This window comes from Apium graveolens, chromosome 5, assembly GCF_009905375.1.
Source record: "Apium graveolens cultivar Ventura chromosome 5, ASM990537v1, whole genome shotgun sequence".
In the NCBI taxonomy this organism is placed as follows: Eukaryota; Viridiplantae; Streptophyta; class Magnoliopsida; order Apiales; family Apiaceae; genus Apium; species Apium graveolens.
The window spans coordinates 207,207,673-207,279,761 of NC_133651.1; the positions used below are offsets into that span (position 1 = coordinate 207,207,673).

At 37.3% G+C, this 72,089-nt stretch overlaps 2 non-coding genes across 2 annotated transcripts; one reads left to right on the forward strand and one right to left on the reverse strand.

The window, feature by feature from the left end:
* Nucleotides 1-1,876: 1,876 nt before the first annotated feature.
* LOC141662678 (small nucleolar RNA R71) lies at nt 1,877-1,983 on the reverse strand. Its single transcript, XR_012550780.1, has one exon. It is a non-coding gene; the product is annotated as a small nucleolar RNA R71 (small nucleolar RNA).
* A 26,842-nt stretch (nt 1,984-28,825) lies between these two features.
* On the forward strand, nt 28,826-28,932 carry LOC141662292 (small nucleolar RNA R71). The gene has a single exon (XR_012550413.1). It is a non-coding gene; the product is annotated as a small nucleolar RNA R71 (small nucleolar RNA).
* The last annotated feature ends 43,157 nt before the right edge of the window (nt 28,933-72,089 follow it).

Genomic DNA, 72,089 nt, shown 5'->3' on the forward strand with positions numbered 1-72,089 from the left:
GTGCAGCAATGCTGAGCGGTCGTGCAGCAACCTGCGCGCCCGCGCAGCTATGCTGAGCGGCCGCGCAGGGTCGGGGAAAAAGATAAATTATTTTAGACTTCTACTTCTGTTTGGCTTCCAACTTCTATGTAATCTGAGTTTTATGGGACTATTATATAGGTAGATTTGACACGTTTTCGCAGAGAGTATTAAGGGGATTATGTTTTAGATTGTGTTTTACGCAAGAAGCGAAGGAGATAAGGAAGAAGACCGATTTAGCACACCGCAACGAAGAGGGAGCATATTTTCTTATGATTCTTGTTTCGTTGTAACGTTGGATGCTAGTTTTCTTGCTTTGACTTATTTACTCTTGTGATGTACTCTATTTTAATATAATTAGTTTAGTTATTATTTTCTTGTGTTTGTTTATCATGATTTCATATGAACCCATGATGGCGATAAGTTCTATTATGGGCTAATCGCGATCATGGGGTTGCAACGAATTTATTATGGAATTCTTTAGTTAATTGTTTAATACTTTAGTGTGTGATGATTGCATGATATCTAGTATTGGTTGTGCGTATTCGTCTTATGTGCGTCGCGAACATATAAGATAGGGTGTTAATCTCTTGTGAAGCGACGGTGGATCTTGAGGTTTAGAACTTGCCATGCTAGCATAGGATCATGTACGTTGAGCATGATTAGTGGGTAACTCTAACAGTTTTATTTGCCCTATGTAATCAAAAGGAATAACTTGAGCTTAAATCGTTGTGTTGTCAATTTCTGTAAACATATAGGAACTCAACATAATTGATGACTATTCAACTTCTATCTTAATTGTGGATGCTTGGTAGAATGGTATTAGTACAATGAAAGTTGGCTTTTATCAGTTTCGTGTTATTCGATTAATATCATCACTGTCACATGCTAAAGGTAATAACAATGGCTATAGAAGGAAGTAATAATGAAGTTGTGATCTCATGAGTGTTTTATTATTGATAAATTGAAGTGTTAGTTAAGTGGTTAATTAAGTAGTTAATTATAGTTAATATTTAATCAACAATTTTAAGTGTTATTATCTTAACATTGAGAAGTAATCATACATTGGTGAGTGAGTTTAATTAGACAATAATTTAGTCTGAGTCTCTGAGGGAACGAACTAGAAAATATTCTATATTACTTGCGAACGCGTATACTTGCGTGAATATTAGCGCGTGTTTTCGCCCTAACAAGTTTTTGGCGCCGCTGCCGGGGACTCGGCGTATTTGTTTAGTTTATGTACTTACCATCATTGATCATTAGGACTCGGTGATTAGGACGTAGTAGTTACTTACTCTTTTCGGTTGTGTTTCAGGTACTTTAGCAAGCGTTTATGTAAACTCTTTCTCGTGCTCGCAAGAGGACTTTAGATACAGCTGAGGAGACAGAAGAAGTTCTTGATATTCCAGAGAAGTTAGATTTTGAGGATTCGGATTCAGGAACTGAGCAGAAAGAACCAGTAAACATGGGAGATCGTATTGTTCAAGCTGATCCAGCTCTTATGGATTTTTCTCGGCCTAAAATTGATGACATTCAGTCAAGCATCCTTCATCCGGCTATTCAAGCTAACACCTTTGAAATCAAGCCGGGCACTATTCAGATGGTGCAGAATTCTGTTTCTTTTGGAGGAGCGGCAATTGAAGACCCCAACATGCACATAAGGAATTTTGTCGAGATCTGCAGCACTTTTAAGTATAATGGCGTGACTGATGAGGCTATCAAGTTGAGGCTTTTCCCATTCTCACTAAGGGACAAGGCTAAAGACTGGTTACATTCTGAACCAGCTGGGTCCATCACTACGTGGCAAGATCTTGCGCAAAAGTTTCTGGTGAAGTTTTATCCAATGGCAAAGACTGCTGCTATGAGGAGTGCTATTACTCAGTTTGCGCAGTAACCTACAGAATCTATGTGCGAGGCTTGGGAACGCTACAAGGAAATGTTGAGAAAATGTCCACATCATGGAATGCCGGATTGGATGGTGATCACTGGTTTCTATAATGGTTTGGGGGCCCAATCTCGGCCCATGCTCGATGGAGCAGCTGGAGGAGCCTTATGGGCTAAAAGCTATACTGAGGCGTATAATCTTATCGAGACGATGGCTGCAAATGAGCATCAAAACCCAACTCAGAGGATGACATCAGGCAAGGTAGCAAGTATTTTGGAAGTTGATGCAGCCACCGCTATTGCAGCCCAGCTCCAAGCGCTATCAATGAAGGTTGATTCTCTGGCTACGTATGGAGTTAATCAAATAGCTATGGTTTGTGAGCTTTGTGCAGGTTCTCATGCTACGGATCAGTGTTCTCTTGTCAACGAATCTGTTCAGTATGTGAATAATTATCAGCGACAACAGCAGCCTGTGCCAGCGACCTATCATCCTAATAACAGAAATCATCCAAATTTCAGCTGGGGAATAATCAGAATGCTATTCAGCCACCATATCAGCAAGGAGTGAGTAAATAGTTTAACCCACCTGGATTCCAGCAAACACAGCAGTATGCTACAAGGCAATCATATCCTCAACAGGGAAGTACAGCTGCACCCACTAGTGCTGATTTTGAGGAATTTAAGCTGTTGTGCAAGAGTCAGGCGGTTTCTATCAAGACCTTGGAAAATCAAATTGGTCAATTAGCCAATGCAGTGCTCAATCGTCAACCTGGCACTCTTCCCAGTGACACGGAAGTACCAGGTAGGAAGGAAGCTAAAGAGCAAGTCAAGGCTATTACCTTAAGGTCTGGAAAAGTAGCTGATACTGAAAAGGCAAAAGAAGTAGAAGCTGAAATTAGAGGTGAAGAATCTAAGCAAAAGGAGAAAGCGGCGGAACCAAGGAAGACTACTGTTGAACACACTCTGCCTGAGGCTAATATCAGGGGAGAAACAGCTCTATCCTCCACCACCTTTTCCTAAGAGATTGCAGCAACAAAAGCTGGATAGACAGTTCGGGAAGTTTCTGGAGGTGTTCAAGAAACTTTACATCGATATACCTTTCGCTGAGGCTCTGGAACACATGCCTAGTTATGCGAAGTTTATGAAGACTATTCTTTCAAGGAAGGTGAAACTGGATGACCTTGAAACCGTTGCTCTCACGGAAGAATGCAGCGCTGTTCTGCAACAAAAGTTACCACCAAAACTGAAAGATCCAGGGAAGCTTCACCATTCCTTGCACAATTGGCAATCTGACGTTTCACAAGTGCCTTTGTGATTTGGGAGCAAGCATTAATCTGATGCCGTTTTCGATCTTTAAAAAGCTGGATCTGCCTGATCCAAAACCCACGTACATGTCACTACAATTGGCTGACCGTTCCATTACTTACCCAAGGGGCATAGTTGAGGATGTGCTCGTCAAGGTGGATAAGCTCTTCTTTCCAGCAGATTTTGTTATTCTGGATTTTGAGGAAGATAAGAAGATTCCCATAATCTTGGGGAGGCCTTTCTTGGCTACTGGCCGTACCTTGATAGATGTGCAAAAAGGGGAACTTACTATGCGGGTCCAAGATCAGGATGTGACCTTCAACGTATTCAAGGCAATGAAATTCCCTACAGAAGATGAGGAGTGCTTAAAAGTGGATGTGATTGATTCTGCGGTTACTTCGGAACTCGATCACATGCTAATGTCTGATGCATTGGAAAAGGCCTTAGTGGGGGATTTTGACAGCGATGATGAAGATAGCAACGAGCAATTACAATATCTGAACGCTTCTCCCTGGAAGCGAAAGCTGGACATACCATTTGAATCTCTTGGTACTTCTGACCTTAAGAATGCTGAAGGGAAGCTCAAACCATCAATAGAGGAAGCACCTACCTTGGAGCTCAAGCCATTACCTGAACACTTGAGGTATGCTTTTTTAGGTGATTCATCTACGTTACCTGTTATTATTTCATCTGACCTTTCAGGTAGTGAGGAAGACAAGCTCTTAAGGATTTTGAGAGAATTCAAATCGGCTATTGGATGGACCATAGCAGACATCAAGGGGATAAGTCCTTCATATTGTATGCATAAAATTCTGCTAGAGGAAGGTAGTAAGCCAACTGTGGAACAGCAGCGAAGACTGAATCCCATCATGAAGGAGGTGGTGAAGAAAGAAATTCTGAAATGGCTAGATGCAGGCATCATTTATCCTATTTCTGACAGCTCGTGGGTGAGCCCCATACAATGTGTACCCAAGAAGGGAGGTATCACTGTGGTCGCAAATGAAAAGAATGAGCTCATCCCTACTCGAACAGTTACAGGATGGAGAGTATGCATGGATTATAGAAAATTGAACAAAGCCACAAGGAAGGATCACTTCCCCCTTCCATTTATTGATCAGATGCTTGACAGATTGGCGGGTCATGAGTATTTTTGTCTTCTGGATGGTTATTCCGGGTATAATCAGATTTGTATTGCACCAGAGGATCAGGAAAAGACTACCTTCACTTGTCCATTTGGCACATTTGCTTTTCGCAGAGTTTCGTTTGGGTTATGTGGCGCACCGGCCACTTTTCAGAGATGTATGATGGCTATATTCTCTGACATGATTGGAAATAACGTCGAAGTGTTCATGGATGACTTCTCCGTCTTTGGACACTCATATGATGAATGTTTGAATAATCTGCGCGCCGTACTCAAAAGATGCGTGGAAACTAATTTGGTGCTTAATTGGGAGAAATGTCATTTTATGGTGCGTGAAGGCATTATCCTTGGGCATAATGTCTCTAGCAAGGGTCTGGAGGTGGACAAGGCCAAGGTGGGAGTCATTGAAAATCTTCCCCCACCTAATTCTGTGAAAGGAATCCGTAGTTTTCTTGGTCATGCGGGTTTTTATCGGCGATTCATCAAGGACTTTTCAAAGATATCTAAGCCGTTGTGCAATTTGCTTGAGAAAGATGTGCCGTTCAAATTTGATGATGAATGTTTGGCAGCATTCGAGACTCTCAAGAAGAGTTTGATCACTGCACCAGTTATTACAGCACCAGATTGGACAGAACCGTTTGAGATGATGTGTGATGCGAGTGATTATGCGGTAGGTGCAGTTCTGGGACAGCGCAAGAAAAATCTCTTCCATGTGGTCTACTATGCGAGTAAGACTTTAAATGGTGCCCAATTGAACTACACCACTACTGAGAAGGATCTTTTGGCTATAGTCTTTGGCTTTGAGAAATTTCGATCTTATCTGCTTGGTACGAAAGTAACAGTATTCACTGATCATGCAGCTATTCGCTATCTGGTTTCTAAGAAGGATTCGAAGCCGAGACTCATTCGTTGGGTGCTTTTACTTCAGGAATTTGAGTTAGAGATCAAAGATAGAAAAGGTACTGAGAATCAAGTAGCTGACCATCTCTCTAGGTTGGAGAATCCCGATTCTACTTCACAAGATAGGACGTTAATCAATGAATCTTTTCCGGATGAACAGTTGTTTGCAATTCAGGAGGAAGAACCATGGTTTGCAGATATTGTAAACTATCTCGTCAGCAATATAATGCCTCTTAATTTGACATCCACTCAAAAGAAGAAGTTTCTGCATGAGGTGAAGTGGTATATGTGGGATGAACCATATTTGTTTAGACAGGGAGCTGACCAGATCATCAGGAGATGTATCCCGTTCTGTGAGACGGAGGGGATATTACGAGACTTCCATTCCACGGTTTATGGTGGACACTATGGAGGTGAGAAGACGGCAGCTCGTATTCTGCAAGCAGGTTTTTTCTGGCCTACTTTGTTCAAGGATGCTCATCAGTTTGTTTTAAGGTGTGATCGTTGCCAAAGAGTGGGAAATTTGTCAAGGAAGGATGAAATGCCATTAAATGTGATGCTTGAAGTCGAGGTCTTTGATGTATGGGGAATCGATTTCATGGGGCCTTTTATCTCGTCTTGCAATAATCAGTACATCTTGCTGGCAGTCGATTATGTCTCAAAATGGGTCGAAGTTAAAGCTTTACCGACAAATGATGCAAAGGCAGTACTAAATTTTCTTCATAAGCAAATTTTCACAAGGTTTGGAACACCTCGGGTAATCATAAGTGATGAAGGATCGCATTTTTGCAACCGTAAGTTCACTTCTATGATGCAGCGTTATAATGTAAATCATCGAGTAGCTACTGCCTATCATCCGCAAACAAATGGTCAAGCGGAAGTGTCTAACAGAGAGATAAAGCGCATTCTAGAGAAGATTGTTTGTCCGTCAAGGAAGGATTGGTCTTTAAAGCTCGATGAAGCTGTTTGGGCTTACAGAACAGCATACAAAACTCCACTTGGGATGTCACCGTTTCAGTTGGTGTACGGTAAGGGATGTCATCTACCGGCGGAGCTTGAGCATAAGGCCTACTGGGCATTGAAGAAATTGAACCTGGATTTAGATGCAGCTGGTAAGAAAAGAATGCTTCAGCTTAATGAACTTGATGAATTTCGACTCCAAGCGTACGAGAATAACAAAATGTATAAGGAAAAGGTGAAGAGGTGGCACGATAGGAAGCTACATCCTAAGTTATTTGTGCCAGGGCAACAAGTTCTTTTATTCAACTCTCGGCTCCGACTTTTTCCTGGGAAGTTAAAATCAAGGTGGTCTGGACCTTTTATTGTCAAAACTGTGTTTCCACATGGAGCGGTGGAAATTTTTGAGAATGATTCGGACCAAGCATTCAAGGTTAACGGTCAGCGGTTGAAGCACTACTATGGGGACATGGCAAACCGAGAGGTGGTTAGTGCCATTTTGTTGACTACTTGAGAAAGGTACGGAACGTCAAGCTAATGACGAAAAGAAGCGCTGCGTGGGAGGCAACCCATGATTTGTTGTTACAGGAACCCTTAGAAGTTAATAACCTATCCAAAAACACAAAAAAATCAGAAAACAGGGGCTGAAATTTTTTTTTTCCAGAGACCCTCTGCGTGCCCGCACAGCTATGCTGAGCGGCCGCGTAGGGGTCGAGTTCCAGAAAATTTTTTACAGTTCAGAGAAAAAAAAACAACAAACAAAAACACAAAAACAGTTTTAGCCCATAAACCCACGAATTGTTCCCACTACCCCATCATTTTATCCCTTAATTCCCAAACCCTAATCTAATCCACACCCTATATATACATACACCTATCCTACATATCTCCCACAAAAGTTCCTACACTTAAACCCTCTCACAAACATCAAAAATCAGTTCTTACACACTTTTATTAACGAATCAATGGCACCCAAGAGAGCACGCACTATTGACAGCAGCAGCACAGTTCCTTCTGCTGATTCATCGAGGGGTACTGCTGCAAGGCCTTGGTTAACTGACAGAGCTGCGGAGGAGGAGTACACTAGGCTGTTGGGGAAGCCGATTCTGAAGGAGAGGGGGTTTTTACCATCAGGGAGGGATGGTGAGTTGTTGTCCATGATTGCAGAGAAGGGGTGGATAGCTTTTTGTGAGTCACCCGAAGTAGTACCGATGAGCGTTGTTCGCGAGTTCTACGCGAACGTGAAGGCTGAAAAGAATGGGTTTTCTGTAGTCCGTGGGCTGACGGTTGATTATCATCCTGCGGCGATTCGCCGTGTGATTGGACAGCGAGAGAGGAAGCCCGAGGAGGAGAACTGGAATGAAAAGACTGCTGAGGATTTTGACTTGGATTTGATTTGTGCGACTCTCTGTCGACCGGGCACAGTTTGGACCCGCAGTCCAGGCAATAATGAGTATCGTCACTTTCCGGCGATCGCCATGAACAGGTATGCCCGTGCATGGAATGCATTTATATGTGCTAATATTTTGCCTTCTTCACATGCACACGAGGTCACAGTTGAGAGAGCACAATTGTTGTGGGGAATTCTGCATGATGAGTACTATGTGGACCTTGGTGAGTTTATCTACCAAGGAATTCTGAAGTTTTTGAGGGGAGCAAAGCATATGAACATCCCTTATGCATCCACGGTTACGAAGCTATGCCGAGCAGTGGGAGTGATCTGGCCGGCTCATGAGCAGTTGCAGTTGCCAGCAGCTCTGATTGATTCTGGCACTCTGAATGGGATGCAGGAGTGGACCGGTGGTGAGCCTGAGGAGCATGAGCTGGGTTATCATCTTCCAGGAGGGCGTCCAGCACGAGGTGCTACTATGGCTAGGCCAGGGCGTGGTGAGGCTGGTTCTTCGAGAGCTCAGGAGGGTGCTGGGATGGGTGATGCCCAGTATAGGAGGCTTTCACGGCGGATGGATGCCATGTATGAGACGCAGAGCAGGTTTGCTCAGGAGCTCACCCTTGCGTTAGGGACTGCTTTTCGAGGCCTTGGAGCTGATATCCAGTGGCCAGTTTTTGGTGAGGACTCTGCATACCCACCGCCTGATACTCCACCCACTGAGGGTGATGATGATGATGACTCCGAGTAGGTATACCCTGTGTTCCTTTCTACTACTTTCACTGAGGACAGTAAAGATTTTTAGTTTGGGGGTGGTAGTTAAGGAATATTGTGTGTGTGTCATTTAGTTGCATATTCATGATAGTTTAGTTCATATAGTTGCATAATTTATGCCATTTAGTTTTTTTTATGAATGTCATGTAGCTCATGCATTTACCATGATCCCTTTTGCAATAAGTTATCGACTGAATTGTGATATTAATGCGAGTGTAGTGATAGCATTAAAGTGATATTAAGTTGTGTAGGTTGATATGCATGCTAGAAACAATTGTAAGTCCACTAAGTCTTAAAGAATGCGTAAGGGCTAGATTGTTGTTATGATTTGGTTGTTTTCAAGGTCAATCTACTTATTATGCTTAGAATTTGATTATAGGTTCTTAGTGATAAAGACATGAAAAAAGAAAAAAATTTGGAGAAAAAAATATGGAAGTTGTTGCTAGTTGTGGCTAGGCGTCAAATGGCTAGTAGCCGGCTCGCATATGTTGCGAGTAGTCTAGGGTTGAGCAAGATGGAGCGAAACGCACTTGCTCAGAAGTTATTAAAAAAAAAAAAAATTTGCATAATTGATCAAGAGTGGGCTCTTTGGTATTCGAGTTATTAAGTTCTTAGGGGACTTTGTGCCTAGTGACCTAAGGCTTTTAGAGTCTGGGATCCGCTAACCTAACGCTCGTTACATGGATACCATTGTATAAGTCTTTTGTGGACCTCACTCATTGCACGGTCAAATAAGCATTTGAGTTGTAAATAAAAAGCACGATTCCGTAGTAAGCTCCAGAGTTCTTGTAGTGTTGTATATCACTTTGTGCCTAGAATTTTTATTCTTTGTATAATCGTAGGATTGCCTTGAGGATAGTCTAGTCATAGTAATTGGTCTAGTTCCGAAGCATATCTGTTAAGCATTTTCACATACCACGTTTCTGGCTGTATGTCCGTTTGCATGAGTTTATTGATCTTTAGTTGTCTAACTGTATTCGTTGAGATGTGACAATTTGGTTGGTTAAGTGTAGTAAGGGGGATCGTTGCATTTTCATATAGATTGCATTCATGCATATTTTTATTTGTTTTTGAGTCTGTGACGCTTGAGGACAAGCATCGATTTAAGTTTGGGGGTGTGATAAGTGGCATTTTATACCACTTAGAACGTCTTAAAATGGCTTAAATTGGTGTCTTGAAATCAAGTATTTTGTGTATTTGATGCGTTTTTCTAGTGTTTATGCATTTCAGGGTATTAGTTGCATTTCGGGGGAGGAATCATCAAGAATAAGCCTTGGCATGTGTTCACCATTGCGAGAGGAAAGGAATGGGCAGATTATGGCGAAGAAATGGAGCAAACCTGGATTTTTTCCAGTAGAGGCCTGCGCGCCCGCGCAGCAATGCTGAGCGGCCGCGCAGGGTCGGGGAAAAAGATAAATTATTTTAGACTTCTACTTCTGTTTGGCTTCCAACTTCTATGTAATCTGAGTTTATGGGACTATTATATAGGTAGATTTGAGACGTTTTCACAGAGAGTATTAAGGGGATTATGTTTTAGATTGTGTTTTATGCAAGAAGCGGAGATAAGGAAGAAGACCGATTTAGCACACCGCAACGAAGAGGAAGCATATTTTCTTGTGATTCTTGTTTCGTTGTAACGTTGGATGCTAGTTTTCTTGCTTTGACTTATTTACTCTTGTGACGTACTCTGTTTTAATATAATTAGTCTAGTTATTATTTTCTTGTGTTTGTTTATCATGATTTCATATGAACCCATGATGGCGATAAGTTCTATTATGGGCTAATCGTGATCATGGGGTTGCAACGGATTTATTATGGAATTCTTTAGTTAATTGTTTAATACTTTAGTGTATGATGATTGCATGATATCTAGTATTGGTTGTGCGTATTCGTCTTATGTGCGTCGCGAACATATAAGATAGGGTGTTAATCTCTTGTGAAGCGACGGTGGATCTTGAGATTTAGAACTTGCCATGCTAGCATAGGTTCATGTACGTTGTGCATGATTAGTGGGTAACTCTAACAGTTTTATTTGCCCTATGTAATCAAAAGGAATAACTTGTGCTTAAATCGTTGTGTTGTCAATTTCTGTAGACATATAGGAACTCAACATAATTGATGACTATTCAACTTCTATCTTAATTGTGGATGCTTGGTAGAATGGTATTAGTACAATGAAAGTTGGCTTTTATCAGTTTCGTGTTATTCGATTAATATCATCATTGTCACATGCTAAAGGTAATAACAATGGCTATAGAAGGAAGTAATAATGAAGTTGTGATCTCATGAGTGTTTTATTATTGATAAATTGAAGTGTTAGTTAAGTGGTTAATTAAGTAGTTAATTATAGTTAATATTTAATCAACAATTTTAAGTGTTATTTTCTTAACATTGAGAAGTAATCATACATTGGTGAGTGAGTTTAATTAGACAATAATTTAGTCTGAGTCTCTGAGGGAACGAACTAGAAAGTATTCTATATTACTTGCGAACGCGTATACTTGCCTGAATATTAGTGCGTATTTTCGCCCTAACAACCCCATGAAGTCAATTCCCCAAACATTGAAGACCTCAACCTCGAGAAGCACATTAAGAGGCATCTCATCCCTCTTAGACATATTACCCATATGTTGGCATCGATCACACTTCAAAACGAACTGATGCGCATCCTTAAACAATGTAGGCCAGAAAAATCCTGCTTGAAGGATACGAGCTGATGTCTTTTCTCCACCATAGTGGCCTCCATAAGCAGTCAAATGACAATCTCGCAAGATCCCCCCATTTCGCTGTACGGAATAAATCTCTTGATGATTTGGTCAGCTCCTTGCCTAAAAAAATATGGCTCATCCCACATGTACCACTTCACCTCATGAAGAAACTTCTTCCTTTGAGCATAAGACAAGTCTGGAGGCATGATATTACTCACAAGGTAGTTCACAATATCTGCAAACCACGGTTCTTCCTCTTGCACCCCAAACAACTGCTCATCGGGAAAAGACTCATTAATCAATGTCTTATCCAGTGAAGCTGCACTTGGATCTTCCAAATGAGAGAGATGATCAGCGACTTGATTCTCAGTACCCTTTCTGTCCTTGATCTCTAACTCAAATTCCTAAAGTAAAAGAACCCATCGAATCAATCTAGGCTTCGAGTCCTTTTTCGAGACGAGATAGCGAATAACAGCGTGATCAGTGAAAACTGTCACCTTCGTCCCAAGTAAATAAGATCGAAACTTCTCAAAACTGTAGACAATGGCTAAGAGTTTTTTCTCAGTAGTAGTATAATTCAGTTAAGCACCATTGAGGGTCTTCTAGCATAGTAGACCACATGAAATATATTGTTCTTTCTTTTCCTAAGAACTGCTCCAACTGCATAGTCACTTGCATCGTACATCATCTCAAAAGGTTCATCCCAATTAGGTGCAGTTATGGCAGGTGTCATGATTAAACTCTTCTTCAAGAACTCAAAAGCAGCTAGGCACTCGTCATCAAACTTGAACATGACATCTTTCTCTAGAAGATTGCACAAGGGTTTGGAGATTTTAGAGAAGTCCTTGATGAACCGCCGATAGAAACCCGCTTGACCAAGAAAGCTGCGAACTCCCTTAACAGAAATTGGTGGAGAACGGTTTTCGATAACCCCCACCTTGGTTTTTTCCACCTCAAGTCCTTTAATAGAGACCTTGTGCCCAAGAATAATGCCATGTCGCACCATAAAATGATATTTCTCCCAATTGAGAACCAGATTGGTCTCAACACACCTTTTAAGAACGGTGCCAAGATTCTGCAAGCATTCGTCAAAAGAATCACCAAATACAGAGAAATCGTCCATGAACACCTCCACATTCTGACCAATCATGTCAGAGAATATAGCCATCATGTATCTCTGAAATGTGCCAGGTGCACCACACAACCCAAAAGAAACTCTTCTGAAGGCAAAACTTCCAAATAGACAAGTGAAAGTAGTCTTTTCCTGATCTTCCGGAGTGATACAAATCTGATTATAACCCGAATAGCCATCCAGAAGACAGTAGTACTCATGCCCATCCAACCTGTCAAGCATCTGATTAATAAATGGAAGAGGGAAGTGATTCTTTCTTGTGGCTTTGTTCAGCTTTCTATAATCCATGCAAACTCTCCACCCCGTGACTGTTCTCGTAGGAATGAGCTCATTCTTCTCATTAGCAACAACTGTGATACCTCATTTCTTCGGCACACACTATATTGGATTCACCCAAGAACTGTCAGAAATGGTATAGATGATCCCTGTATCTAGCCATTTGAGAATTTCCTTCTTCACAACTTCTTTCATGATTGGATTAAGCCTTCTCTGTTGCTCAACTGTAGGCTTGCTACCTTCCTCTAGCAAAATTTTATGCATGCAATAAGAAGGGTTGATTCCCTTAATATTTGCTATAGTCCATCCAATTGCCGATTTGAAATCTCTCAGAATTCTTAAGAGCTTTTCCTCATCACTACCTGAAAGGTCAGATACAATAATAACAGGAAAAGTAGATGCATCACCTAAAAAAGTATACCTTAAGTGTTCAGGAAATGGTTTAAGCTCAAGTATATGAGCTTCCTCAATAGATGGCTTGAAGCGCTTTGGAGATTTGATTAGCTCCTCCATTCCAAGAGATTCAAAAGGCATATCCAGCCTTTGCTTCCAGGGAGAAGCATTCAGATATTGCAATTGCTCATCCCCTTCATCATCTTCACTATCTGAATTCCCCAACAAGGCATTCTTTAAGGTATCAGACTTTAGCAATTGATCAAGTTCTGAAGTAACCACAGAATCGACCAACTCCATTTTTAAGCACTCCTCATTATCAGTTGGGTATTTTTATGGCATTAAAAACATTGAACGTCACATCCTGATCCAGCACTCACATAGTGAGCTCACCCTTCTAAACATCTATCAAGGTTTGGCCAATAGCCAAGAATGGTCTTCCCAAGATTATGGGAATCTTCTTATCCTCCTAGAAATCAAGAATTACAAAATCAGCCAAAAAGATGAGTTTATCAACCTTGACCAAGACATCCTCCACAATGCCTCGTGGATATGTAATAGATCGGCCGGCCAACTGCAAGGTCATATAAGTCGGCTTTTGTAACACCCCCAAATCCGGGGTCGGGGATTCGGGTTGTCACGAGTTCCATTTCCCTTAATAATACTTAACCTTAACAATCAACCAATTGCTGCGTACTGTGACCCCACAATATACACACACACACACCACAAGTTATAGTCTCAGAGATGAATACCAAAAATAACACAAGTCATTTTACTCCATAATTGTAAACCATTTCACCTCAAAAGGGTTTCTGAATAATTTACATATTCTTTTCTATTATTACAATTCATAATATACATAAGTCTGGTTCATCAATAGTTGAAAGCCTAGCCTATTGGTAGTTCCTACCTCAGCTACGGCGACATAAACACTTCCAGAAAACCACGGAACGTTTCCTAACCGCTTGCGAATTGGAAGCTTGGTCCTGTTCATCTTTTCTATCTGTTGTTGTGTGATGAAAGAAGAAAGCAAGGGTGAGCAACAAGCCCACTGAAATAATATGTATAATAATTAACAATATATGAGCATTCTCATAGTATTCATGAAAGTCTTGGTCAAAAATAAATGAACCAAGTTGATATCTTAACGCGACCAAGTCGCAAAATATTCATTATATATATATACATATATACTTTTCACAATCTTTGAAATCCTATGACATGTATAATATACACAGAGTTCCAGTTTATAACTGTATAAAAAAAATATCGTTGCAAGGTGATCTCATATATCTAACCTTGTCTCAACGTTTTTCTGAAAATCTTTATCATTCATAAGATAATCATTCACTGGATATAAGTTGAAAAGATGAAGTTACAAGATACTCCAATATACTTATATCTTTTCCAAATACTACTTGAACTACCACCGCTCAAGGTATAAACAGTTTCGAAAGTTCATCATATAGATGAGACTACAAGATAAGACTTGAATAGATTCAATCCTTGAAATGTGTTTAAAAGAAATGAAGTTACGAGATACTTCATTTGAGGGAAACATCATTATAACCGTTTGACCCTGTCAATGCCTCAGCAATCACCCGTCCGTAGCCTTTCGATCGAATGCTTCGGGTAGTGTTGCAGAAATATCCAAACTGGATGATGAACTCATTACGGGAGTTTGCCGCGCCAGGAAGACCACTTACGATGATCAGTCGTAGTAGTGCAACCCCACCATTTTCTACATGTAGAGGAGAACCTGTCGGATTTACTTGTCAACCGAACATTGGACTCCTAAAGAATGGACCGTCTTAGCGGAACTTCCAGGCCATTTGGGCCAATATAATAAGGCTGGGCCGGCGCCACTCGACCACTTACGCCACTCCTAGTTCAGATGAAATCCATGACCCTGAAATGTAAAGCTCGTTCTCCCTTTCCCCAAGTAGAAACTTGTTGATACGGCTCCACTAAGAAGTCGTATCTAGTTGGAAAGGAAAACTCACCGATATTTCCCAGGCGATGCCTGTTAATGGATTAACTTGTTCCCAGAATTTTACTTCCCGAGTGTTGGGTAAGTAATCAAAAACTCTTTCGTCAACACAGCAACCTTGTTGTGAATATAAAACACACCACAGAGCCGGATCCCTCAGGTTTTCAACGAGTATTTAAATCCCCTTCGAAAGGAAGATCTTAAATATAAAAATGGGTTTTGGGATCCGCCCTAACTTTTAAAAATCATTTTGAAGACTCGAAAACATTTTTAAGAATGTTTGGAGTAATGCTGATTTAATGAAATAAATCAGTCCCGAAATATTAGAAAATATCCGAATATTATTAATTAAATAATATTCCCATAAGGATGATCTTTTTAAATATAATCGAAGTAGAAGTTTTAAAACTTATACTTGAAATGAATATTAAATAACCAAAGATATACTTATACGAAAGTACTATCTTTATTTGAATAATCAAAAGTAAGTTTGATTATCGACACATTATTCTCTAATAAAATAAAGAATATTAATTAGTAAATAATCGGAGTCATAAGTCCTCGAATGAATATTCAAATAATATTCATTAAATAGAATAAACAGAGTCATAAGTCCTCGAATGAATATTTAAATAATACTCATTAAATAAAATAAAGTTATCGACTAAACCTTATTCGATTAATAGTTTTGAAAACTATATCTTATATATATATAAATATATATATATATATGTTATACTCGGGAACATCGACTCCCGGTTTTTAGAAAATGTTCACCTTTGGGTCCCTTATACGAAGGGTATACGCAACTACTGCTTATCTCTAGCATAGGTATTATGCAACTATAAGCATTGAAATCAACAGATAGATAACCAGATTACGAAACAGACATGCATATATATACCATATCAGCATGCTTCAATATATCACAAAATTTTCCAATTAACCAACATGCATCTATCACAAGATAATGCATATACATATATACATCACAACAACAGTATAACGAGTAGAAAACTTGCCTGAGCGACTGGGGGTGATAAAAGGCTTGGGACGAGTCTGGTAACCTATAAACAACATATAAGTTGGAATTAAACCAAAGTCGCTTATGAATCTATACTTTAACCAATTAGACCCTAGCGTTCGCTTTTGCGCTTAACAATTCACTTAAGTCGCTCGAGTACCCTCGGCTCCACCATTTTTAATAAATTAACCATTACGAGTTTTAAGGCGATTCTTTCGCGAGTACCTTACCAATTGCCTAATACACTTTACATAAATGTTTCATACTCCAATTAGTCATTTAAGGTCTTTAAACAATGTTTCAAAGTAAGGCGAGGGGTAATGGTTCGGTCGCGAAGCGCCGTTACTTAAAATGGTCGTTTCTCCCAAACCGTACATCGGATTCAAACGAACCACATATCAAAACGAAGCTCGTAACATGAACTATCTAATCATCGCAATGGTCAAAACCTAACAGTGAGTTCTCGGGTGCTGATGTTAAGAACAAAAACAGTCTAAAGTAAATCGGGCATTACGACGGCTATGTTTACGCGATGACCAAATTTTACCCTACTCCAAATCAACCACAAATCAACCACAATTCAACCATACAACCAAAATCCATCCATACAATGCTACAACAGCCCCAACAACTCAATATTTCCAATTTATACTACTTCCCAATCATGAACTAAAAGCTTACTTAAGTTCTTTAACTAATCATCAAGATTTACAACTCCAAACACATCATAAAACCAACCCATCTCTAAATACACGATAATCAAGCTTCTCATGAACCATACCAAACAAAAAAACTCTAAATATAAAAAAGTAGGGCTAGGGTATGAGATTATACCTTCCTTGGTGAGTAAAAGTAACTAAGGATCTTGGAATCACCCTTGAAAGTCCTTACCAAAGCTTAATCTAAACAAAAACTCAAGAACAAAATTTCAAGTTCTTGAAAAACACTATTCACCCTCTTCTTCCATGAATTATAGGAAGAGATTGTGAAGGAATTTGAAGCTTAAACTTATAGGATATCCATATCTATGTACAAGGGACCTTAGATAATTACCTCACTAATTAGCAAAGCTTGGAACTAGGATTTGAGTTTTTCTTCCTTTCTTTTTCCTTGAAAGCCGAGAGCTTTTCTTGAAATATGGAGTGTTTTGTGCTCTTTGAAGTTGTGATTTGTTTGTTGGTTGTTTTTTCCTTTTGTTTTAATTAATTACTTTTTAACCATGGTGATTTTTGTGTGGTTTATAATCAACCAACCTTCCTTCCTTTTTGGTCATGCTTAGGTCATCATTCTTATGTCATCTTCCCATGCGTGTCCTCTTCTTATTGGTTTGATGAAATCATCATCACTAACCTCTTTGATTAGCTCCTAATTATTTGGCTAATGACCGCTGATCTGCTATACGGTTCGCTTAACTTTCGTTTTCGTTTATCGTTTGAGGGATCATACTCGGGATCTTATTACTTGGGTTTCCTTAACCTTTCTCAATACATTATATTCCTTTTATGATCCTCTCTTATAATCCTTGAATTTAAATCCTTTTTATCCTGTTACCTTATACTCAATTCTTTCGGTATCTGGTGGATTTTCGGGAAAAATCAAAGTGTTCGAATTTGGATTCTGACGATCTTTACATACACTTATATACCACATAGAGTACTAATAATATCTCAGAAGATCAATAAAAGAACCCCTACATAGTGTGGAATGAAAAGTTTTCTTATTTAGCATAATCAGCAAAATCACTATTCATAAGGGTTACAAAAAGTTCAAAATTTTTGGGGTTATTACAGTCTCCCCTCCTTAAAAGGATTCCGTCCTGGAATCAGATAGAAAAACAAATGGGGGTACTTTTCTAGCATTGCGCCTTCTAACTCTCAAGTCAATTTTCCCACATTATGGTTCTACCACCAAACTCTGCCTAGTTTGATAACACTTCTCCTAAGCAATAGTTCCTTTTCGATCTATAACCCTTCCCGGTTGCTCCATATAGGTTACGTCTGGTTGCATGTCTATGCGCTCATATGCCCCTATTTGTCTGGCATCTGGATTACACTTCCTTAACATTGATACGTGGAACTCATTACAAACTTGTTGCAGGTTCGTGGGTAGGGCTAGTTCGTTTGATAACTTCCCAATATGTCTTAATATATTCAAGGGTCCAACAAATCGTGGGCTTAGCTTTCCTTTCTAACTGAACCTCATCCATCATTTCCAAGGAAATACATATAACAACACTAAGTTCCCTACTTCCTACTCTTTGGTATTTCGTGTCAAATCAACATACTTCGTGTGTCCATCTTGGGCTACTACCAGCCGTCCTCTGATTAAATCTATTATATCCTTGGTCCTTTGGACCACTGCTGGTCTAAGCATCTTGCGCTCTGCAACATCATCATATCATAAGGGAGATCGACATTGTCTTCCCTCAAGGATCTTATAAGGCGACATCTCGATAATGACATATGATCTATTGTCGTAAGAAAACTCAAACCGTGTTAATTGACCATTTCAAATTCTTTCAAGTCTATTGCACAGACTCTCATCATAGCTTCTAGCATTATAGCTTTTGCTTCTCAATACCCATTCTTTCCCAGTTCGTAGTCATTACTATCCTCCGTACATAATACTATACTGGTTACACTTTTGCTCGTTAGCGTTCTATAACCTTTTAATAACCACGTCAACCTTAGTATCACGAACGTGTTTCCATTCCGAATACCACCATAACTTTACTACTCCTTTTTCAGCTGTTTCTATTTTTCCAAAATTTGATCAATCATATAGAAGTAAAAGAATTTATTGAGAGATCACTATGATCATGAACACTTGTTCTATTGCATAGTTAGTACAGAAGGTGGCCAGCCTTTAGTACTTGACAAGCAATTAAACAACATGTGGTATCCTACTAGGCTTCTATCACACAGATAGATAGTCATTCGACAATACCTCCCCTTCTGGAAGGGTTGTTCTTCTCAGCTTATACAAAATGAAAATGAGAGAAAAGATCGAATTGAAGAGAATTGTATATGAAGAAAAAAAAAATATACTGCCACAAATATCTGGCTTGGAATCTACCTCTGAACTATAGAGGTTTGTCATAGGAGAACAAAACATATGTGTATATATTAACATCAAGTATTATCGCATCGCATTTCACATGCTTAAATATTTTGCTATTCCGTCCATCATTCTATGGACCCATGCTCTTCCTCGAGCTTATACTCAATCACCTTTGAAACTCCCTCATCATCGAAAATCGAATCTGGGGTCTCATTCTAGACATCATCGTTACTACAATCCTATGCTTGCACCGTAACCTTCCTCGTATAGTAATACGACTCTCTATTGAGAAGAAGGAATAAGTATTCAATAGGTAGATAATCTACTTAACCAGTCTATTCAACGATAACTTATACATCACCACACCCCGATTAGGGGTACCTAATCTCAACATCCATTACACTACAACTCTCACAGTTGTAATCGGCTCATTATTCAAAGAATCGTTGCTGCATTACTATGGTCCACCACTGACCTACTATCGTCATTCGTTTTCCTTGGAATCTTAATAGCTAACCATACGGAGTCCATACCTGTCGTATCAAATTCTTCTAAGGAGTTAACATAATCACCCTTCATAATTCATGAAGAACACTCCAGATCCTGACGTACTTTCATGACATGAAGCAGATAAAATTGCACAAGAGTTTCAATCAAAGCAAAGATAGCAGGTTAATACCATTCTTAATCATATGCCTTTAATTGAAGACTGAACTCAAAGGTTCGTTTAGTCCTTTTTGAAACATGTTCCTGGATTATTCTCAAGATAGGACCTTCTAAGATAGATAGCCCGCTCACGGTGATTACATGAATTAAATCTTTACCAAACTTCTATTATGGTTGGGTATTGCACAGTCATAAGAAGGAATGTCAATCTTCCAAACCATAATACAACCTTCACGGCTTCAACCATCATCACTATATTCCTCTGGCACGAGCGCCTATAATTATCCTCTTACCTTTAAAGTGTCGGTCACCTCATTGGACTTTCCTGATAGTAATAGTTCCTTATAGTCAATGTCTTTTGAACGATCTCTAACTAAATTTTCTACCTCAATTCCAACCACTGCTTGTGTGAAAATGCTCTTCCTTAAGCTCTGGTGAGAAAAAAAATATCACCATTTTTCCATAAGTTATTGCCTCGGTCTTTAGAGGTTAACATTGTCACGAATGACTCTCGATCATACTTAGGACGTCTCTTATCTTGGGTCCTTCTTGTTTTCACCAATCTCGACCTTTATTGGGCCGATCTATAGTTTCTTATGGTTTAATACATGCCCACCTGGCATTATTATAATTACGTCATATTTTCTTCACCAAAATTTCTATTCTTGAGAACTTTGAATATTACCTTTCTCTTTGTAAAACCTCTAAAGTTATCCTTAAATCCTTCATCAGGTACACCCTAGGCACAGGGCATATGAAGATACCATTTACTAATACTAGAACCATTGTTTATACACTTTTGAAAAATTTCTCCACTGATCCTTAAAGGTTGTTGTTACCTTAATCCTTTCCCATCCATACTGTCAAAACTCATATTATCCCTATTAAGGGTGAAATGCCAACCTTTATGCATTCCCCTAAGATTCATTTTAAGTTACCGATGTTCTATCCTTAATTCCACCTTTAAAAGGTACTTCCACTCTTCCATTGATAAATCAATTCATCTATCCCTGACAAGGGTATCTCATTCAATCATTCCCACTTCGATAGTCTACACTTAGTGTCATGGTAACATCCTTTTCCAAACTGAGGTCAATCCATATGGCCTCCAAAAGATAACAACGGTTATCCACTTTTTTTGCCTAATTTGGTAAAGATAACAAGGATGTTATAGAAGATATTGGTGTTGTTCAATGTGAACTTCTTCTTACTAATTCCTTATTTACTTTTGTTGTTTATCTCAACAGTCATCTCAATGTTGGGATATCTTTCATACCTGGCATTTCCTTATTTATCCTTCGAACTATCTCAAGGTTTCCTCGAATCCTCCCAACCTACATGGGATAAAATATATGTATCACTTATGCCTTCAACCATCAACTTTAACTCATAGTGAATCACCCTTATCCTGATGATTACATATTTTTCTATTTCTATTGCTACGAGTATTTAGGGTTTCCTCATACCCAACTCCCTTATCATTCCTGAAACTGTATTGCCTTTTTATTTCTTTCCACTTCAGTCTCCCTTTGTTTTCCTTTCTCTTACAATCATTTCATGAACCAACAGAACATAAATATTGATTTCAAACATCACGTCATTCTGGGATTCTTGTCCTCAGAACGAATCTTGATAACTTTTGCAACTTAGATTCATAATTCATCATACTCGTCCTCCTTTGTTCTGGATCTAAAGCTTTTACACTATCTCTCTAACCTTGGGAATTACTTTCCAAAAAACAATTGACTAAACTTTAATCATTTTATTATAACCTCTGGTTCCGTGCCTTTCTTGGTCTTTCACCAGCGGGTGGTCCCTCTCTTAGGAGGGTAAGTGACAAAAACAGTCTTTTGTGATTCGTCAATTATTTAGAATCTCAAATGATTCCTTTATTTCCTTTAGCCAGGCTCTTGCCTCGACTGGGTCAGCTATTTCCTTGGAACTCTGAGAGCTTAGTGACTTAAAGGTCCTGAAAGAATTTCATACCACATTGTTTCCTCAAGGTAGTGGTTAGGGGTAAAAGTATAAGTTTTGTTTTAGGCAGGTCCATGGATTTCCCAATAGGAGTACCATCTTGGTTCTTCCTATCTTGCTTGACTTCTGTTTTCTTAGTCTAAATATTTCTTCCTACTCCCCATAATTGGGGTCATCTTTTAATTTAAAATCCTCGTTTTCCACTTCATTATATTCTGGGTTCCTTATATCTTAATTGCGACCTCCCTGATTATCACATTCAAGGTTTACCCCTAATCTTATTCCTCGTGGGGGCGTAATGCTAGGAAAATTTTTGAGAATCTCTGGATATTTGTCTTACTTACTTTGCTTAAGTCTTTCCCTCGTTCAATCCTTGCATAATTGCAAATTATGAATTCTCAAGTTCTATAAACTTCATGACACTCTCTTAAGTGTTAATAATGCAATTAACAATATGAACTTATCATAAACAAACTGATCTGAACTGAAATTAACGAATATATATATAACCATTTGTTCGAGGGTACAATAACTGAATACATTAAAGAGAATTACATCATTTGATCTGATCGCTTCTATCCCAAAAGTACTACCATAGATAATCATCTAGTCATTAAAACTAATTATTCATAACTTAGGCTAATCCTCCAAAAGCGGTGCTACATGAAACCCTTGTCTAATTGCCCAGACCCTGCACACTATTATGGATCAAGAAATGCGGGCACGCACGACATCCCTAACCTGCTCCATTAAGGCAGTGATGAGGTCTAAGATAGTCGCAAGTAGAGCTGGATCAATCTGACCCTCAAGATGGCCTCTAGCTGTAACACGGGTGGTAGCCTCAATTATTTCCATGCTATAAGCTAGTCCTGCCGGAAGTACCCCGCCCTTAATCCTCGGTGCAGTAAGTCGATCCAACAGATCACTCCTAACATTACGGGCCTCAGACAGGCCACCCAAAGTCATATAATAATCGGCGATAAGAGAAGCCTGAGTGGTAGCATCTAGTAGTCCATAGGGTGCAGGTGGTGCAGACCCAGGAGATCCAAATAGATAACCAAGCACGGTATCGGGTGACAATGGTGCAGGAGACAAAAATGGCATTTCCTCAGTAGGTGTTGGGCTATGTATAGGGGAGGGAACAGGAATTGGTGGAACCTCATGGATGTCTACAGGAACCTCTGGAAGAGGGTCTGATACTGGTATAATTGGTGCCGTGGAAGGCCCCACTCCTTCCGCCCTTATTATCCTTTGTGCCCTTGGTAACTCTCCATCCTCTAGTGCCACCCTCGCGGCCATTCTAGCTCTGGTAGTCGCCCTGACTACGGTCATCAATTCCTCAGCAGTCCTCTCTTTATTCCCGTCAAGACCCTCCACGAGATCCTCCTCAGCAACAATCCCTTCTGGGATAACATCCTCAACTGCAATATTCCCAACATGAATCTCATCCGGTCCCTCGCTAGGGTACTCTATCGGATTCACAATTTGATCTCTAACATGTAATAAAACATCCTCATGCTGATGCTCCTGAACCTCAGGGTTCGGTGCCCCACTGCCCTATATGATAACGAACTATGTTACTACCATGATATTTATAAGGGTTCCCATAAGGGTTTTAACTGTAAGTACTACATTAGGTAGCCCGACTATGAACTTGGCAAGAGTTCTTATTATCTTAGTGAACTTATTATCATAACGCCACATCATCTCTGAGGTTTATAACGCTTAGCTCTGATACCATTTCTGTAATACCCCCAAATCCGGGGTCGGGGATTCGGGTTGTCACGAGTTCCATTTCCCTTAATAATACTTAACCTTAACAATCAACCAACTGCTGCGTACTGTGACCTCATAATATACACACACACCATAAGTTATAGTCTCAGAGATGAATACCAAAAATAACACAAGTCATTTTACTCCATAATTGTAAACCATTTCACCTCAAAAGGGTTTCTGAATAATTTACATATTCTTTTCCATTATTACAATTCATAATATACATAAGTCTGGTTCATCAATAGTTGAAAGCCTAGCCTATTGGTAGTTCCTACCTCAGCTACGGCGGCATCAACGCTTCCAGAAAACCGCGGAACATTTCCTAACCGCTTGCGAATTGGAAGCTTGGTCCTGTTCATCTTTTCTATCTGTCGTTGTGTGATGAAAGAAGAAAGCAAGGGTGAGCAACAAGCCCACCGAAATAGTATGTATAATAATTAACAATATATGAGCATTATCATAGTATTCATGAAAGTCTTGGTCAAGAAGAAATGAACCAAGTTGATATCTTAACGCGACCAAGTCGCAAAATATTCAGTATATATATACATATATACTTTTCACAATCTTTGAAATCCTCTGACATGTATAATATACTCAGAGTTCCAGTTTATAACTGTATAAAAAAAATATCGTTACAAGGTGATCTCATATATCTAACCTTGTCTCAACATTTTTCTGAAAATCTTTATCATTCATAAGATAATCATTCACTGGATATAAGTTGAAAAGATGAAGTTACAAGATACTTCAATATACTTATATCTTTTCCAAATACTACTTGAACCACCACCGTTCAAGGTATAAACAGTTTCGAAAGTTCATCACATAGATGAGACTACAAGATAAGACTTGAATAGATTCAATCCTTGAAATGTGTTTAAAAGAAATGAAGTTACGAGATACTTCATTTGAGGGAAACATCATTATAACCGTTTGACCCTGTCAATGCCTCAGCAATCACCCGTCCGTAGCCTTTCGATCGAATGCTTCGGGTAGTGTTGCAGAAATATCCAAACTGGATGATGAACTCATTACGGGAGTTTGCCGTGCCAGGAAGACCACTTACGATGATCAGTCGTAGTAGTGCAACCCCACCATTTTCTACATGTAGAGGAGAACCTGTCGGATTTACTTGTCAACCGAACACCGGACTCCTAAGGAATGGACCGTCTTAGGGGAACTTCCAGGCCATTTGAGCCAATATAATAAGGCTGGGCCGGCGCCACTCGACCACTTACGCCACTCCTAGTTCAGATGAAATCCATGATCCTGAAACGTAAAGCTCGTTCTCCCTTTCCCCAAGTAGAAACTTGTTGATACGGCTCCACTAAGAAGTCGTATCTAGTTGGAAAGGAAAACTCACTGATATTTCCCAGGCGATGCCTGTTAATGGATTAACTTGTTCCCAGAATTTTACTTCCCGAGTGTTGGGTAAGTAATCAAAAACTCTTTTGTCAAAACAGCAACCTTGTTGCGAATATAAAACACACCACAGAGCCGGATCCCTCAGGTTTCGAACGAGTATTTAAATCCCCTTCTAAAGGAAGATCTTAAATATAAAAATGGGTTTTGGGATCCGCCCTAACTTTTAAAAATCATTTTGAAGACTCGAAAACATTTTTAAGAATGTTTGGAGTAATGCTGATTTAATGAAATAAATCAGTCCCGATATATTAGAAAATATCCTAATATTATTAATTAAATAATATTCCCATAAGGATGATCTTTTTAAATATAATCGAAGTAGAAGTTTTAAAACTTATACTTGAAATGAATATTAAATAACCAAAGATATACTTATACGAAAGTACTATCTTTATTTGAATAATCAAAAGTAAGTTTGATTATCGACACATTATTCTCTAATAAAATAAAGAATATTAATTAGTAAATAATCGGAGTCATAAGTCCTCGAATGAAGATTCAAATAATATTCATTAAATAGAATAAACAGAGTCATAAGCCCTCGAATGAATATTTAAATAATACTCATTAAATAAAATAAAGTTATCGACTAAACCTTATTCGATTAATAGTTTTGAAAACTATATTTTATATATATATATAAATATATATATATATATATGTTATACTTGGGAACATCGACTCCCGGTTTTTAGAAAATGTTCACCTTTGGGTCCCTTATACTAAGGGTATACGCAACTACTGCTTATCTCTAGCATAGGTATTATGCAACTATAAGCATTGAAATCAACAGATAGATAACCAGATTATGAAACAGACATGCATATATATACCATATCAGCATGCTTCAATATATCGCAAAATTTTCTAATTAACCAACATGCATCTATCACAAGATAATGCATATACATATATACATCACAACAACAGTATAACGGGTAGAAAACTTGCCTGAGCGACTGCGGGTGATAAAAGGCTTGGGACGAGTCTGGTAACCTATAAACAACATATAAGTTGGAATTAAATCAAAGTCGCTTATGAATCTATACTTTAATCAATTAGACCCTAACGTTCGCTTTTGCGCTTAACAATTCACTTAAGTCGCTCGAGTACCCTCAGCTTCACCATTTTTAATAAATTAACCATTAAGAGTTTTAAGGCGATTCTTTCGCGAGTACCTTACCAACTGCCTAATCCACTTTACATAAATGTTTCATACTCTAATTATTCATTTAAGGTCTTTAACCAATGTTTCAAAGTAAGGCGAGGGTAATGGTTCAGTCGCGAAGCGCCGTTACTTAAAACGGTCGTTTCTCCTAAACCGTACATCGGATTCAAACAAACCACATATCAAAACGAAGCTCGTAACATGAACTATCTAATCATGGCAATGGTCAAAACCTAACAGTGAGTTCTCGGGTCCTGATGTTAAGAACAAAAACAGTCTAAAGTAAATCGGGCATTATGACGGCTATGTTTACGCGATTACCAAATTTTACCCTACTCCAAATCAATCACAAATCAACCACAATTCAACCATACAACCAAAATCCATCCATAAAATGCTACAACAGCCCCAAAAACCCAATATTTCCAATTTATACTACTTCCCAATCATGAACTAAAAGCTTACTTAAGTTCTTTAACTGATCATCAAGATTTACAACTCCAAACACATCATAAAACCAATCCATCTCTAAATACATAATAATCAAGCTTCTCATGAACCATACCAAACACAAAAACTCTAAATATACAAAAGTAGGGCTAGGGTATGATATTATACCTTCCTTGGGGAGTAAAAGTAACTAAGGAGATTGGAATCACCCTTAAAAGTCCTTACCAAAGCTTAATCTAAACAAAAACTCAAGAACAAAATTTCAAGTTCTTGAAAAACACTATTCACCCTCTTCTTCCATGAATTATAGGAAGAGATTGTGAAGGAATTTGAAGCTTAAACTTATAGGATATCCATATCTATGTACAAGGGACCTTAGATAATTACCTCACTAATTAACAAAGCTTGGAACTAGGATTTGAGTTTTTCTTCCTTTCTTTTTCCTTGAAAGCCAAAAGCTTTTCTTGAAATATGGAGTGTTTTGTGCTTTTTGAAGTTGTGATTTGTTTGTTGGTTGTTTTTTCCTTTTGTTTTAATTAATTACTTTTTAACCATGTGATTTTTGTGTGGTTTATAATCAACCAACATTCCTTCCTTTTTGGTCATGCTTAGGTCATCATTCTTATGTCATCTTCCCATGATTGTCCTCTTCTTATTGGTTTGATGACATCATCATCACTAACCTCTTTGATTAGCTCCTAATTACTTGGCTAATGACCGCTGATCTGCTATACGGTTCGCTTAACTTTCGTTTTCGTTTATCGTTTGAGGGATCATACTCGGGATCTTATTACTTTGGTTTCCTTAACCTTTCTCAATACATTATATTCCTTTTATGATCCTCTCTTATAATCCTTGAATTTAAATCCTTTTTATCCTGTTACCTTATACTCAATTCTTTCGGTATCTGGTGGATTTTCGGGAAAAATCAAAGTGTTCGAATTTGGATTCTTACGATCTTTACATACACTTATATACCACATAGAGTACTAATAATATCTCAGAAGATCAATAAAAGAAACCCTACATAGTGTGGTATGAAAATTTTTCTTATTCAGCATAATCAGCAAAATCACTATTCATAAGGGTTACAAAAAGTTCAAAATTTTTGGGGTTATTACCGCTTTGGTTCAGGCAAGTCCAATTTCTTGAAAATTGACAAGGGCACAGATTGATGCTAGCTCTCAAGTCACATAAGCATTTATCAAATGACAGGTTTCCAATGGTACAAGGAATAGTGAAGCTTCCATAATATTTAAGCTTTGGAGGCAACTTCTGTTGCAGCACATCATTGCATTCCCCCGTGAGAGCAACTGTCTCTAAGTCATCAAGCTTCACCTTCCGAGAGAGGATACCTTTCATAAATTTCACATAACTAGGCATTTATTCAAGAGCTTCAGCGAAAGGTATGTTGATATGAAGTTTCTTAAACACCTCCAGAAACTTCTCAAACTGCTTATCCATTTTTTTCTTCTGCAGCCTCTTAGGAAAATGAGGTGGAGGATAGATCTGTTTCTCCCCTGTATTACCCTCAGAAGGAGTGTGTTCAACAGTTTCTTCCTTGGTTCCACTTCTGCTTCCTTCTGCACTTCTTCTTCAGCCACAACTTCTTCTTCCGAAACTTGAGAGTGTTCGGAATTTGCAACCTTCCCAGACCTCAATATAATTGCTTTAACCTGCTCCTTAGCTTCCCTCTTTCCTGGCACTTCAGTGTCACCAGGGAGTGTACCCGGTTGACGATTTAGAAAGGCATTGGCAATTTGTCCAATTTGATTTTCCAAGGTCTTGATAGAAACCACTTGACTCTTGCACATGAGCCTCAACTCCTCCAATTCAGATTTTTCATTAGATTGTTGCAGCTGGAATTGTTATCTTGGTGCATATTACGGTTGCTGAAAACCAGGAGAGTTGTATTTCTTTGCTGCATACTGCTAATAAGGCTGCTGAACTGCATTCTGAGTATTACTCCAGCTGAAGTTAGGATGATTGTGGTTGTTGGGATGATAGGTGGCTGGAACAGGCTGCTGCGACTCTGAAAGTTGCTCACGAACTAAACTAATTTACTATAAATAGCACACTGCTCCGTCTCATGGGCACCGACACAAAGCTCACAGACACTAGTGATCTGATTAACTCCATAATTAGCCAAAGAATCCACCGTCATCGTTAAAGCCTTAAGCTGAGCAGCTATAGCAGTAGTGGTATCTAACTACAGAATTCCTGCTACCTTACCCTGAGGTAGTCTCTGAGTAGGATTCTGATATTCATTAGTAGCCATCAATTCGATCAATTCATAAGCTTCATCATAGCTTTTGGCCCACAAGGCTCCTCCTGGTGCTGCATCAAGCATGGGTCTAGAAGTAGCACCCAAACCATTATAGAAGTAGTTAATGAACATCCAGTCAGGCATCCCATGAAGTGGGAACTCCCTAAGCATCTCCTTATAGCGATCCCAAGCCTCACATAAAGATTCTCCAGATTGCTGAGCAAATTGAGTAAGTGCGTTTCTGATCGCCGCAGTCTTCGCCATAGGAAAGAATTTAGTTAAGAACTTTTGAGAAAGATCCTCCCATTTGGTGATAGACCCTGGTGGTAGAGAATGTAACCAACACTTAGCTTTATCCTGCAAAGAGAATGGGAAAAGCCTCAACTTAATAGCATCTTTAGAAACTCCATTGAACTTGAAAGTGTCGCAGATCTCGATGAAATCTCTGATGTGCATGTTGGGGTCTTTTGTCGGAGAACCCCAAACTGAACCGAGTTCTGTATCATCTAAATCATGCTCGACTTGATCTCAAAGGTATTAGCCGAGATGGTTGGTCGGACAATGCTAGACTGAATATCATTAATCTTCGGTTGAGAGTAATCCATCAAAGCCTTCAGATTTGCTTCTGGTTCTCCCATTGCAATAAGTGCTTCTTCTTCAACTTTCTCCTCGACAAGAACTTCTTTAAAAACTTCTTTAGCTACTACAACTTCTTCCTCAGCTTGATCCAGTGTTCTCTTACGAGACCGAGAACGCGTATGCATACACGCTCGCTAGAGTACCTGAAACATGACAAGGAAATAAGAAAGTAACAATGTCCGAGTCAATGAATTTTAACGACCACTGATGACAAACACATAAACTAAAAATTAACCTCAAGTCCCCAACAACGGCGCCAAAAACTTGTTAGGACAAAAACATGTGCTAATATTCACGCAAGTATACGCGATCCCAAGTAATATAGAATTATTTCTAATTCGTTCCCACAGAGACTGGTTTAGGTTAATTTCAATCAATGCACTTATTCAACAATGGTATGGTTATTATCCAATGCTACGATGATTAACAAATTGAGATTGTTTATAACTACGATTAAACAAATTAACTAAAAGATTATTGTAAAGAACATTAAATAAGAGATTTAAAAGGATTGATTACCATATGACACAAATATGGGATTCTAACTTCATTACTACTTCATTCAATAACCTATTTATTCTTAACCTTAGCATGCAATGGTGATGACACTAATCAGATAACACGAAACTGATAAACGCCAACTTTCGTTGTACGAATACCATACTACCAGACATCCATGAAAGAGATAGAAGCTGAATAGACAACAATTATATTGAGACCCTATATGTCTATAGAATTTGACAACATAATGGTTTAATGCACAAGTTATCTATCGTGATTACATAGGGCAAGTAAGATGTTTAAAATTACCTACGAATCATGCATATCAAATACATGAACCTATGCTAGCATGGCAAGTTCTAAACCTCTAAATTCACTTTCACTTCATTAGAGATTAACACACTATCTTATAAGTTCATGACGCTCATAAAACAAATAAGCATAACCAATACTAGGCTATCATACAATCACCACACACTAAGGCATCGAAACAAATTAACTAAAGAAATCCATAAGTAAATCCGCTAGAACCCCATGATAACGATTAGCCCATAATCGGACTCATCATCAACGTGGGTTCTGATGAAAGTATGGTATAATAAACATAGTCTTTATACTGAATAAATAATATAACAAAGTACGTTACACAGGAGTATAGGTTCACAAAATAAGAAAAACTAGCATCCAAAGTTACAACTTAAAATAAAGAATCATAAGAATAAACTAGATCCTCTTCATCTTGGTTGAATTATGCTATACGGTTTTCTTCCGCCTTCTCCTTAAGCTCTGGTACGTCTTGTTATGAAAAACGATCATAAGTTATGTTTATATAGCAACCTATGCAGATTAGAAGTCTAGCTGCTCAAAATTAGAGTATAATCAGGATTCTGTGATCCCGACCTGGCACGGGCACGCGCTTCACCAGCGCGGGCGTGCTGTAAATCTGCATCCCAGCGCAGGCGCGCATTACTACAGCGCGGGCGCGCTGACCTTCTGCAATTTTTTTTTTTTAATTTCTTGGCTGGTTTGAGTTGAGGATCCACGAGCTTTTATTCAAGACACCATCCTAACACCAGTTTAGCATCAAAATAATGCCAAATCACCTGAATCCCTGATATAAGCCTGAAATGCAAAAACACTACAAAACACATCAAAAACACAAATAACTTGAGTACAAAATGTCAATTCAAGCCTTTATAGAGCATCCCAAGTGGACATAAATGCCACTTAACAGTACCTCAGGAACAAGCTGAAGTATGCTGGAGAAATAGAAGCAGTGTTGAGAGAGAATATTGAAAATAATAATTTGAAATTCAAATCATACAAGAATATATCTCAGTTGGTTGGACAATATCATGAGAAAAATAAACCATGTGCTAACATAGCTATTGGTTTGGACTATGAGGCCTTGAATTCTCACAAGAAATTTAAAGCTAATAATAAAAAAATAGTGAACCATGATGTTCCTGTGATGCTGAAAAATGTGAGTGCACCTTTGTTCAAAGCCTGTGAGGTTAATTTCAGTGAAGTTGAGTTGGTCATCAAGAAAGAAATTGCAGATGAGGATAATGAGAAGAATAATGCAGAAACTACTCATACTACTGAAAATGAAAAGAAGCCCACGGTGAGCCAAGCTGCCAAGATACCAACCAAGGAGATCAAGACTGAGAACACCGGGAAAAAGAAAAAGAACATGAATGGAAAAATAGGTGTAAATAAAAGCAACAATTATGCCTATATTGCAGATGCTCCAAGGAAGCAATGTCAAAAATATGGCTCAACAAATCATCTAACTCATCTTTGTAGAAAGGCTGTTAGTGAGCCAAAAGTGGGAACATGCAAGTACAATGAGGTTATGGCTGAAGATCCATATTCCTTCTATGATAAGTTTAACTGTATTCCTTTCAATATGAAGGTTAAGATAAGTTGTCATAAATTGAGAAAAGATCTCAAGGAAGCCAATCTTGGATCTAATATTAACAAGGAAAATGTAAATCAAACTATGAATGATGTTCTTTTTAAAAATTCAAATTCTACTTCTGCAACTTCTATGAAAAAAAGAAAGTGCTCAACACTATTTGGATAGCTAAACACACTTAATCCTCATTGTGTGCAGGGAAAGAAGAATAAAGTCATATGGATCATTGATAGTGGATGTTCCAAGCATATGACATGTGATAAAGTCCTGCTATCACAGTTTGAGGAGATGGCTGGCCTATTGGTGACTTTTGGAGATAACATCAAAAGATTCACAATGGGATATGATAATTTGATTTCTGGAAATATTGTCATTGAAGATGTAGTACTAGTTATTGGTCTTGAAGTATTCTTCTATGTGTCAGCCATTTTACAGACAAAGGTTTCAAGGTAATATTTGACAAAGAAGAATGCTCAATTACTAGCAAGAAAACTAGTGAAGTTGCTCTGAAATGAGCAAGGATAAGAAGCCTATTTGTTGCAGACCTAAATTCAGCAAACAAGGATGGAAGATGTTGCTTCTACATCAAAGCATTCATTGAGCAAAGCAAGTTGTGGCACAAGAAACTCTCTCACATGAACTACAAAGGAATCAATACCTTGGTGAAAAAGGAATTAGTGAGAGACATGCCAAATATGGAATTTGCTCAAGATGAAGTTTGCGAGGCTTGTCAAAAAGGAAAAATGAAGAGGTCCAGTCACAAGAGCAAGATTGTAAATCTATAAGTTCTTCATTACAGCTTATTCACATGGACCTATTTGGACCAGTTAATGTATTGTCTATTTCCAGAAAGAAATATGCATCAGTGATGATGGATGACTACTCAAGATACACTTGGGTGGAATTTATGAATTCAAAAGATGAAACACCACACATCTTTAGCGAACACATAAAAAAAGTTGAGAAACATGTTGAGAATCAAAATTATATTAAAAGATTGAGGAGTGATAATGGCACAGAATTCAGGAATGCAGCTTTAAGTGAATTCTGCAAATACAAGGGCATTGTTCAAGTGTTCTCAGCTGCAAGAACACCCTAGAAAAATATTATGGTTGAAAGGAAAAAAAGAACTCTAGTTGAAGCTGCAAGAACAATGCTGCAAGATGCCAATTTGCCAACAAGTTTTTGGGAAGAAGCTGCTAATACTGCATGTTATACTCAAAACATATATTTAACCAACAAAAACCTTAGAAAATCACCTTCCTCAATTTTGTAAAAAAAACCTACTGTAAAGCATCTGTATGTGTTTAGAAGCAAATGATTTATGCTCAAAGACAACTCTGAATATGTTGGATAATTTGACTCTAAAGTATTTGAAGCTATTTTTCTGGGATATTCATTGGAAAGAACTGCCTACATAGTTTATGTGTTAGAGTAAAGAAAATTATGGAAAGCACTGATATGACCTTTGATGATGACAAGTATTCAGGATTGGAATGTCTTGATGAAAGTCAAGCTGAAGCCCTAAAATTTGGAAATCTGAACATTGATAGTGATTCTGAAGATGAAGATGAGATTAACACAAACAACGTAATAGAGGAAGAAACAACTGAACTAGTGAACTGTGAAAATGAGAATTCATCTCAAAGTAGAAGCTCGCCTGAATTTGATGGCACAAACTCAGGGGGAGAAAGAGATGACAGTTCTGCAAGTCATGCCAACAATGAAGAAAATGCAGGCAACTCTAGTCAACAAGATCACACCAAAAAATGGGATATGAGTCACACAAGAGATAATATAATTGGTGATCCAAATGTTGGAGTGAGGACTAGGAGTGCAACTGCAAATGAATGCTTGCATGCATGCATTCTTTCACAAATTGAGCCTAAGAAAACTGAGGAAGCTCTACTGGATCCTGACTGGATATCTGCCATGCAAGAAGAGCTAAATTAATTTGAGAGAAATAAAGTTTATGAATTGGTTCTTGTACCAAAAAATAGGAGTATTATTGGAATAAATTGGGTGTACAGGAACAAAATGGATGAACATGGAATTATGACAAGAAATAAAGCAATACTAGTTGCCAAAGGCTACTCACAAGAAGAAGGAATTGACTATGATGAAACTTTTTCTCTAGTTACAAGACTTGAAGCAATTAGAATTTTTCTTGCATTTGCTGCACAGTCAAATTTCAAGGTGTATCAAATGGATGTGAAGAGTGCACTCCTTAATGGTGAATTGGAAGAAGAAGTCTATGTGCAACAACCACCTGGATTTGAAGATCCAGAATTTCCAAACTTTGTGTATAAACTATTGAAGGATCTTTATGAATTGAAGCAAGCACCTAAAGCATGGTATGACATACTAACATAATTTTTACTCAAACATGGATTCACAACGGGATAATTGATAAGACTCTATTCTACAAGCAGCTTGGTGATGACATTATCCTAGTTCAAATCTATGTGGATGATGTCATTATTGGTTCTACAAATGAAAAGATATGTCAAAGATTTTCAAGACTCATGCAGAGTGAATATGAGATGAGCATGATGGGAGAACTAAGTTACTTCCTTGGTCTTTAAGTTAGCCAAATAAGTGATTGGATCTTTATTAGTCAAACCAAGTATGTCAAAAATCTCTTGAAATTTTTTGGAATGGTTGACTGTTCACCTGCATCAACACCTATGTCTACAGCTACCAGTTTGGATGAAGATAAGAAAGGAAAAAATATAGACATTTCAGGTGATAGGGAAATGATTGGATCATTGATGTACTTAACTGCTAGTAGACTAGGCATTATATTTATAACATGTATGTGTGCTAGATTTCAAGTGAATCCTAATTAATCAAATTTGATGGCTGTCAAGAGGATTTTTAGATACTTGAAGGGAACAACAAACTTGGGATTGTGGTATCCTATGGGAACTGGTTTTGAAGTTGTTGGATAAATATTTGTAGATTTTGTTGGATGCATGATAGAAAGGAAGAGTACAAGTAGAAGCTGTCAATTTCTTGGTCAAAGACTTGTATCTTGGTATAGTAAGAAACAACAATTTGTGTCAACTTCCACAACTGAAGCTGAATACATAGATGCTGGAAGTTGTTGTGCTCAAGTGCTTTGGATTAGAAATCAATTAATGGATTATGGCCTAGTACTACACAAAATTCCAATCATGTGTGACACTACTAGTGCCATATTTATTGTTGCTAATCCAGTTAATCATTCTAGAACTAAGCACATTGATGTAAGGTGCCATTCTACCATTGAGCTTATTTTTGTTCCAACATAAAAATAATTAGCTAATATTTTTACTAAACCTTTGGATGAAATAACTTTCACTAGACTTGTAGGTGAAATTGGTATGTTAAATTCTTCATCCTAAAGGAAAGAACTCGACTAATGTGTTGCAGCAGATTAATTTTTGATGAATAAAAATTAATTTGATTTAATTATAAATTAACTAGAATATAATTTATAAATATTTCAGAATTCTCTGTATATTTATTTTTCAAAATTTAAATTTTAACTTGGAATTTTTCTAAATTATGAGAAAAACTGTCTAATTGTTAATTCACATTTTTAATATGTGAAATTAATATAAGACAGAACTTAAAAAGAATAAAATTATGTAGAGTACTGAGTTATCGACAAGTCTAAATGACTTCTCGACAAGTCACTTTGAGACATCTCGACAGAGTTCTCGATAAGTCTTTTTCATGACTTCTCGATGGACTTCTCGACAAGCCTCTCTATGAATTCTCGATAAGTATTTTAGAGATCTCGACATATATTTATATATGGAGTTCTATACAAGTATAAATTTTAGACTTCTCGATAACTTAGAACTGAAATAATTTAATTTAATAAATTATTTTAGTAAAATACTTTTGATACAAAAATCTATTCTAATTTCATGTTGGTTTATTCAATATAAATTAGAATAATTCAGTCCAATTAGGACAAACTGCGTATTTATTCTACTTCTCGATAAGTCACTATCTAGTTCTCGATAAGAGTCAGGATAGTGACATCTGGACATGAGTTTTCTAGTTCATGTGACTTCTTGATAAGTAAATATCATCGGTTTATTCCTACTTCTCGATAAGTCACATCTCTAGCCTATAAATACCCAAACATCTTGACATAACCCCTTTTTTCACATTCGAGATCTTAATTGACTTAACTTTTACAAATCTTCACCGCTTTCACTCGTTTAAAACTCTTTCTTTCTCAAATTTCTTACCCATTCAAACTCAAACACTTTGAATGGCTGCCAATAATGTTAGAGCTGTTATCCCAAAGCATGATACCAATTACCAGGCATTTATTGATGCAAACCAAGCTCTTGACAGTGTCAAGTATTTTGTCAAGTTTTTATCTTAATCTTGTCTTACATGAGCTTTGACTGTTAATTCTGTTCTATACTTGGATGTGCTCAATGAGTTTTGGAACTCAGCTGTCGTGAACACTGTTGTTCATGAGAATCAGGCAGTTTCTTTGGTGGTTAATTGCTCAATTCAGGGTAAGCCTGTGGAGTTTGATGCTAATGATGTCAATAAGGCTTTGAGCATTCCTATAGATGGTATGGTAGAGGTACCAACAACACAGGAGCTGGATGAGTTTATGGATTTCATAAACTACAGTGAGAAGATTAACCTGGTCAGCCTGAACAAGGAGCATCAAAGGAGAATGGTCTTTTATCTTTGACTCCATTGTTAGAACTTTTACATGCAGGAAGACTGGGTATGACAATATACCCAGTGTTGTACAAAAGCTGGTGTTCTCCATGGCATACAATAAGCACATTAATGTTGGTCTATTGATCCTAGAAGAGCTAAGCACCAGGCTAACAATGCCCATAGTAAGTAGAGGTAAGGAAATTTTCTTCCCTAGGTTCATAATGTCTACTTTAAATTTTAAAGTTGCAGACATTCATTTACTTGAAGGAATAGATAGAACTAAAATCGGCAATTATAAGCAGGTGTCAAAAATTTTATTTGGGTCACTTATTACAAAGAATCAGGTAAAGGTAGCTCTAAATATCACTGATTTTATGTTGGAGAGATTTAGGACCTACCCTTATCCTATGCCTGGCATGAGGTCTAGTGCAATTTTTAGTACAGTTATTGCTCCTGCACCTGTAGAAGTACACAAACAGGATAACCAACAGGAGCCTTCCATAACTGAGACCATTTCTTTAAAATCATCAGAAGCTAGGGAACCAACTACTTCATCCTCTCAACAGGGTGGAGTTAGTAAAAAGAAGAGAAAGCAAACACCAGTGGTTGTTGTTACTGAGAATGGTGAGGGCCAAATAAACACTGAGTCAAACCTAGTCAGAAAACTAAAGAAATCAAGGAAGGTTGAGTTGACCACTCAAATAGCCACCTCTGTATCTTCTCAAAAAGATGAAGTCGTAATAAAGGGGCATGAACATACTCTAGCGACACCTTCTTAACAAGGTGTCACTATTGAACAAAACATTCTCCCAAATGCATCTTGTACAGAATCTGCACCACCTGTTGAGCACTCTCAAGAGGTTGAAAGAAGTAATTTGGTTGGCACACACAATGAGAGCACATCTGTTAAAACTCCCTCATCCAATTCAGGGGGAGTTGCCAAAAATTAATTCTGAAATCTCTAAATCTTATTTCCCAAATTTCTTTTTCTTATAATGAAGGGCTTTAATCCACTTCTCAAGCCTTTCCAAACTCAAGTGACACATTTAAAGAAATTGTGATCACCACTCAGACACAACATTTAGATGGTGAGAGGCTACGTGTAGAGGTAGACCTTGATGACAACATAAAATATACAGGGGTTTCACCAGTTTTTACTAAAGACCCTGTACATGTACTAATAGCACCTTCATGTGCACCACAGTCTTCACAGACTTTTAGGTTTGAGGGTATTAATCTTGAGGGGAAGCTACTCAAATCCTGTCCAATTCCATTGGAGGTTTCTCAAGCAGGAACAACTCCACTCACAACCCTGGCTGAAATTTCTTTGTCATTGAGGAGGCAAGTACAGCACATTCAGGTGTTAGTTCCTTGCAGGAGGAACAAAGGTTTGAGGCCATGGTACATGGTAGTAACTTGGTCAAATCCCCTCCAATTTAAATGGAGGTTCGCTCTACTAGTGAACAAAACACTATCACAACCACAGTTCTAACTGTGAGTCAAACTGTGACCCCTGTCACAGGAACAATCACTACCTCTATCCCATCCACCTCAAACTAACCATCAATATCAACCACTACACACCATCATGAACACTTAATTTCCCAATGGCTGCAAGATGTTCAAGCCCAACCATCCACAACCAATGATCTTTTGGTTGATCAGCTTGCACGCCTAGCAAACATAACCCAACAACTCCTTACCACTGACATGTCCAACCAAGACTATCAGGCCATACTGCTCTCATATAAGAAGGATGTTCAAGAGCAACAGGAGAAGATTTCAGATGAAGCAGATGGTAATGTGAATTCATGGTTATCAAAGACTTTACAACATCCATGGAGGAGGCCTTGGCTAAGTTTAGAAAGGAGTACATCACCATTTTGGGAAGTAATGCCAAGGTCCTCACTCTATAAGAAGTTTATGATGTTGTGACAGAAGTGTACAAAGCTCAATTGAAGGCCTTTCATCATATTGGAAGAGCTATGGAGAACACACCGAACAAGCATCAAGCTGCAGTCTAGAAATTAATAAATGACAAGATTGATGAACTGATGGCTACACTCTCCGTCATGAAATATAAGTTCAACAAGTTTTCAGATAAGCTTCAAGATCTCTCTCTCTCTCACCAGTTGAAGAAAATGTGTCCATATTGAGAGAATCTTTCTTAGCCTTGCATGAAGTGATCCAGAGGCAAATAACTCAAAATAATGACTCCAGGGTCAAACTGGATCAATTATACAAGTCTAGGTTTGAACCATCAACCTTGGTCATGGAGGAGATCAAGAATGTTGTTCGGATTCTTTTGGCACTTTAGCTGCATCAAGTTCATAACCTATACCTGTTAGTCCCTTAACAATATGACAAGAATTACAGAAGGGGGGTTGAATGGAATTCTGAAAACTTTTTCTTGAAATAAAAATGTTCTAACTCGAATATATCTATAAGTGTGAATTGATTAGCAAAATGCGGAATGATTACTTAAATGAATCAAAACACAAGTAATTAAAAACAAAAGTCTTTAAAAACTTTCTGGTGGATTTGAATGATTCCACCAGAGATATATATTATATATCAAGAGAACCCTATGTGCAAAATGTTCGCAGCTGCTTACAAATATTGAACAACTAAGAGTACAGAGAAATGCTAAGAATTCTGCTTACAAATGTTTCTTTGCTTATGTCTTAGATAATTCCCTAGTTGCTACTTCTTGTTTTATATATATCACCAAGATTACAAAGTAATGAGACAGAATAATAAAACAAAAACTATCTAGTCTATTACAATGCTACTTCATTACTCTATTCTAGCATCTTTGAATATCTTCAAAATAGCATGGAAATGGCAATGCTTCTTTGTTCTCGAAAACCCAGTTGAATAGGCTACCACATTCCATTTGCATCCACTCGACGCATGTGACTGTGTTGTTACTGTCAACGGATATTTGAATTCTTTATCCGTCGGGTTCATGATCATCCGTCGAGATATTGATCATCCGTCGGGTTGTTGATCATCCGTCAAATTCATTGTTTGTTCATCTGTCGGGTAGCAATCAGGCACTTGACTTCATTTCACTTAAGCAGAAGTACAAGACATCATCTATGTGCAATTAATCAACTTATTCTGTATATTTAACTAAAGTCAACATGACTTAAGTACTACTACAGATTCTAAATAATGTGTATGCAGAAATGTGCTACAGACTTATTGTTACATAAGCTACTCACTCGATGGATAATAAGTCATCATCCGTTGGGACTATATTGAGTCATCCGTCGGGACTATAAACCTTATCCGTCGAGTGCTACATAATTTCACTAAGTAAAATCTACCAAGGTATTTTGTTCATGTAATCATCAAGTACACAACAATCTCCCCCAATTTATGTCTACTGGAATTGTAGCCATAAATTAAGAGACACTTGATGATAACAAAACACCTTAAAAATACAAATTTTAAAAGATAGTAGATAATACTGAAAAGTGCTTCAAATAACAAAATGTACAAAGTTTTGCTCACAGTCAATTTTAAGATGCTCCTCTAGCCTGAGCAGATTTATCTAGTTCCTTGAAGGTCTGGATCTCTTTCCAAGCTTTCTGTTGTTTTCCTCAATCTGATTTGGGAGCTGCCTGGGGAATTCCAGTTCATCAGATTCTGAGAGATTTAACTTTCCTTGCATTTCCAAAAGAGCCTCATTGCTGGAGATGCTCAATTGGTCTTCTAATCTGAAAAATCTTCTCACTCCTTTGTCATCCATGAACTCCATCAGCCAGTAGGGCCTTATATGCACTCTTCTCCCTGTGTAGGGGATAATTAGAGTCTTTGGGAGTGCATATTTGGCTCTAACACTCCTTAGTTCTTCAATCTTCTTCAGTACCAATCTTTTTGCAGTAATATTGAACCCAAAGTTCTTCTTGAAGGATGAATAAACTTTAATCAGTACAACTTGGCTTTCTTGAAGGATCCTGTGAAGTGGCCACTGAATCTCCTTTCCTACTTTGTACTTGAACACTAACCTTTCAGGTAGGTTTCTGTATGCATCAATTCCTCTCACTTCATCTAGTTCATCTAGATAGAGGTTTTGATCAGAAAATTCTTTGATGTCACACAAGTACATGTAATCTCCCTTATTGGCTTTAGATTGAGCTTTGACTAGAGATTTTGATTTGAGAGGTGACAACTTCACTTTCTTGACTGCTCTTGACTTTGTTCTCTTTGGCTTGTTAAGGATTGGTAAATATAAGTCAGGAATTGGTATGTTCTCCCATTCTACTGGTTCATCCTTAGGCACTATAGGCTCACCATGGATGTTCCTGTAAGGATCTACCACTTTGATATCTTCAAATACCATAGAGGGTTTTGATGCTTGAGTTGTAGTTGGAGTGGATTCCTTGGGAAACTGATTCTCCAATTCCTTGTCAACCATATCCAGTTTCCTTTTAGTTCTTTTAGCCAATTCCTTGATTCTTGGAGATTTCTTCTGTTGTTCAACTTGCTTCTTTGATTCAATAACTTCAGATGGCTGAGAAGGAATTTGTTGTGATGAATTTACAGCATGTAGCTTGGCCAAGATAGCAATTTGCTCTTTCTTTTGTTTAGTCTTTTTAGCATCCAGAGCAGCTTGCTTCTTTTCCTGCTTCAATCTAGCCTTTTCTTCTCTCTTTGCTTGAGCAAATTGAGGATGTCCAGCCACCATACAAATTTCTTTCCCATTCCTGAAAATTTTAGCAATTCTTCTTTTTGAAGCTGAATCAGCTGGATCTTTGTAGAAAGAAATTGATCTTGACAGAAGCTTCTTTTCATCAGGCTTATGTGTCTCATACACAGTATCCAAAGGGTTCTTCAATGATGATTTTGAGTAGTTTACCCTTGGTTTCAGAATTGTTTCAGCCTTTCGAGATTTGATGCAGGATGGTTATCCTCTTTCCAGATAGTTCATGCTCATCTCATTCACACTAATTTGCTTGACTTGAGAGTAATGGATGGCTGACTTAACTGGCTCCTTGATAAGTTCAAACTTCTTTTGTATTTCCTCATCAATCTTCTCCCAGTTGACTAAACTCAACTTCTCCTTATCAACTGCTCTTATATTGGTTGCTGCTGCATTGATCAGATCTATATTGTCTGTAACTGATGGCTTTGAAATAGTAATTGAAGGCACAATTACTTTACTGATCTGAATCTGAAGTCTCTCCCCCTCACTTGGTCCTTTCTCCCCCTTTTTGTTATCATCAAGTTGATTGGAGGAGGGGGTTTGAGCAGCCATCAATTTTTGAAGTAAATCTGTCTGTTGAGCTTGATGAAGATGAATGTCTGTTAAAGATGCTTCCAGGGCTGACATTCTTGTGTCCAAGGCATCTATCTTGATTGACAGATCAGAATTTTTCCTTAATTGCCTCTTGATGTCAAGCATTGTAGCTTCTGGAAGTTTAGAATCTATCTTGTCTGAAATGGCCTTCTTCATCTCCTTAATATCACCCTTCATGGTGTTTACATCCCTAGCATGCTGGAAACCCTGGATTTGTTGAAGTTGCAGGGAGGCTAGATGTGCCTGAATGAGCTTCTTGGTGCTGGCATTAGTAGTGGTTTGAAGAGTAATATTTGTCTGATTGATTAGCTGGATCAGGGTTGTCTTGAAGTAGTGCTCATCACAGTGCTTTGAAAATGCCCATGATGGCATACCTGATCTTGAACTTGAACCTACTTCTCCCCCTATGTCCATTTCCTCATCTTCACTATCCCCACTCCCATCACCAAAGAAATCAGCTGATCCATTAGTCTCATAGTCCACATCACCAGCTGTGGAAGGCAAAGTTGTGATGACATCCTTAGCTCTCATCATAGACTCTGTGGTATGCACCAAATTCAGCATCATTTCTGCATTGTCATTGCCCTGTTCAGCTAGAAGTTGATAAGCCAGAACAGGGTGAGTAAATGCCTCAGCATCAAGGGAAGTGGAATCTATAACAGCTTTAGGATGCTGAGATAGTCCCTCCTTATCTACATTCTGGACATTAATTGACTCACTAGCAATGACATCCATCCTTGTAGCTCCAGTACCTACATTTCTCTCATTTTCTCTCTTTTGTTACATCAGGGTCTCACCCTGGCTCCCCACCCTCACACCCTCACCTTCACTTACTAAGGTGGGACTCCTCTCACTCTCTTTTGCCAATCCTGAAAAAATGGATTGCATAGTTTCACTCATTTCCTCTCCTTTTTCCTAGGAGCAACCCAGACTCTCACTTAAAACACTCTTCTCTCTCAAACCTAAGAGTGACTGTACAACCACTAAATCTTCTGCACTTGAAATAAATGAAGTTTGAAGTTGTGCAGAGATACTCGACGGCTGAGTGATATCCATCAAGTGAGTGGTTTTGTTATCCGACGGATAACTGTTGTTAAGCTTATCCGTCATGATACAATCACTACTCGACGGATGAGCAATATCCGTCGAGAGAGTAGAAGTGAATGAACTGGGAATAGAAATATTGTTGACTCTATGCCGATTGAAGATATTTTGGGCACAGATGATACAACAGTTCCTGAAAGAATTGGCAAGTAAGCCAATAAATCATCTAAAAGATGATGCTCACTTGTACTAGATTTTGGCTTCCCCAACTGAGTTAAAGAAGGGGAATCAGGAATTGATGTGTTTATCATATCCACATCCAGAGAATTTGTTGGTGAGTTTGGTGTTTGAGGTGCTTCTATGACTAGAGATTTTGGCTATGACTCCACATTTATTGGAGCCACATCAAACTGAATTTATGAAGGTGCAGTGATTGTATCTTTAGCACCAGTTTGCACAGTGTGTGTACCTTATGCATCCCCAAGGGTTTTAGACTTCTTCTTTCTGGCATAAGTTTGGGGTGAGCTTGTGTCCCTAACCCTCTTGACATGTGCTCTTGATTGAGAGCGTTGTTCAATAACTAAATCCATTTGGGAGGATGCATCTAGAAATGAGCTTTTATCCTTTTTAAGCACTGCAGTTTATTGGGAAACTGCAGTGTGGCTAGGCTGGGATCCACTCAACTCTCCATCCTTATTCTTAGGGTTTCTTTTATGTTCACCCCTTCCCTCACCTATCTTGCCCTCCTTCACACTCCCCTCTTTGGTTTTAGTGGATTTTGCAACTGGCATCTTTTGAGAGATACCAGAGGGGCTTTCTTTGATTTGGGTTTAAAAATTTTTGCAGTTTTGGTAGCTTGGGTAGGCAACTGTTGGGTCATTAACACAGTTGCCATAGCCACACTGGAACTCAAAGAAATTATTGAGGTTGGAATAGTTGTAGGGATAGATGAATTTACCTCACTTACCCGAGGTGCTTGCATTACAGAAAAATAGAACAATGGCACATCCTTGTGATGATTGGCCCTGTTCAAATCTGCAATGAGCCTTCTCTCTTGAACCCCACAATCTAGTTTTTTGTTAGGGTTCTCAAGCACAATCTCTTCATAGAGGTGGTTAGCTAACATCATAAAGAATCTAGCATAATGCACATTTTTACCTTTTTTATTTAACTCTCCTAACTTAAAGCCTAACTCAAACAAGACAAGATCACTGAAATTATAGAATTTATCTGTAACTAGCATGTAAAGCATGTTAAGCATGGATATATTGACTTAATCAAAATTATTGATTTTTCCTGAAAATCCCTTTGTCACAACATCACACATAAAACTCCATTCTTTCCTGAGACCCATTCTCCTAATATCACTTAACTTAGAAGTAGAAAAAGCATAGTTCATGGAATTAAGCATATTGATTATATCAGTGTCAGTGTGTGGTGAGGTCACAGTGTTATCAAGAATCTTGAAACATGCTTTTATAACATCACTATTGATACATAATTCTTTACCTTTAATGGTGAGTGTGATGGTCTTACCTGTAGAGTTGTAGGTAGCAGTTGTCCACATCTCTTCAACAACTTAACAGAAGATTGTGGGTGATTCCAACATGGCATAGCCGAGCTTGCAATTCTTCACAAAGTCCATCATCTTGTGATAGTCACCAGATTGCTGAATACCCTTGTTAACCAGTGTAGTGAAATTGTTCTTCTCATAAATGAACCCAGTTTGAGACATAATCTTTACAACAGGTGTCATTGTTAGAGAATAAGAGCTTGAGGAGAAGGAGAGTAAGTGCTTTGAGAGAGAATGAAATTAGAGCAGTTGAATTGAGAATGATAAAAGAAAAGCGATTAAAATGAAATAAGCTTTTATACTATCTCAAAAATAACTGTTAAAAATAATAAAGTAACCAATAAAGTAACCAATACAAATTGCCTAAAATAGCCGTTTAAAAATAAACTGTAAATATTCCACCCATTATCCGTCGTGTTATGCTTACAAATTGTAAGTATACTCGATGGATAATGTACAGGGAATTAACGGCTGAGATTAAGACAATTCGACGGATGAGGATAAACTGTTATCCGTCGAGTCATAAAATATTCTAGAAAAATAATTGATTTTTATTAGCAAATAGTATACCGATGGATGATCAAACTCGATGGATAAAGATCATCCGTCGAGATATAAATTTTGACTTAGTCAAAATTTCATCCAAGACTGAAGAATCAATTAAATTTCTGGCTGCATTTCAACTTGCAAATTAACTCATATAGATTTAAGAATAATTAAGCATGCCTAACTCACTTACCAACCTTGAAAAGGTGGATTCATCTAGTGGCTTGGTAAAGATATCTGCAAGCTGCTTCTCACTTGGAACAAAATGTAGTTCTACAATACCATTCATTACATGTTCCCTTATGAAGTGGTACTTGATATCTATGTGCTTTGTCCTTGAGTGTTGTACTGGATTTTCAGTGATGGCAATAACACTTGTGTTATCACAGAAAATAGGAATCCTCTCAACTTACAAACCATAGTCTAGCAATTGATTTTTCATCCATAATATATGTGCACAGCAACTACCAGCATCAATATATTCAGCTTCAGCTGTAGAAGTAGAAACTGAATTTTGCTTTTTACTGAACCAGGACACAAGCTTGTTTCCTAGAAATTGACAGGTTCATGTTGTACTTTTTCTATCAATTCTACCACCTGCATAATCTGCATCTGAATAACCAGTTAGATCAAAACCAGAATCTCTAGGGTACCAAATGCCAAGTTCTGGTGTTCCCTTGAGATATCTGAAAATTCTCTTAATAGCTATTAAGTGAGATTCTCTAGGATCAGCCTGAAATCTAGCACATAAACATTTAGCAAACATTATATCTGGCCTACTAGATGTTAAGTACAAAAGTGAGCCAACCATGCCCCTATAACTTGAAATGTCCACAGACTTTTCAGTAGTGTTTAATTCAAGCTTAGTTGCAGTGGCCATGGGAGTTTTTGCAGATGTGCAATCCACAAGATCAAACTTCTTTAAAAGATCAAAAATATATTTAGTTTGACTAATAAATATTCCATCACTAACTTGCTTAACTTGTAAACCAAGAAAGTAAGTCAGTTCTCCCATCATACTCATTTCATACTCATTTCATACTTACTTTGCATCGATTTGGCAAACTTTTTGCAAAGTTTCTCATCCGTAGAGCCAAAAATAATATCATCTACATAAATTTGAACAAGTATACTAGAGCCATTAACATTTCTGAAAAACAAAGTTTTATCTACAGTACCTCTTGTGAAGTGATTTTCCAAAAGGAACTTTGATAAAGTGTCATACCAGGCTCTAGGTGCTTGCTTCAGTCCATAAAGTGATTTCAAAAGATAATAGACATGTTGTGGAAAATTTGGATCCTCAAAACCAGGAGGTTGACTGAGATAGACTTCCTCCTCCAAATCTCCATTCATAAAGGCACTTTTGACATCCATTTGATAGACTTTGAAATTGGCATGGGCTGCATAGGCTAAGAAAATTCTGATGGCTTCAAGTCTTGCAACATTAGCAAATGTTTCATCAAAATCTATTCCTTCTTGTTGACAATAGCCCTTAGCAACCAATCTAGCTTTGTTCCTGACTACTATGCCATTTTCATCCATCTTGTTTCTGAATACCCATTTGGTGTCTAATGTATTCTTTCCTTTAGGTTTGGGCACCAGCTTCCATACATTATTCCTTTTAAATTGGTTTAGCTCCTCCTGCATAGCTAAAATCTAATCAGGATCCAACAAAGCTTCTTCTGCCTTCTTTGGCTCTTCCTTAGAAAGAAAGCTATTGTATAGACATTCTTCTTGAGTTGTTCTCCTTGTTTGAACTCTAAAAGAAACATCACCAATAATAAGCTCAAAGGGATGATCTTTTGTTCATTTTCTTTATTGAGGTAGATTAGCTCTTGATGAAGAGGCCTCATTGTTGTCTTGATGTGTGATTGAGTTTTGACTGTTAGAAACTCCCCCTGAGTTTGTGGATCTTTGATTTAAGAAAGGGGAACTTTCTACAGGTGACCTATCTTGATTTCCAACTTCTCTTGATAACCCGACGGATGGTGAGTTTTGGATGAAGCATTATGCAACTCGACAGATATTGAGTTTTGTGCTTCATTGGTAGTGGATTTTTCTGCATTATCCTTAGATACAGTTTCTTGATCACTTTCATCATCACTGTCATCACTAACCATCTCCATATTGTCGAATTTGAGGCTCTCATGATAATCTCCATCTTGTAGTCCTTCAATCTTTTTATCATCAAACACAACATGTATTGATTCCACAACAATGTTGATTCTTAGAATGTAGACTCTATATGCTTTACCAACAGCATATCCAACAAAAATTCCTTCATCTGGTTTAGTATCAAACTTCCCATTTTGATCAGTTTGATTTCTCATAATATAGCACTTGTAGCCAAAGACATGAAGAAAATTTAGAGTTGGCTCCTTATTCTTGAATAATTGATATGAAGTCATGCATCTTGCTTGATTAACCAGAGAAATATTCTGAGTGTAGCATGCAGTATTAACAGCTTCAGCCCAGAAATATGTTGGCAGTTTAGATTCTTCAAGCATTGTTCTTGCAGCTTCAATAAGTGATATGTTCTTCCTTTCCACTACCCCATTCTGTTGTGGAGTTCTTGTTGCTGAAAATTCATGCAGAATCCCATTTTCCTCACAAAATGCTCTCATGACAGAATTCTTGAACTCAGTTCCATTGTCACTCCTGATTCTTCAAACCTTGAAATCAGGATGATTATTGACTTGCCTTATGTGATTGATGATGATTTCACTAGCCTCATCTTTAGACTTTAGGAAATGTATCCAAGAGAACTTTGAGAAATCATCTACAATTACTAGGCAAAAATCTTTTTCTTGAGATAGACAACACATTGACTGGTCCAAACAAATCCATGTGTAGCAGTTGCAAAGGTTCTTCAATTGTTAAATCAAGTTTCTTCCTGAATGATGCTTTAATCTGCTTCCCTTTTTGGCAGGCATCACACAGTCCATCCTTAGAAAACTCCACTAGAGGAATGCCTCTAACCAGTTCTTTCTTTACTAGCTCATTCATGGTCTTGAAGTTTAAATAGGATAGCTTCTTGTGCCATAGCCAACTTTCATCCTGACTTGCTTTACTGAGAAGACAAGTAACAGATTCTGCATTAGATGAGTTGAAATCAGCTAGGTACACATTTCCTTTTCTCACACCAATGAGAACCACTTTGTTGCTTCTTTTATTAGTCACAACATAGGCTTCTGAGTTGAAGGTTACTGAGTTGCCTTTATCACAAAGCTGGCTAATACTCAACAAATTGTGTTTGAGACCATTCACTAAGGCAACCTCCTCAATGGTGACATTGTCCTTTGAAATCAAGTCATATCCCACAGTATAACCCTTGCTGTCATCTCCAAAAGTAATACTTGGGCCAGCTCTCTCCTTAAACTCTGTGAGCAGGGTAGAATCACCAGTCATGTGTCTTGAACAACCACTATCCAAGTACCAAAGATTCTTTCTGTTTCCTTGCACACATCAAAATCAAATCAAGTTGATTTTGGTACCCAAGTTTCCTTGGGTCATGCCTTGTTAGCTTTCTTTTTTTGTTTCTTAGGCTTTATCTCATTTGACTTGGGGATATCAGATTCATCCTTGGTCATTTGAGTTGGGCCTTTGAAACCATTCATTGCAACAGAATTATCATGCATATTATTATTAACAGGGAATGGCATGCTATTAGTAAATATGTTATTCCAGTATGGCATGCTAAATGGCATTTATGGCATACTAAATGCAGCATAATAAGGATTAGGTGTAAATGGCATCTTAGCAAACTGTGCATTCATATTCTGTGTAGACATAGCATTCATAGACATGGGAGACATGGCATTCATGTTTGGAAAGTGAGGTGGCACAGACATGGAAGTAGGCATGGCAGATTTGCAATTAACAGACAGATGATTTACACTACCACACTTGACATAGATTTTTCTAGGAGCATATTTATCATGTGTGTAGTTATTGTGTTTGTTAATCCCTACTTTACCATTTTTATTGTTTTTCTTTTTAGTCTCTGTTTTTACCTCTATCTTTTCAAGTCTGTCACTTAACTGTTTGACAGTCATGTGACCAACATTAGCCTTTTTCCCTTTCTTAACCTGACTCGATTCTCCTGAAACAAAGTTCTTGGAAACAGACCCATACTTTTCATTTAACTTAACAAGTTTGGCTTTGCTAATAGGCTTGCTCACAGCCGACAGATGAGGATTTTCATCATTCGACGGGTAACCCTTTTTGTTATCCGACGGATGATCCTCATCATTCGTCGAGTCTACATCTGTTAGCACTCCATCTACCAAATTTGGTTCTAGTTTCTCTTTGTTCTTTTTCCAGGCTACATCACAGAAAGACTCAATTCCTTGAACTTTGGTGATTTGAGCATGGACATCCCTGGATGTTTTCCATGCCTTAATCACCTCTTGTTCACGTTCGAGCTGCTTCTTTAAAATTTCTTCATTCTTCAAGGACTCAGTTAATTCCTCCTTGGCAATCTTACACTCAATTCTTAACTTTTCAAAATCAATGATTGAGACTCAAGCACATTATTTCTCTGACTCAAAAACAAATTGTTTTCTTTGATTTTAGCATTTTCTTTAGTAAGAGACTTAAGTGTAACACGCAAATGATATAACTCTGTAGACATGTCATTTATGGCATCATTACACTCAACTTTAGATAAACATGCAAGATTTGTAGTAATTACCTGATTACTTGAAGAACTTGTTTCTGTCTCATCAGACTTGGCCATTAGGGCTAGATTAACATATCTGACATCTTTATCTTCATCCAGACCATCTGCTGCCCAGTCATTTTCTTGTGTTATGAAAGCCCTTTCCTTTTGTTTGAGCAGCTCAAAGTATTTTTGCTTATAATCCACAGGCTCAAACTTTTTCTTACTAGAATCTGACTTCCTACACTCACTGGCAAAGTGCCCTGCCAAGCCACATTTGAAACATTTGAATTTTGATTTATCCACCATGTTTCTATTTGGCTTGGCTGCTCCAAAGTTCTTCTTGAACTTGAGCTTGGAAAATCTCCTGAAAAGAAATGCTAGGTGTTCATCAATGTCCTTCATATCATCTTGGTTCAAAGAATCTTCATTTTCAGCTACAAGCCCCTTGCCCTTGCTTTCACAGACCCTTGAAGTTGACTCAACAGCTTCCATCTTCACTTCCTTCTCTTTTTCCAACTCAGCAACTAGTACAATGGATCCTCCTTTCTTCTTTCCTCTCTCCATCCTTTCATCTTGCTCTATTTCAAGCTCATAAGTTTTCAGGATCCCATACAGTCTCTCCAAAGTAAACTCCTTATAATCTTGTGAGTTTCTTAAAGAGACTGTCATTGGTTTCCATTCCTTTGGAAGGGATCTAAGGAATTTCAGAATGGAGTCTTTTGTCTGATAGACCCTTCCATGCAACTTTAGAGCATTTAGTAGTTTTTAAAACCTACTAAAAATGTCAGTGAGAGACTCACTTTCTTCATTAAGAAAATGCTCATATTGCTGAATCAGGAGATGCATCTTGTTTCTCTAACTTGCTCAGTGCCATCACAAATGATCTGTATTGTATCCCAAACATCCTTGGCAGTTTTACAGTTGATAATGTTGTCAAACATATCTCCATCAACTCCATTAAATAGGATATTCATGGCCTTTTTATCTTTCATGACTTGTTAGTATTCATAAAGTAAATAAGTGTATGTAAAGATCGTCAGAATCCAAATTCGAACACTTTGATTTTTCCCGAAAATCCACCAGATACCGAAAGAATTGAGTATAAGGTAACATGATTAAAAGGATTTAATTCAAGGATTATAAGAGAGGATCATAAAAGGAATATAAAATATTGAGAAAGGTTTAGGGGAACCCAAGTAATAAGATCCCGGGTATGATCCCTCTAACGATAAACAAGAACGAAAGTTAAGCGAACCGTATAACAGATCAGCGGTCATTAGCCAAGTAATTAGGGGTTAATCAAAGAGGTTAATGGACGATGATGTCATCATACCAACAAGAGGAAGACAAGTGTAATAAGATGACATAAGCAGATGACATGAGCATGACAAAGTGGGAAGGATTGGTTGGTTGATTGTGAGCCACACAATTTTTACCATGGTAACAATTTAATTAACAAACAAAAGGTAACAACCAAGCCAAGTCAAAACAAATCACAAAACACAAATTAGAAGTTGACTTTTGCTTTCCAAGAACAAAAGCTCTCGGCCAAAACCAGAGCAGCAACTTCAAACTACCATATCTCCTTCAATACTCACTCAAATAGTATGTTCTATAGCTCTTTGGAAAGGTATTGAGATGGCCTACAACTCTTGTTCACAAGTCTCGTCCAAATAAGTACGGCAAGACCCTCGTTTTGACAGTTCTTTCAATATGACTTTTAGAAACTTCAAAACCTAACTTTGTATTCTTGATTTCTTTGGAAAGATCAAGCTTGTAGGAGGCTCCCTAAGACTTCCTAGCTACTCTAATCACTCCAAGGAAGATATAACACCTCCAAACCCTAACTTTACTTTGAGTATTACGATGGTTTTGATGGTTATAGTAAATGAGAAGCATGATGCTTGTGTGTTTAGAGTTTTGATTGGATTTGTAGTGATTTGGATGTTGAAGTCTTGTTTATAGTTAATGAAACTTAATTATAGCTAGTAGTTCATGTGTGGGGTTGTATAAATTGGAAAATCTTGAGGTTTGGGGACTGATGTAGTAAGGTTTGGATGAGGGTTGGTTGTATTGTTGGTCGTGAGTTGAATGGTGGTTGTTTGGAGTGCTTTAAAACTTGGTAATCCCGTAAACATAGTCGTCGTAATGCCCAATTTCATACAACTGCTTGTTCTTAGTGTTCGGGACAGAGAGCTAACTATTGAATCTGTGACTTTGCCATGTTTAGTTAGATTATATCGTAAGCTTCATTTTGATATGTGTTCACTTGAATCCGATGTACGGTTTAGGAGAAACGACCGTTTTAAGTAACGGCATTTCGCGAACGAACCATTACCCCTCGCCTTACTTTGAAACCTTGGTTAAGGCCCTTAAATGACTAATTGGAGTATGAAACAATTATGTAAAGTGGATTAGGCAGTTGGTAGAGTACTCGCGAAAGAATCGCCTTAAAATTCTTAATGGTTAATTTATTAAAAATGGTGGAGTCGAGGGTACTCGAACGACTTATGTGATTCGTTAAGCGTAGGAGTGACCATAAGCGAACGTTAGGGTTCAATTGGTGAAAGTCTAGTTTCTTAAGCGATCGGGGTTTAATTCCGACTTATGTTGTTGTTCATAGGTTATCGGACCCACTCTAAGCTTAAGTCTATCCGGGAACACTCAGGCAAGTTTTCTACCCGTTATACTGTTGTTGTGATGTAAATATATGTATATGCATTATCTTGTGATAAGTGCATGATTATTATTAGCAAAGTCTTGCGATATATTGGAGCATGTGATATAATATTTATATGCATGCCTGTTTCGTAATCTTGATATCTAATTATTGATTCAAATGCTTATAAGTTGCATAATACCTATGCTAGAGATAAGCAGTAGTTGCGTATACCTTTAGTATAGGGGACCCAAAGGTGAACATTTTCTAAACCGGGAGTCGATGTTCCCGAGTACAATATATATATATATATATTTAAATATTGATATAGTTTTCAAAATTATTAATCGAATAAGGTTTATTTGATAACTTTATTTTATTTAATGAATATTATTTTGAATATTCATTCGAGGACTTATGACTCCGCTTACTTTATTTAATGAATATTATTTTGAATATTCATTTGAGGGCTTATGACTCCGCTCCTTTTATTAAATATTATTCTTTATTTTATTAAAGAATAATGTTTCGATAATCAAACTTATTTTTGATTATTCAAATAAAGATCGTACTTTCATATAAGTATATCTTTGGTTATTTATTATTCATTTCAAGTATGAGTCTTAAAACTTCTACTTCAATTATTTTTATAAAGATTATCCTTTATGGGAATATTATTTAAATAATAATATTCGGATATTCTCCAACATATCGGGACTGATTTATTTTATTAAATCAGCATTACCCCAAACATTCTTAAAAATGTTTTCGAGTCTTCAAAATGATTTTAAAAGTTAGAGCGGATCCCAAAACTCATTTTTATATTTATGATCTTCCTTTCAAAGGGGATTTAAATACTCGCTCAAAACCCAAGGGATCCGGCTCTGTGGTGTATTTTATATTCGCAACAAGGTTGCTATTTTGAGAAAACAGTTTGATTACTTGCCCAATGTTCGGGAAGTAAGTCCATCTATTTGAGTCGGCATAAGCAACATGGGCTCAGTGGGCGTCCATGAAAGTGTAAGTGGCTCAGTGGGAGTCCATCAATACGTAAGTGGCTGAGTGGCAGTCCAGCATAGGTCCTAATGCGGCCAGGGTGATGACCAGTGGGGAATTCGTCCATCTACTAGTAGAAAAGGTTACTTATTGGTATCTATGCCTGATCAGCAAGATATCAGGTTTATGCCAAGGTTTTCTTCTTTCCAAATTCATTGGATATTATAACTCTGTTTATATTTTTCATAACAGAGGTTTCCAAGGAAAGTATGAGATATATATAGGTGTATATATATCGGGACTTAATGAAGTATCTCGTAACTTCATTTCTTCTAAATGATATTTCAAAGATTGAATCTATTCAAGTCTTATCTTGTAGTCTCATCAGTGTGATGAACTTTTGAAACTGATTATAACTTGAACGGTGGTAGTTCAAGTAGTATTTGGAAAAGATATAAGTATATTGGAGTATCTTGTAACTTCATCTTTTAAACTTATATCTAGTAAATGATTATCTTATGCATGTCAAAATTTTCAGAAAAACGTTGAGACAAGGTTAGATATATGAGATCACCTTGTAACGATATTTTTATACAGTTATAAACTGGAACTCTGTGTATATTATACATGTTAGAGGATTTCAAAGATTGTGAAAAGTATAGATGTATATATATACTGAATATTTTGCGACTTGGTCCCGTTAAGATAACAAACTTGGTTCATTTCTTTTTGACCAAGACTTTCATGAGTACTATGAGAATGCTCATATATTGTTAATTATTAAACATATTATTTCGGTGGGCTTGTTGCTCACCCTTGCTTTCTTCTTTCATCACACAACAACAGATAGACAAGATGAACAGGATCAAGCTCCCAATTCGCGAGCGGATAGGAAACGTTCCGCAGTTTCCTGTAGGCGTTGATGTCGTTATAGCTGAGGTAGGGTCTACCAATAGGCTAGGCTTTCAACTTTTGATGTACTAGACTTATGTATATTTATGAATTGTAATAATGGCAAAGAATATGTAAATTTATTCAGAAACCCTTTTGAGGTGTAATGACTTATAATTGTGGAATAAAATGACTTGTGTTATTGTTTGGTATTCATCTCTGAGACTATAACTTGTGGTGTGTGTGTGTGTATTGTGGGGTCACAGTATGCAGTAGTTGGTTGATTATTAAGATTAAGTATTATTAAGGGAAATGGAACTCGTGACAACCGGATCCCCGACCCCGAATTTGGGGGTGCTACAATGTCCAGCCACCACACAAATTTCTTTCCCATTCCTGAAAATTTTAGCAATTTTTCTTTTTGAAGATGAATCAGCTGGATATTTGTAGAAAGCAATTGATCTTGACAGAAGCTTCTTTTCATCAGGCTTAGGTGTCTCATACACAGTATCCAAAGGGTTCTTCAATGATGATTTTGAGTAGTTTACCCTTGGTTTCAAAATTGTTTCAGCCTTTGGAGATTTGATACAGGATAGCTGTCCTCTTTCCAGATAGTTCATGCTCATCTCATTCACACTAATTTGCTTGACTTGAGAGTAATGGATGGCTGACTTAACTGGCTCCTTGAAAAGTTCAAACTTCTTTTGTATTTCCTCATCAATCTTCTCCCAGTTGACTAAACTCAACTTCTCCTTATCAGCTGCTCTTATGTTGGCTGCTGCTGCATTGATCAGATCTATACTGTCTGTAACTGGTGGCTTTGAAATATTAATTGAAGGCACAATTACTTTACTGATCTGAATCTGAAGTCTCTCCCCCTCACTTGGTCCTTTCTCCCCCTTTTTGTTATCATCAAGTTGATTGGAGGAGGGGGTTTGAGCAGCCACCAATTTTTGAAGTAAATCTGTCTGTTGAGCTTGATGAAGATGAATGGCTGTTAAAGATGCTTCCATGGCTGACATTCTTGTGTCCAAGGCATCTATCTTGGTTGACAGATCAAAATTTTTCCTTAATTGCCTCTTGATGTCAAGCATTGTAGCTTCTAGAAGTTTAGAATCTATCTTGTCTGAAATGGCCTTCTTCATCTCCTCAATATCACCCTTCATGGTGTTTACATCCCTAGCATGCTGGAAACCCTGGATTTGTTGAAGTTGCAGGGAGGCTAGATGTGCCTGAAGGAGCTTCTTGGTGCTGGCATTAGTAGTGGTTTGAAGAGCAGTATTTGTCTGATTGATTAGCTCGATCAGGATTATCTTGAAGTAGTGCTCATCACAGTGCTTTAAAAATGCCCATGATGGCATACCTGATCTTGAACTTGAACCTACTTCTCCCCCTATATCCATTTCCTCATCTTCACTATCCCCACTCCCATCACCAAAGAATTCAGCTGATCCACCAGTCTCATAGTCCATATCACCAGCTGTAGAAGGCAAAGTTATGATGGCATCCTTAACTCTCATCATAGACTCTATGGTATGCACCAAATTCAGCATCCTTTCTGCATTGTCATTGCCCTGTTCAGCTAGAAGTTGATAAGCTGGAACAGGGTTAGTAAATGTCTCAGCATCAAGGGAGGTGGAATCTATAACAGCTTTAGGATGCTGAGATAGTCCCTCCCTATCTGCATCCTGGACATTCATTGACTCACTAGCAATGACATCCATCCTTGTAGCTCCGGTACCTGCATTTCTCTCGTTTTCTCTCTTTTGTTGCATCAGGGCCTCACCCTGGCTCCCCACCCTCACACCCTTACCTTCACCTACTAAGGTGGGACTCCTCAGCATCTGAGCTGGACATCCTTATCAATAAGGTCAACAAGGTGATTTCAGAGGACACTTTCTTGCTCAATGAACTCAAAGAGGGTCAAATGGCTGCATTTTTTGAAGCTTACCTTTAACCAAGCAAGGAAGTCACCTACATTTATTCCAACACCAGACAGTGTAAACATTTTCAGATTCCTAAGTATTTTACCATGGGGAACAAGAAACTACTGATGATTATAGAGATAAATTTGATGTCAAAGAAAAATAAGACTGTTGAAGATGTGAAAGCTTTGAAAACAATTGCTAAATATTTGAAAAATGATGAATCCATGTTGCCAAGAGCTCAAATCAATAAAAAAGATGTCTTGGATGATGATGAGTAGAAGAAAAATGAACACAAATCTTCTGGCTCAAATCCAAGTCAATCTAGCAAAGCAACTGAAAGCAAGGTGGAGGAAAAGAAGAAGGAGAAGGGGGACAAGAAAAGTAAGGATGATGGAAAGAAGAAGAGAAGGAATAGAGGAGTAGTAAAGCAACCAAAGTCCAAGAAATTCAAATCTCACAAACTCTACAAACTCAAACCCCTAAACCTAGCCGAACAAACACTCAACCTATCCTGACCTCAAAACCCAAGTACCTTTACAATCCAACAGTAAATTCCCTACTCAAAATACCTATCAATGCTATCCAAACCTCACTCAAGAAAATATCACAACCGCCTTCATTCAAACCTCCAACTAAAACTCACTTGAAAACTACAGGAAGAAAAATAAAAATAATTCAAGCCGAGGTTGGTGCCATCTGAAACTGTTTCAATCAAGATAACTTTCTACCAGTTTCGAGGAGAAAGACAGATGATGATTATCACCAACAACTAGCTGAGGAGATAGTCAAAGTTTGGGTTGTTTATCTGGGAGAAGTCATAATCTACTACAAGGATGGCTCCTTTATTTTGTTGAATAGAGAAGTAATGGAGACATTTCAACTGCATAATTGAATAGGGTGATCAGTTTGATGAAGGCTAAGTATGCAAGTACAAGAATGAGGAGGGTTGCGTTAGATGAAAGGTTGAGAGAAAGGAACATAAGGCATGCTAGAAAAAAGGTTGAGAGGGAAGAAAAAGAAAAAAAATATGCCAAGGAAATTGAGATGTTTGAACAAAGATCTAATGAACTCAAGGCAAGGGGGTTGAGCGAGGTTTCTAAAAATGGACACTTTCTGAATATCAAGGTTGACAGATTTTTAAGATTTGGGATACATCTTCTCAATAATTACTCATTGGAAGAATGACTCAAACTAGTGGAAGCTCTAATACGAACAATAATTATTGAAGAACTTGAAGTGCTAGTCAAGATCAAGGACCTCATTTAGAAAATAGGCTGGTAATGTGAAATTCCCCTAATGTTTGTAACTGTGAACTGATGTAACTGATAAATGTATAAAAAGTGTATTTGTCAATCTGTCAATTTTATTTTATTTAATTTGAGCTTGGGGTTAGTCTTGTTATCATGCATGAATTGTGATAAGCAATTTTCTCATAAATTGGGGGAGATTGTTGTGCAACACATGCTTGTATATAACATGACTAAGTCATATTGACAGCCCTAAGATTAAGTTGTATGATAATCAATATTTGTATTCTGTAATTGTATTACTTGAGTATGTTAAAATGTTTAATAGATTAGACCGGGGGATTTTTCTGTGAACAGTTTTCAAGCTAAGGAATAAACTCTAGAATAAGATCAAATCTCGATCATACCTCAGAGAAAAGTGTAGCGGCTTGGAGTTGAATAATTCTATTCTAGGAAAAATATTCTAAGTCAAGATATCAACAAGTCACAGATCAAGAGGTATCGAGAAGTCTGTCGAGAAGTCCAAAATGACTTGTAGAGAAGTCCCAAGAGATATCGACAAGTTACTTCTGTATGTAGAGATCTAAGATATCGACTGGTCAAATGAAGATGAAGAGAACTGGAGATATCGACAAGTCAATTTTCATATAGAGATCTCAGAGATATCGACAAGTCAAATTCTGCATGTAGAGATCTTAGAGATATCGACAAGTCAGATTCTTCATGTAGAGGTCTAGAGATATCGACAAGTCAGATATTCATATAGAGAACTTAAGATGTCGACAAGTTAAAAGTCTAGATCGAGAACTAGAGATATCGATAAGTTATTCTACATGTCGAGAACTAGAGACCTCGATAAGTCATTTATATATGTCGAGAACTCGAGACCTCGATAAGTCATTATATTTATCGACATGTCACTTCTCTACAGAACAAAAGAGATCTCGACATACTATCTCAAATTTAGAATGCAGACAAGTTCAATATTCAAGATTATCAGTCAACAAATAATTCATGCACTGAATTGGAAAGACTACAAAAGCAGCTTGAAGAATACAAGATCAAGGGCCAAGATTCACTGGACAAAGGATGGTCACAGACCTGCAAGATTCTACATAGATTTGCTAACACCAGAAAAGGAAATAGACAAGGTTGCTTTAGAAATTTGTTTAGTACATTTTAGTGCAAGTTTTGTAAATCCGTGTTGCTAGTCTATTAAGCATGCACGGGTCCTTAGTTTAGAAGTAACAAACATATATAGAAAAATCTTTTATTCTCTCAAGATAGTAACTGAGTTCTTATTTTCTAAGAACACAAATTTGTAGCAAGACAAACTTAATTAATACAATTAATTGAGTTTTTGATATATTGTGTTTTGTATGATTACTGTTAAACATAATATATCTACATTTCTTAACTACTTTGCTCAACCATAATCCAAATAGTTTTGATAGCCAAGTAAAATCCAAGAAACACATTCACCCCCCTATGTGTTACATTTCTTTGCATTCAATATCTAACATCTAACATGAGCCATAATTTCAAGGTTATAAAATAAAAAGACCCAAATTGAATAGAATATACCCTCAATTTGAGCTTTAATCTTCATACTTCTCTTCTCGTGCTTCAATTTTTTTGCTTCAATATTCTTGAGCTTCAATTTTCAATCTTCCAGTTTTCGTGTCTCTCTCGTCTCCCCGTGCTTGGGTTTATTTCTGTGTACACCTTCACCTGTTTTATGTTTTTAGTCTTTAGTTTTTATTTATTTTTTAATTTATTTTTTTATCGTAGGTAACCCGCAGCCGCTACCCTTCGGGTGCGCACTGGGTATCTTGGCCCGCTTAAATTTAAAGGTCTGCTTCAAAATTGTGGAGCCCGCCAAAAGTGTAGGCCAAATTTTGGTGCTCTATAGAAACTAGCTTCTAAAATCATTGCAATATTTTCAAAAAAAATCACTGTTTACACTCAACTGTAACGAATTTGGAAAGCATTGTTGTACATTCAACATTTTGTAAATTTACTGAAAATATCAGTCTATTGCAATAGTTTTTTAACTGACTGGTTGCGATATCTAATCTAAGGTGTAGTGAATTCTTATCAGAAATGATCAAACATGTCTAGAAACAAATATGAAAGCATCAAAATTTCAATCCTGGAGAAAGCTGACTACCCAACATGAAGGTTAAAGATATTAATATAGTTAATTATAATTATTTGGATATAATCAATAATGGACTCCATTTGCTAACAAAACCGGTAGCTATGGTTGTTACTGTTCTTGAACGCTTTAGGAAAAGAAGGAATGGTCTTCTGAAGAGAAGGCTGCGGTGCTTAAGGATAAAAAAGTAGGGAACATCCTTCATAACACCTTAGTAGACTCTGTGATGTTCAACATAGTTATTGCTTGCAAGACTGCTAAAGAGATCTGAGATTTCTTGGAGAATTAGTGCCAGGGAACTATGGCAATCAAGAAGAACACAAGAATTGCTTTAATTCAAGAGTATGAGCAACTTAAAGTAAAGTCTAATGAGAGTCTTACTGACACCTATGATAATTCCTGACAAAATTTCTGAAATAAATAAATTATCTATTTAATAACGAGAAAAATGTACCAATAAAACACTAAAATAATTAGGAATAAATTATTATTTATAATATGTACAAATTTTATACGACTCAGGTCGAGTTAGCCGAATTCGATCGAGCTAAATGAGCTCGTTAACTCGTCCGAGCTTGTTTAAGTAAACAAGGCAAACCGAATTCATTTAAACAAGTCAAACCTAAATTTGTGTCCACAAAAGAATCTTTTTATTTGTAGCCTAATTATTACTACAAAAATTTATAGATAACAATAAATACTTTATTAGAAAGTCTGTGGTACTTACACAGTGTTTTCGAGTTTAATTTTGAAGAAAAGGGATAAAATTGTACTTATTTATTTCCTTTTATGTTTTCCTAAGATCTTTATGAAAAGAAAAGAAGAGACAGAGAGGTTAAATATGAATGAGTTTCTGTTTATTTTTTTAAAAAGTAAGATAGTTGAGAGAAAGATATATTAATAAATCAATCAATATATTTACATAAAGGAGAAGACGGGGGCGTTTAGGTGGCGCATCTCAAATTGTCTCATTCTATTTTTTCAATTTTCTCAATTTTTTGAGTTAATAAATATCAAAAGTTACAGTTACCTTATATTCTTCTAAATATATTATCATCATTCGTAATATTCTCCTAAAGTTTCTACAAGATCTTGTTAAGTGGTATTTATATCCATTTATAACACTTCGTAAAGCTTCGAATTGATATTTTGTACTCAATTTATTTGTGTTTTGATGTGTTTTTGTAGTATTTTGCATTTCAGGCATAGATAAGGGATCGAGGAGATTTAGCATTGCTTTGGTGCTAAATTGGTGTTAGGAAGGTGTCCTCGGAGTTTGCTCATGGAATGCCATCAAGAACCAGCAAATAAAAGAAAGCAAATCAGTTTTTCCAGAATGTCAGTGCACCCGCTCTGTGCTAGCGCGCGCCCGCGCCAGAGAAGCAGAAGGACGGCGCGCCCCTGCTGGTGAAGCGCACAGCCGCGCCAGGTCGAGATTTCAGAATCCTGTTGCAAATAGAAGATGGCTTTTCTGGGCTTCTGGGCTTCTGAATTAATTGGGTTGCTATATGAATATTATTTGAAGATGTTTTTCGTAATAGAGCTTAAGGAGAAGACATCAAGAAGACCTAGGAGCACAAATACAACCAAGGCAAAGAGGATCTAGTTTTCTTTTAATTCTTTATTTTAAGTTGTAATCTTGGATGCTAGTTTTCTTGTTTTTTTGAACCTATACTCTTGTTTAACGTACTTTATTTATTATTCAGTTTATAAATACTTAGTTTATTATACCATGCTTTCATCAGAACCCACGGTGATGATGAGTTCGGTTATGGGCTAATCGTTATCGTGGGGTTCTAGCGGATTTACTTATGGATTTCAATAGTTAAATTATTTCGATACCTTAGTGTGTGGTGATTGTATGACATCCTAGTATTGGTTGTGCTTATTTGTCTTATGAGCGTCGCGAACTTGTAAGATAACGTGTTAATCTCTATTGAAGCGAAAATGAATATAGGGGTTGAAAGGCATATGTCATAGCCTATTTGTTTATTCGGGGATTTAACTCAACTCAAATAAGGATGTAACAAGTAAATAGTGGTTCTATCGTCAGAGAGGTCTATCATAGTAACATATGTCAAAGGATTAAGTAACATTGTTCGTCTACAGACTTGATGACTTAATTCACTGGAAGAAGCTCAAGAAATTGATCAAGCCTCAGTGATATAAATCAAGATTGTGGATTTAATCAAGTGACAAAGATCTCGTCAGGGTATCAATTAATTACAAGGATTAGTCTGAAGAAAATCAAGAGTATCAAGGTCAAGGCATGAAGAAACGTCACGGGAGTTAGTCACTCATGAACCAGACAGTACATCGAGTGTCAACATTGAAGTGGTGGAATTGATTCATAATTGACAATGATTTTCAGAAGATTTTCAGAAGAATGGTTGATGTTCAAGAGTAGTATTAATTCTCTATTAATTAATTAAGTCGTATAATTTAATTAAGAAAATAAATTATATCTGCAAAGATTAATTTATTGATTAATTGAATTAATTGATTAATTAATTCTGAATTAATATTATGTATTTCAGAATTGATTTTGAATTAATATTCTATATTAATTCAGCAAGACTATTTTTTGTATTAGCAAGACAATCAGTATGACAATCAATAGTCATACCGAAAGTCATGCCAGTTCATTTGATTGTCTTGCCAGTTCATTTAGATTGTCTTGCCGAAAGTCCTATCAGTTCAATTGATAGTCCTACCGAAAGTCTTACCAGTTCAAAGGATTGTCATGCTGAGCTAAATGGATTGTCTTGTCAATTAAAATCACATGAGTCAATATAAAGCACAACAACTGTTTTTCAAGAAAAGCAGAGAATTGAATATCATTCAGCAGAACACAGAACAAAAGAAACCTGCAGAGAACTTATTGCAAATTCACAGATCATTTATTTCTAGTATTTATTGTTAAATCCAATCCACTAGAAATACCTTTCTTGTTCTTGTGTAACTATCTAGCGGATCGAAATCCCTAGAACTTAATCTCAAATCGCTTTTAGCATTTGATCTTTTTATTGCAAAAATAGAAAAAGTTCATGTCGAATTTATTCTAGATTTGTGATAATTGATTTGAGATTAATCCCTTGTAAACGATATCGTTGTTGTAACACCTTTCAAGTTTAATAATAATTTTATTTAACTTGAATTTTGTTTCACTTTTTATTCCGCATTTTATTCGATTAAACGGTATTGTTTGTATTCAACCCCCCTTCTACAAATATATTGAGACCAAACAATTGGTATCAGAGCCTTCTGATTAACGAACAAATCAAGATCCTAGACTTTTGTGATTCTTTCACTCCTTGAATTTTTATTTACTCAAAAATTTATAATGACTACACAAAAAGTTGGAACCGTTAAAATTCCACTATTCGATAAAGAAAATTATGTTATGTGGAAGAAGAAGATGCTATTGTTTTTATATGTTGCAAATTCCAAATATCTGGAAGTGTTAAAGAAGGGTCCTAAAATTCCGATGGTTATTGAACCAGAGGTAATAGAAAATGATGTGGTGATTACCAAAGCAAGAACTTATGTGAAAGATCCTGAGGATTTTTCTCCTGCTGAAAAAGAAGAAGCCTCCCTGGATGGTAGCCTTCAATTAATTTTAGTAGATTCCCTTGATCCCTTAATGAATAGACATGTGATGAACTATAAAGATTCCAAACACATCTGGGAAACTATTGAGGTTATTAATGAAGGCACAGAGGAAGTTAGGGAGAACAAATTAGAAATCCTAACCTCTGAGTATGAATACTTTAAATCCAATCCAGGAGAAGAAATCACTGAAGTGTTTGAAAGGTACAATGCATTGATCAACAACCTGAACATTAATGGTAAATACTATTCCATCAGGGAGGTCAACAAAAAGTTCCTTTTAACACTGCCAACTCATCTCGAACATAGAATCACTGCCATAAGAGAAGCAAGAGATCTGAGTGAGATTTCTTTGGAAAGGCTCTATGGTGTGTTAAAGACTTATGAGTTGGAGCAGATTCAGCAGAAGGAAGTTTACGGGAAAGGAAGAGTGGTCAGCACATCTACTGCTCTAGTAGCTGATGAACAACAATAACAACCACAATATCAACAACAATCCCAACAGTCAGAAAGAAAGGTACAGTCTTCCAAGGTTGAAGAAAATGTGATAGTAGCAGAATTTGATCCTACTACAAATCAATCAGGAGATGATTTTTATTCCTTGGAAGAACTGGAGCAATTGGAGGATGAGTCAATGCCCTGATTATCAAGAGATTCTCAAATGTCAGATTCAAAAGGAATCCCAAGTTCAAGTACAAGTCCAACTACAACAGATTCCAGAAAGGTGGATCTTCATCCTCTAACACCAGCAGTGGTGGGTACAAAACAGGGATGGTTGATCAAAGAACCATTCGATGCTTCAACTGCAATGAGTTGGGACACTTTGCCACAAAATGCAGGAAGCCAAAATAAGTTAGGAAGAACTCTTATGATTCTAATCAGAAGAGAAAATCTGAAAGGGCTTACCTGGCAAAGGGAAGAAGCTGGGATGATACTGACAGTGAAGATGAAGTTGGGAATCTTGCTCTCATGGCTAGTGATGTAAACACCTCATCGTCAAAAAAGAGGTAAAATTTACTGATGCTGAATTAGTTTATCATCTAGGAGGTTCCTTAGATTGTGTTCGTCGTGATAATGAATTGTTAAATCAACAAATCAAAGACCTTGAGAAAGAGGTCAATGAATTAAGACTTGTGCACATTAATCAAGATAAATTAAAAGAACAAGTATCTTTTCTAGAGAATAGAATTGACTGTTATAGACAACTCGAAACTATTCTCAAAGACAAGATCACCGGTCTTGAGGCTAAGGTTAAAGCTTACTTTAATTCTTGTTCGAAGTCCAAAGAGTTTTACAATAAGCAAGTTGTTAATCAAACATCTGGAATAGGTTATGATTACAATGTTGCTATTGGAAAATTAGGCATAAACTCCCCTCCTCATGTCTGTGCTAAAGGCAGGGAAGTACCACATGTGCTTAAGGGTGTTGATGAACCCCTCTATAAAAAATCAATTGCTGAACCATTTGATGAGACCTCATTTATTATTCAATAAGAAATCCATCCTGAAGATCATGCTAATGAGAAAACTGTTTCCAAGTCAAGTGTGTCAAAGGTTCCAGTCAAAGTTGTGAAAGCAACTGAGACTAACTCAGACACACATGAGTTGGATAACACAAATGCCATGTCTACCATGCATAAGTTGCCTATTGTTAATTCCTCTCATAAAGCACGTGGTGTTCCTGATTGTATGTCTTGTGCTTTTAATTTGATGTATGCTTATTTTAATGGTAAGCATGTTTCTAATAATAAGACTACTCCTCGTCAGTATATGAATAATATGAAGTATGATAGGTCTAAGACTGCTAGTCCTCCTAAAGCTAGAAAGGAGAGATTTGTGCCTAAGCCTAAATAGAAATTTGTCAAGGCTGTTCACAAGGTCAAATGTCCAGTCATTGAGAAAGTTGAGAACATTAAAATTAAGAATGTTGTTTTGCTTGATAAAGGCCAATTTTACAAGTATGCCAGACCCAGTCAAGCTTGGGTTCTGAAGAAGGTCTAATCCATTTGTATTGCAGGGAATTAAACAGGTACAACCGGTAGTGTGGATTCTTGACAGCGGATCGTCAAGACATATAACCGGAGATAGAGCCCTGCTATCAAATGTGGTTGAGAAAGCTGGCCCAGTGGTTACCTTTGGAGATAACAGCAAAGGTTTAACTGAGGGATATGGCTGTTTGCTAGCTGGAAATGTTATCATTGAAAATGTGTATGTTGTGCAAGGACTTGAACACAATCTGCTTAGCATTAGTCAGTTCTGTGACAACGGCTACAATGTTTTATTCGACAAGCTGAAGTGTCAGATTCTGCACAAGAAAGGTGAAAAACCCTCCTTGATGGGAATCCAAAAAGGAAATCTGTTCGTAGCTGACATGAACTCTGGAAGCAATCCTGAAGTCAATTGTTTCTATGCAAAGACATCGTCAGATGAGAGTTGGCTATGGCACAAGAGACTTTCTCATCTCAATTTCAAAACAATGAATTCTCTTATCAAAAGAGAATTGGTCAGAGGTCTGCTTCAGCTGGAATTCTCCCCAGAAGGACTATGTGAGGCTTGCCAGAAAGGAAAGTCAAAGAAAGCAAGTCACAGAGGCACTGACACATCCTCCATAACTGGTGTTCAGCAATTATTGCACATGGATTTATTTGGACCAGTAAATGTCCTTTCGATGTCAAAGAAGTGTTACTGTCTTGTGATAGTTGATGACTATTCCAAGTATACGTGGGTTTTATTCATTCACTCTAAGGATGAAACACCACAAGTTATGATTGATCATATCAAGTTGATCGAGTTAGATTCTAATGTCCCTGTTAGAGCAATAGGGTCAGATAATGGAACAGAATTCAAGAATTCACTTCTCAATGGATTCTGTACAGACAAAGGGATTACCAGACAATTTTCAGCTCCTAGAACCCCTCAGCAAAATGGAGTGGTAGAAAGGAAGAATCGTACATTGATTGAAGCTGCAAGAACGATGTTAAGTGAATCAGGTCTTCCAATGTACTTTTGGGCTGAAACTGTCAATACTGCATGTTATACTCAGAATCGAACTCTAATCAACAAAGACTTCATGAAAACTCCTTATGAGATTTTGAATGAACAGAAACCTTTTATCAAATACTTTCATGTATTTGGTGCCAGATGCTTCGTGCTCAAGGATGGAGATGATCGTCGTGGTAAATTCGAGGCAAAGGCATATGAGGGTATTTTTGTTGGATATGGAAGAAGATCATACAGAGTGTATATCATTGATCAACACAAAGTAACTGAAAGTGTCAATGTTACATTTGATGAAACTAAACTCCCTAGTATCCAAACTGAAGATCCTTCTGAGAAACTGAAGTTTGATGATATGTCAGATTCAGAATCAGAACATGGTCAAGAACCTGAGGTTGTTGCTGGTGAAGAACCTGTTAATCATGATGATACTCAAGGTAATGGTGATGGAAACTTTGGCAACAATGGAGATACCACTGCTACTGACGGATAATCTTCAAGTCAACATGGCAACAACTCAGGGGGAGATGCTAAAGGATCAACTAGTAGGACACAACATCCCAATAAATTTCAAGGCGAATCATCAAGATCAAATCTTCCAAGACAGACTGTCTGGAATAAAGCTCATCCTTTTGAGTTGATTATTGGTGATCCAGATGTTGGAGTCAGAACTAGACGTGCTACTCAAAATGAGTGTCTGTTATCAGGATTTCTTTCTGAGATGGAACCTAAGAAGATTGAGGAAGCACTGACTGATCCAGATTGGGTGATTGCTATGCAAGATGAACTCAATCAGTTTGAACATCAACAAGTCTGGAAACTGGTACCTAGACCTACACACAAGAAAGCTATTGGTACTCGGTGGGTATTCAGGAATAAACTAGATGAAGATGGTGTGGTTACAAGAAACAAAGCAAGACTGGTAGCTAAAGGGTATTCTCAAGCTGAAGGCATTGATTATGATGAAACCTATGCTCCAGTGGCTAGACTAGAGGCCATCAAGATATTTCTGGCATTTACAGCATTCTCTAACTTTAAAGTTTATCAAATGGATGTCAAGAGTGCCTTTCTGAATGAAAAGCTGGATGAAGAGGTATATGTAGAGCAACCTCCTGGTTTTGAAGATCCAGATCATTTGGATTTTGTCTACTTTCTTTTCAAGGCTATCTATGGACTCAAACAGTCTCCGAGAAAATGGTATGACACTCTCTCTGAATTTCTTATTGAAAATAGCTTTATTAGAGGTGTCATAGACAAAACTCTCTTTTCTAAAAAGCATAAGAATGATACTATCTTAGTCCAAGTCTATGTGGATGATATAATATTTGGGTCTACTAATGATAATCTCTGTAAGAGATTTGCTAAGTTAATGCACATCAAATTTGAAATGAACATGATGGGAGAGCTGAAGTTCCTTCTTGGATTACAAGTAAATCAAAGGTTAGATGGAACTTTTATTTGTCAATCCAAGTATCTCAAAGAACTCCTCAAAAAGTACAATCTAGAGGATTCTGCATCAGCAAGGACTCTGTCAACTACAGCTGTCAAGTTTGGACCATGTAAAAACTCCATTAAGGTAGATGTCACAAGCTATAGAGGTATGATTGGCTCGTTACTCTATCTTACTGCAAGTAGACCAGATATTATGTATGCTACATGCTTATGTGCAAGGTTCCAAGCGGATCCTAGAGATATTCATCTCGTTGCTGTTAAACGAATCTTAAGATATCTTAAGGGAACACCAAATCTAGGTATTTGGTACCCTAAAGAATCTGGTTTTAACCTTGTTGGATATACAGATTCAGATTACGCAGGAAGTGTTGTTGATAGAAAAAGCACCTCAGGGAGTTGTCAATTCCTAGGTAGCAGACTAGTCTCATGGTACAACAAGAAACAGTAAACAGTTTCAAATTCAACGGCCGAGGCTGAATATATTGCTGCTGGAAGCTGCTGTGCTCAGATCTTGTGGATTATGAATCAGCTACGGGACTATGGCTCTGTATTGAATAAAATACCTATTCTATGTGACAATACAAATGCAATAGTCATCACCAACAACCCTGTGCAGCATACAAGGACCAAGCACTTTGACATCAGGTATCATTTTATTAGAGAGCACGTCATGAATGGTACTGTTGAACTATTTTTTGTTCCAATAGAAGAACAAATAGCAGATATTTTCACTAAACCTCTTGATGAATCCACATTTACCAAATTAGTTGGTAAATTGGGTATGTTGAATAGCTTTAGTGATTAAACTTGTGAATATCTGAAATCTGTTCTTGAGTGAATTTACAAATGAATTTTTCATAAATGAAAAATTCATTTGCAAATTTATTTTATCATTTTCCATAATTTCTTGCTTATTTCTATGTAATTTTTATTATCTTATCTTATTTATTTACTCAACTTGTTAATTTTAATGTCTCAGAATATTTTATTTTCTCTAAAAATATTTTTCTATGAATTTTATTTGCTAAAATTCAAAAGAAATCTATTTTTGGACTGAAAATATTATTATCTCTGAAATATTTTATTTATGTAAATATTTTCTGCCATATTCATTTCAGTTTTCTGTAATTGTAATATTTTCTATATTCTGTGTTTTTATGTGTTTTTAACTGAAATGACAATCGGCAAGACTATTACAATTATCTTGCTGAAAGTCATTCCAGTACAAATACATGTTTATTTTTAATTCAGTTTAATTTTATAACTGGAAAGACAATCAGTATGACTATTGATTGTCATGCCAGTAATAAAATTAATATCAGATATTTTGTGTTTTATTTTATACTGGTATGACAATCGGTATGACTATCAGATTGTCATACCAGTTATATATTATTACTATTTGTTGTTTGTGTTGTTTTCTCAATTTGCCCGGTATGACTATCGGAAGACTATCCCGAATTGTCATACCAGTTGTCTATTTAGTGTCTCTTTGTCTTGTAAAATCATTCAGTTCTTTTATTTTTCAAAAATTCCAACAGTTTCCTTCTGTTTCTCTCTTATTTCTCTCTCTCTCTCATTTCGAACAGATCAAAACCCATCTCCATTGTCTTCCTTGCTCGAGTTTTTACTCAGCAAACTAAAACATCACTTCTGTTATATACATACACGTATATACATACATAAGTGCTGTCGATTTTTTATTGATCTGCTCAGACTGATTTGCACAACCTCTACTGTGGTCGATGATTTTAAATCTTTTTCATTCACCGTGGCAAACACACAGTATGTAGTTGATGAAACAGTCGTCAATCGAGCGTTAAATTTTCCTATTGACAATTTCTGTAATTTGCCCTCTGAAAATGATATTTCAAACTTTTTCCATGCTATTCACTATCAGGGGGTGATTAATTTAACCAAGTTGTCTAAATCCAATTTGGTTTCTGAATGGGACATTTTCTTCGATACACTTTCTAAAGTGTTTGCCAACTGCACTAAATCCAACTTTCACAACATCACTTCCACTCTGCAGTATATTGGTCTTGCGGTTATTTTCAATCAAAGGATCAATTTTGGCAAACTACTTTTACCCATTCTTTTGAGACGTCTCACTACTGCTTTACGTGATCATTCTACAAATCGTAGGGTCTCGTGCTACTATGCTCGTTTTGTCATGCTCATAGCAGAACATATTCTCTCACCTGAGCATAAAGCCCTTTTTCCTAACTCCTCAGTAACCGAACCCCCTCCAGTAAGCAAAAAGATTTACACCCGCCAAGACACAACTTTGAAATTCATGCAAGTTCCAGTACTTGTATCTGCTTTCTTGGCCACTTATATTCCTTTACCTATCTTCAATCTTCCCGGTCATGAACAGCAAGCTCAACCTCCAGTGGTTCAAACCATCCAGGCTCAAACATCAGATGCTCTTCCTCTGCAGGTAATAATTCCTCAAACTCAACCTATTCCTACCTCTGTTGAAAGATCCCCAGTGGTTGATAGGACTGACCATGAAGTTGTAGAACCACAGCTTCAATCCCAGGTCATAGAGCCAAACACAGAGTCACAACCTATCTCAACCTCTCCCCCACTGTCTAAAATGTTGCCTAGAAGGTTAGTAGGAAGTAGTATGTTAGTGGATGTGAATGAACCCTCAGCTCTGCCTCCACCCAAGAAAAGAAGAACATTTACTGAGGCATCTGAAAGCCCATCCTTGTCCTCCCAACAGGACATGGACTTTGAAATGGCCACTGAACAGTTACTAGAAACATTCTCTCAACAGGATGAATCTATTGAAATTCGCCATAGGGCCATGGCATCCTGTACTGAGTCAAGCACAATTCCATTACTCACAATGGAAGCATACAGACCAGTAGATGATACTCAGGACACAGAGCGAGGAGTGCACATTGAGTCGGTTACAGTGCCTGCCATAGTTACGGCAGAAGAGAAGTCACATGCTTCTGAGGGAAAATCTGACTCTCAGCCACCTTTAATAGAGTCATTTTCTCCCCTCCCAGATCCAACACCTCTGGCTCCCTCACGGGATTCTCCACTCGCAGATTTATCTGGAGAAAGTGGAGGGCAACTCGGTCAATCTATCCCTGAAGCAATTCAAACATCTATTTCACAAGAAAAGATAGGTTTGACTGAGGATCGGGACTCGCGAATTCCCATTGCACCACCATTGACCTCTCTTGAAGAGGCTAGGGTGATTTTAACTGCAGGTACAGAAGATCAGCATCTGGATGACTCCTCACGAGCAATTATATTGAGAGATACACAAGCACGTGAGTTGAGTGAATCAAACAGGAGAGATATTCAGGTGAGCGCGCACACAGACACAAACACTGAAAATCTGTTAGCTCAAATTGCTGATCTCAAGGAACAACTTGCAAAAAGTCAGGCTGAAGCTCAATCATTCAAAGCACAAGTGGTTGAACGGTCTTCTTCTTCCACCTCTGTCAATAATCAGCTGGCTCTCATCAGGATTGAAATATCAGATTTGAAGACATCTGTTGTACCAAAGCTTAACTCAATCCAGGCATCTCCAACGTTATCAGCTGACGACATTTCAAACTTCTGCTCTCTACATACAAGAATGACTTCTCTTGAAGACTTGGTTGAAATGAATCATTCACTAGATTCTTCCAGATTTCTGAAGATAGAGACAGACATGGAACATCTGAATGAAAGGATGAAGCACCTGTACTACATGATCAAAAATTCTCACTGCCCTAATGAAGAACAAAGGACTTTCTTTGAAGGGCCGTCTGGTGGAGGCTCAGGCTCGGGAGGTGATGGAGGTCATGGAGGATCTAAGGGAAAGTGTTGGATTTTAATCGCAGCGGAGGCATGGCAAAACACTTTTACACACATAAAATCCAAATAAAAGCATATAAATCGTGGTAAAAACATAGGAATCGATTACTAACCTTAAATATGCGATCCAAAAGCAACGTTCGGAGATCCTTAGCAGTTGCTCCTCAAACGTGAAGCACTCCACCGGTATCCACCAAGAAAACGACGTTAAGGAGGAGGAGGTGGAGAGAATTTGGTTTTCTAAAACTTTTGGGTTTTTGGGTTCGAATCAAATATAGGGTCTATAATAGTATATTTATAGGCAAAATTTTCAGCTGAAATTTTCCCATAAATATTATTATTATTATCCCATTATTATTCTCATTAATAATTAAAACACCTTTTAATTATTAATCCTTTTTCTAAACACTTTAGAAATAATTCTCTCTCTTGATTTAATTTCCAAAAATTAAATCCTTAATTAATAATATTAAGAACTTTTCTTAATTAATTTATAATCAATTAAATCTCATTTAATCAATTATTAAATTTTCCAATTAATTATTTATTTCATAAATAAATAATTATCAGCCATTATTAATTAATTCCTCCACCATTAAATCATTCTCTTTTTATGGTGTGACCCTGTAGGTTCAATATTAAGCCGGTAGTAGAAATAAATAATAATAAAACTATTTTATCATTATTTATATAAATTCTCTAATTTATTAAATATGATTAATTAATTAATCTCATTTATTCTACATCGTGAGCGATACTTCTCAGCATATCGC